General features: G+C 31.3%; 1 protein-coding gene across 1 annotated transcript; it reads right to left on the reverse strand.

The window, feature by feature from the left end:
* Positions 1–8,095: 8,095 nt before the first annotated feature.
* On the reverse strand, positions 8,096–50,394 carry LOC148601487 (uncharacterized). The gene is made up of 2 exons (XM_088555550.1): positions 49,462–50,394; positions 8,096–9,970 (listed from the first exon to the last, which is right to left on the reverse strand). Exons 1-2 carry the CDS (start codon positions 49,546–49,548, stop codon positions 8,426–8,428), a joined length of 1,632 nt encoding a protein of 543 aa, XP_088411676.1. The 5' UTR covers positions 49,549–50,394; the 3' UTR covers positions 8,096–8,425.
* Positions 50,395–72,089: the final 21,695 nt, after the last annotated feature.

Consider the following 72,089-nt stretch of genomic DNA (forward strand, 5'->3'; position numbering starts at 1 on the left):
TAAACTTATTATTTGCCACGTTCAATAAAAACGCATAGTTCTGTGACCATTTTGAACCAATTAGTGAGAAGATTCCAACAAATAGATTTGTTTGTTATACAAAGGTTCGTTTTGATACGTTGATAAATGTGCCGACAGCAGTTTTTGTATTTGTCAAACTTCTCATTATATTGTATTCAAGGGATGGTTACCGGGGAAGGGTTCGATGTGATATGCACATGAGTGCAGGATTTTTAAAATGGGGAGGACGGGGTTATTGAAGGGAAATAAAGTAAATGATTTTCATTTTTTTATCAAAATATAGGCTTTAATTGAAAAGAAAACTTAATGCTGTACAAATATGTAAACATAATGTTTTAAATATAGGGGGAATTAGGTATCGTAAAACATTAGTTTGGTATCAATGAAAAGTGTATGGTAATCAAGACCTATTATTGTCTACGATAACTAAAGTCTTATCATTGTGCAAATATTTGCGTTTTTTTTCTGTTTTTTTTTTTTTTTTGGTTTAATATGGCAATAAAAGCCCAAATTGATGATAAATAACGAATTTCGCAATTTGAAAACCCGTTCCACAAGCAGTTATTTTGTTTGAAAAACGATAATGATGAACACACAAAGCATTAATCTCTTTTTATTTCTTTGTAAATGATCGCTCCAACGCAAAGAGAAGACACAATAGTATTCAGTATACATTTCTTTTCCAGGTTGGAAAACATATTTCGTTTGTAAAATTGCAACCTGTGTAAAATGATTTCCCAAGGGTCATTCGATTGAAAATGAGACATTTGTCTTTTGTTGTTGAAAGGTTTAGGTACTTCGGTGCTAGTTTATTGTAGCTATATATATTGCATAATCATCTTACTGTCTGCATTTATCTATATGTAGACAGTATAGATAGCAAATATAAGGTGATTGGACTAGGTGAATATGACAAAATATTACAAAAAGACTACAAACCCACTGGGATGGCAAAACATGGCAACTCAAGGGCACCCATGCATATTCAATAAATGACCAGGAAACCAAAAGGTAGGCTGCAGCTGACCTTAGAAGTTTTTTTTTATAGATAGGTGCCACCATGTAATCCAGCAAAATAGAAGAAAGTAGATTAATAGCGAAAACGAAAATATACATACGGAGCCCAGAAATTCTTGACTTGGGTCAAGCGCAAACAATGCGGTGGGGTTTAAATACCTTAAAAATCAGTTCAAAAAGGTCAAGTACGGATAGCTAATATGATGGTTTCGAATGGTGACAATATATGGTGGCAGAAAATACGACCATATATTGTTTTTTTATCATTTTTGATGTGATATTTCCTTTATTTTGCATGTTCAATTAGGTATCATTTTTTGAAATAACTAACAATCAGGCAAACAAAAACAAAAATAAAACCAAACCAACAAAACAAAAAAGAAAAACAAAGAGGCTCCCAGGTACCTGAATCGCTCACCTGGTTTGAATTTTGCCTTTCAGGGGCAATAAATTAAACAAGATGTTGTCCAACAATTTTGACTCAAGAAAACTTTGATAGAACTTGTCATAAATGAAATGTAAATGAAAGTCTAAATCTATCATATTTTTCAAGACATTGGCTGTAAACTGTAAAGAAACCTGTCATGTTCCCCTGTCAAGGTTATAAAAAGGCGTCTGACAAATTTTATGCCTGAAGACTTCTGTAGTTCTGAAAATAAGGATCATTTCAGCCATTGAAAGACTTTTGACTAAACGTAACAGTTTTGGAGATATATGCAAAAAACTACTGTCTGACCTCTATCTTCTATTTTAGTAACAGTGGCCATGTTTTTCGACGGATAAACAAAACCACTTCAATTCTATGCAGATAACCACAAGGAACACTTATACCGAGTTTTGTCTCAGTTGGTAAATTATTGTCAGAGGAGAAGATTTTTGAAAGAAATAATATTTGAAATAGCAAAAAACTTTGAAAAAAGACATTATTTCCAACATGGCTTAATATATTAAAATGAAAATTTGACAGCAGATCAAGCTCATCATGCTGAACACACTTACTTTCAAAATGAGCTAAACCTAACCGTTTTGGAGATATGTGCGAAAACCTATTGTCTGACCCCTATGTTCTATTTTTAGTAACGGCGGCCATGTTTTTCGACGGATCAAAAATCACCACTTCAGTTCTATGCAAGATACCACAAGGAACATTCATACCACGTTTGGTTCCAATTGGTCAATAGTGTCAGAGGAGAAGATTTTTGAAAGAAATAACATTAAAAAAAGCGAAAACCGTTGAAAAAGGAACAACCAAGGAACATTCATACGAAGTTTGGTTCCAATTGGTCAAGAAGTTTAAGAGGAGAAGAGTTTTGAAAATTGTTAACAACGACGGACGCCAAGTGATGGCATTAGCTCATATGGCCCTCGGCCAGCTGAGATAAAAAACAACAGGTGAATGAAAGTCTTTTTTCGTTTCAAATCCGACATTCATTATTTTCGATTCCTCTTAAGCACCTTCAAATAGTAAAATACCTACAAATAATAGGTTCATCGTTATTCAAGGCCAGAACCATGAAAGAATATAAACCATCTGACCGTCTAAACCTTAATGGTATCATTTTAACCTAATAAGTTGTCATGTTACTACCAACACCTACCATTGTCTCGCTATCTAGATGAAAACTTTGAGATAAACCGGTGAAATTTGATTACCGAATGCTCATTTCGAAATCTATTAGTTTATTGAAAAATTGACGGTTCGTGTTTAAAATATTGTATAGCTAGAGGAAACCTGAATATTTATGATTCCATTGAGTACACGCGTTGATGTTTGACTTATTATCGTCTGTTTCCTCAATTTATTGTGCTTTCAGTTTATTGTATTATCTAGTACACGAATCAATTTAATATCATTATCATATACGATCAATTTTATATTTAAGTAGCTGTCTTTGTAAGAATCACGCAAAATCTGAAAAATGTGATACACCCCAAGAAAGGGCTACACATTTTTATTTTTGTAATTAAGTTGTTTTAATATGGATTTTTTCATTCAAATCTTAGGAGATAATCGACATTGAAAATAAAGTAGATTATATTATGTTTGAGCGCCATTTACCGAGTTATCTCCCTTAATTTTTGAAACCTACAGTGCAATCTATATTATGTTTATCTCCTCAGAGCACGGGTTATATGAAAAAACACATGTTTATTACTGTTTACTATGACATTTCAAACAAAATATCAAAAATAAAAATATGTAGGCTTTTTACCCAAAAATCACATTTTGCATGATCCTTACCTGGAGTGCTACTTATATCGTTCTAAATTTTCCGTATGAACAATGCTAATAGGTAAAATAGTTTTTGGTCGTATGTACAACTTCAATTTTTTTTCTATTTTCTTAATTGAACTTTGATATTTTGACAAATAATGTCATATCTTTGTCAAAATTCACGGATTTGTTTAGCTTCGTTGATTGTATTCAGTAAAGCACGACACTTATTTTCTTAATTATCTGTAATTAATTGTTCTTATCATCAACGTGTTAAAACAAAATAAAAAAAAACAAGGCAATCATCAACAGTAAACAAATTATAGAATTCAAAATAAAAATAAACTTGCGCAATAATAATCCAACAAATAATAATAACTGGCGGACTTTCATACATATATACCAACCTTTAATTGCATCTATCTCATTTTATTAAAAAAAAATAATACTAAGTAAATAATATGTGTGACTCTTTTCATACTTAATACCGTATGAAACAATATCTGAAGAAACACACTGTATGACCTGAAATTGGTGCCTTTAGACGTAATTTAATTTAATGTCTGACTATGATTAATAAAATGATAATATCGAGAAAACAATCGTATAAATACGACTCCGGTTATAATAACCGGGAGTTATTTTAATGAAAACCAGTTTCGTCAACCGTTGTCCTGACTACTAAATATCCTCCGGCAACAACATACATTCTGATATGTGGACATAATTAAATACAATCAGTACATCCTCGGCTAATCCCGGCAATACTCGGAATCAAAGAGATTGGCCGAGAAATTGCCATTGAATCAAATATACAGTATGCAAATTTTTATACAAGTAATAACCTTAAAGAGTTAATGTTGTTAAGCGGTAACATGAGTTAAATTGATGAACACAATTAAGTACCATTCTGTGTAAAGATCACGTTATGAGTGGCAATCATTTTCTCAATTTGGTATTTTGTAACCTCAAGAATATTCAATAGATCTTGAACACAATTGAAAACCGATTCAAATGTATCCTGAAGCATTTGCTACTTTTTTACTGATTATATAAGAAAAATGTGCTTCATTCAAAACTGCCATTAAGTTAGAAAATACATCAAATTGAAAAAAAAATATAACTTCAATTTAATGATACAATTTTTTTGGTCATTTAAAAGGAAGTAAGAAAAGGATATGCATTTTTGCATGGTCTTTATGAGTAGCTCTGAATACAATATACAAACAAACAAATATATTCTAAAATCATAACTAAATGATGCTGTTATTAGATTAGCAGATTATTTATAGAATCTTCAACGATTGCGAGTTGATTATGGAAAATTTTCGAAATTTCATAAACGAGAATCTAGAGTTGAAGATTCTGCTTTTTAAATTTTTCAAAACGAAAACGTCATTGGGAATCTGTGTCGTTTTGGAATTCTAGCTATCGTCTATCTGTGACGTCAACGATTGTTACGGGAGAACAACGTTAAAAACGCCATGACGTCGCCATCGCCATTTAATTTATTGAGAGACGATAAATAATTTTCTCACTCCGGGCAAGAAGTTTGAAAATCGAATAAACTTAATGAAATAATGTTCTTGTTTTTGATATGTCAAATTCATTAAAGGAAAATATACTAACGCCCGAAATCATTTGTATGAAGTGTATCACAGCTCATACGTAATGCCACGACCTGCCGAAGGTACACGGAATGTTTAAAACATGTTAAGCATCGTACAATTAAGACTTAAGAACAACTTTATATTACCGTTAAATCTCGATCAAAACATGCCTATTTCTACACAGTCATTTTTTTTCTTCTTCTTTCGAATTTAACAATTGATATTTAACTTGTTGGTTGATTCATGAAAACGCTTTCCTGTCGGGGCAACTTGTCCATACTCAAAGTTTGTATTGATGTCAAGATTGTTCCGTTATCATTTAGCTTCTGAATTTTTTTTTTGTAAATTTGTCTTAAAATGGTGTTGAATCTAATCATGTTGTCTATCACAAATCTCCTGTTGCCGTTTCAATCATTGTCACCTTGCTTTTACTCTCAAAAGATTCTAGTCTCAATATTCCTCCAGGTCATCATTATAATTATTACGAAAGTCTCGTTGTGTAGTATACATGTAGCACTACTTTACAAACTTTTATTGTCTCATAGTGAAATACCATACAAAATACATTACTACATTAAAGTTCGAAGTGATGAAAAAGAACCAAATGAGTAGCACAGGTTGGATTGAATTTGGACCTTAGTTTTTCAAACTAAAATTTTATACATTTTTGATATAGTGGTATTGCGTAAGGTTTTCCATATTGGCTTAGTTATTGATCTGAGGCTAGCCATATTGGAATGAGGCATAGAAAAAGTCCAGGACCAATAACTCAGCCAATATAAAAAACCTTTCGCAATTATATCTTTATTGACAAACTCGTCCAATACGTCATATTAGCCTAGGCCAAGATGGGTTTTAACCAGGCCGATAAGACGTATTAGATGGGCAATAGCCATATTATGCGGCTGAATCCCATGTGTGTGTTGTATTGACACTTTTGGTCATATTTAGGCTAATATTCGAACGTTAGTCAATAATGCAAAATATAAACTTTTGTTAGAAATTCATACTCGATATGACGAGCTAAGTTTTTTAAGTTGAAAATCGAAATCGAAAGACATTTTTTTTTCAAAACACTTGTTTTCATACCGAAAAGTTTGTATGTGGAAGATCAGGTGAGAAAATAATAGCTCTTTTAAAATTCAAATAAAACTTTGGAAATCAGCATTTTAACGGCTATGGTACATCCTTGATGTTGCTCCTAGAAACTGACCAGCGTTCAGACAAACATGCATTTCACGTATTAGCCTTCAATAAAGCAAAGTAACCTGAATTAAAACTATTATTACTACATTGCAATGGTAAGTATTACAAAAAATAGTCTATATACTTGATTTATTGATGAATTATATGAAAGATCTAGAGAAGTACCACTTCATCATTGATTTGAGCATTACATTTTTCATCTTTCTTAAGAGAAGTACCTTTTTACCAATGTTTCCACATTTATTCTCCAGTAATAACAATGTATATGCAAAGTTAAAACAAATAGGTAATAATGAACATATCGAATTTGAAAACAAAAACACAATTTACTTATAAATATGATTTTAACTATACTATTCAAAATGTGAGCTTACAAATATTTCGTATTTTACTTTTATGTCACTTTAAAGACAAATGAAGATATAGATTTATTGTATTGTTTACAATTTTAACTAAACAATGTTTCTTGAAGTATCTTTACGCAGTCGGTGCATCTCATTTGTACGTACTCAGGCAAATTAAATAGTAAGCTTCGTTTAGTTATTGTATGTATTAATGCAATCTAGATTCTCTTTCCTAGTCGTTTTCTTATTTTGAGACGATGTTTTTTTATAATATCTCTTTATTTAACCATTCACCAACTTTGATTGAATGTTACTAATAAAGTGAAAAAAAACAGAAAAGAAAAATAATTTCATCATTTGTCGGAACTTTTGTTAATACCCATCATTGTCGATCACAGTATTGTGGTTTATTTGTGTACTTTTGAAAATAGCGTCTGTACATAAGCATTTAGTATTTTTGTTTGTTGTGTATTGCAAAACACATTTTCCGTGAAAGATCAGATATAAATGTAAAAAATGACGATATTTTTTGTTGATACAAAATACATGTATTAATTTGTTTTGCTTAATATTGATATTAGTACATTGAAACCTATCGTAACCAACTCCTGAATAATTGGAAAACCTGTCTAAACTGGTTACCATTGAAGTCCGTTGATATCAATTTAACATTTTTAACCTTGGTAAGCCGAATACCAATGTAAAACAGATTGTACTGTGAATAATGCTTAGGAACACGTGTTGAAGGCTATATTTTTGTTCAAAAGATGAACTATTTATACTGAACAATAAAACAGGAAATTGTCATATATGAAAAATACTAAAACCTAAATATTCACTACAAACTTATTATTTACTTAAGACTCGAAGTCCAATTGGCATAAGTTTAAGTGAAGAGGTTATTGCATAAATGCTTAAGTATGGTAATCTCGAATAAGTAAAACTGATTAATTGTCATTAAATGCCTACTTTCTGTAAAACAAATAAAAGCTGCATTAGCTTTTGAACACAACATTTTCGAAACTTCTATGAAGCAGACTGAAACATGTATTATTACCGAGTTTTGTATAGAAGAATTGAATCGACAAATTCAGCTAAAATATGGGTTATATTATAGCATGGCTACATGTACATAAAACCTACAATACGTAATCATTTAAATGTGGTGTGATGACCCATAGTTAGACTGCTGTCGTTTTACAAGCTCTTGAGCAAATGAAGTTGACCCTGTTGAGCGGAAGGAGAGATCTTTGAAATGGGGAAACGTCTTTTGTAGTTTTGTTTAATCTTACTGATATGCAATTGCTTCTATTTTTGTTCGAGTCTTGTTGTTTTGTTTGCCTCCACAGTTCAGATTGCAAGCAAATAAAAATAACTGATGCATTTTCTTGGTTGGTGAGTGTGTAAGAAAATAATTAATGATGTCTTAAATTAAATTCTTTTATTTTAGCTATATACAGTGGGGATGAAAAATGCGTGTAAGTTGCCAGTAAAAGTATTGTAAAGGTTAAATCGGTTAATGAAATAGATGTTATATAGTTTTTTTTAAATACAGAATCGCATTGCTGGGTAATTTGGCAAAGTTTACTAAACTGTGTTATGAGCATCAGAGAAAATTACATGGAAAATAAGGCTACAAAAACACATTATGTCCCTTGATTATAAGTTAAAACGCCCTTAAATCCTTAGTATATTCTTTTATTTTCGCTTCAGATAAAGATATGAAAACTAAAGTAAAATAGTCGGTTGAATAAACCTCACAACACAATAAAGATGTTGTCTCTCATATTTTGTTGTCAGGAATGTATAAAAATAAGATTCACAAACTGAGTCTGATTTCTATTTTATTCAGACTGACATTGCCACTGCTTTCGTCCTCGACCTCCATAAGCAATTATGTGATTGAATCAGCATTATCACAGTTAAATTGTTCACCAACCATTTTCCTGAAAAAAATCCATTTGCATGTTGCCAATACGAATTGTTTCAAGCTACAAATGCTAATGGTTTTATCATCGTCTACTTTTTTGTTTAGGTGGCTCTTCTGCCATGTTCACGTTTCGCTTTAATCTGCCTGTATTACTTTGGCTATTTAAAATTGTATTGTCATCTGCTAAAGATAGTTGGTCATTGAGATCATCAAGTATATCGGCAATTTCTTCATCACTTGGATATTCATCTGCCATGTTGATGTCCAATTGACGCTTATATATAGGGAATGCCATACTGCCTAGGGTATCGAATCCCCTCTTTTTTGAATCATGAAAACCCATACCCCCCAGGGTATCTAGCCCTCGCTTAAAATCATGGAACCCCATACTCCCAAGCGTATCTAATCCGCGTTTATAGTCATGAAAACCCATTCCGCCTAGAGTATCTAACCCTCTCTTTTTGTAGTCGAAAAATCCCATACCTCCTAACGTATCGATTCCACGTTTTCTGTAATCATGAAATCCCATACTTCCTAATGTATCGAGTCCTCTTTTGTAATCAAGGAAACCCATACCACCAAGTGTATCTAGTCCTCGTTTAGCATCGTGAAATCCGATTCCACCAAGGGTATCGATACCTCTTTTTTTAAAGTCATGAAATCCCATATTTCCTAATGTGTCAAGACCTCTTTTGTAATTATGAAATCCCATACCACCAAGTGTATCAAGTCCGCGTTTAAAGTCATGGAATCCCATGCTTCCAAGTGTGTCTAGCCCACGTTTGTAATCATGAAATCCCATGCCACCAAGTGTGTCAAGTCCACGTTTATAATTGTGAAATCCCATTCCACCAAGGGTATCTAAACCTCTTTTCTTGAAATCATGAAATCCCATTCCACCGAGTGAATCGAGACCTCTCTTTTTGAAGTCATGAAATCCCATATTACCCAGAGTATCTAGGCCTCGTTTTTTGTAGTCATGGTAGCTCATTCCACCTAGGGTATCCAGGCTTCTTTTCTTTATGATGTGTGCCTGATTTTCATCAGAAACACTTTTCTTAAAATTATGAAATCCCATACCTCCTAATGTATCTAATCCCTTTTTTTTATAATTGTGAAAGCCCATGCCACCGAGGGTATCTAAACCCCTTTTTCCAAAATCTGTATAACCGTTTTGTCCATTTAGTCTTTTTTTAAAGCTGTGAAATCCCATGCCACCTAGTGTATCTAAGCCTCGCTTCCGGAAGTCATGAAAACCCATGCTCCCAAGAGTGTCAAGGCCTCGTTTTGATTGAGATTCGTACTTTTTATTTTTGTCTAACTTTGAAAGTAAAAATGTTCTCACTTTTTCAATATCATCTGGATTAATTGTATCTTCATAAACTAAAAGGTCATCTGGACTTAAATCTTTTAAAACCTCTTCAAATGATTTATTATCTGAGTTCAGTAATTTTTCATAAAGTTTCTCCCAGTTAATCTTATCAGTTATTTCTCGAATTCCATCGTGATGAACACCGGATATCCGGTCAATAGGGGTGAACGGTGTAGTTGTTGGACTGTCTGTTGTTAATTTCCATTTCTTTAGAGCTTCCAAAAGGTTAATCGACCGTCTATTTCTTGATTGTTCCTACAAAGTAAAAAGTATATATTGCATTAAAAATTTTCACCAATTACTTTACGTGATACCACAGTATAACAAACAAAATGATTTCAGCTTTCAAACGTCTGTTTGAATTTGTTTAGGTTATTGAAGAGTTTTGAGTTAAATTGAACTAAATGAACGATTGATATTGTTGGTTTTGGGGCCAGTAGGCTTTTTGGTTTGTTTTGTAATAGTAAAGCAAAACCAAATGTACAAACAATAGGAAATCTAATGTATTTGAGAGGCTGACTGGCTGAAAAACTGAAAATACAAGAATACACGCTTACGGACAAAATCATTGGCAATTTCACGATGCATTAATCAAGCAAGACACAAAAATACATCTGGTGAACAGCGATTGGTGCGATTGCGATCTTATGTAAGTTGAGTAGAATGATCTGATTTCTATTTGACCTTAGCTATATAAGGTTAAAAGCTAGTGATTGATTAGCACAGGGTCATCTTATAAAGTATGTCAGATACCAACTGCTGCGGAGATTGCAATTGACAGGTTTGATCACCTCTTGTCATTCATAGACAGGATGAGTACCAACTGTTCAAAATCTTATCTATAAATAACGTTGTAGTGGTGCAGTACAAATGAAGTTTAATTGGTCGTCAAGCATTTGGGGGTTACTTGTGTTCACTTGTTAATGTGAACGTATTTAATTTTCACAGAGCACTAATTTGGCTTTCTCCGAGTTGGACTCGCAAGCAAAAAAATAATACACGTGAATCTGATATTTATTACTTATCATTTTTTTTTTATCAAACCGCGAAACTTGATTTTGGGGAGTATATTCACTTGACAAAATCTGCGGAAATTAGAAATTTGATTAAGTTAATAATTATGCTTTTGGTATGAAAAGACGGCTTACATGCAAATGTGACCACCAACTCATGTCAAAGGTCTTGAAATAGGCATAGTTACTTTTTTGAACTATTTGGTGCTTAAAATGATCAACTCATATTTGTAGACTTTTTTGTTAAACATGTTTTAAATCTAATTTTGCTTGTGGTTTTGACTGACTGAAATTACCAGTGTTATTCTAAATAAACAAGATTTCTCTGTTGCTACGACAGAACACGCTTTACGGGATTTTAAATGGCAATTGAATTGCAAAAAATAAGTTTTTAATTAAATTATTAGGAATGGTCAAAAGAAAATGTGTTTGTTGTTTCATATACAGCGAAACAATATTACGGTCAGTATTAGATAAAAGTCCAAAGTACAAATATTCCAAAGTAGTGACTTTGACAATCAGGCAATCAGGTTTTTATCTCCTACCAATGCTCTTATTTTAACACCAAAGAAGACACTAAACAATCTTCTTTTGTAAGTCAAACTGAATCCTTACTCATATATCTTTTTTGAAAGATTTTTATGTCTTTTTTGAAAGATTTTATTTATTTTGCTATTGTAGCTGATAGTTTTACATTCTACATTATCTTCTATAAATACATGTCGACAAAATTACCTGGGTCTTGATTACATCGGTTGTACTTTGATTAACCTCGTTTCAAAGTATGTGACTGATTATACATTTGTTTAATTGTTAAGCTAATTCGCCAGCGGGCAAGTAATATGTCATTCAATGAGAGTAATTAATAAAAGTGTTTTAAATTTTTTTTATTAATTTTTTGTTTTGTTTTGTTTTTGTTTTTGTTTTTTTTTTCTGTCTGAAGTCTTGTTTTTCTTACCTTCGGTGTTGTATGTACTTGCAATTGTATTGTGCATGAAGATCGCCTCTGTTTCATGTTTTTTTTTATGGATTGACCATGAGCTTCGATGGTGATATTCCTGATCAAACCTTAATTCTTAATGCGTCGTACTTTTTGGTCAATAATTATGTAGTTTAGACATAACTTGCACATGTTGATATTAACATACTGATCAGCTGTAAGCCACGACACAATGCATGATTCTTAATATTGAACAGTGAACACAGGCTGTTATTTACCCGTTTTTTCATCGATTATTTATTCAATTATATATTTCTTTTTATCTCAATAGATCTTAATGAACCCCAAATAGATGATCCCCGACATGGAAACGGAAATAAAAATATAGACACCATCAGTCAAATTAACATAGAAACACCTAAAAGAGCAGGTTTCCCTCGAGATGGCAAGCTCAATTTAGCAATTACGATTTTATTGTCAACGGAAAGAGAACATAAAAACAAGTTCTGACGCGGACAAAAAATGTATGGATTGTTTCATTAGAATAATTGAAATCGGAATTTAAGTAATGGCTTCAACAAAAGCGCCCATTAATCTATGAAATGTTGTTATATTCATTTTAAATATAAAATAAATTGCTAAATCAACAAGTAAAATTTCAAAAAATCATTGCTTTAATTTGTTTTTAAATGCAGATCTACGTTTAATTAAATTTTATTCAGTAAACACTGAAAACATATCCAACTAGATGTACGATAAAGCTGATATATGTAAATTGAATGCATTACGAATCTCAGTTAATTAGATAACCATATCAACATTGCATTTCAAAATCAAAAATGGTTTGATAAATTGTGCAGTGCTACATTATTATTTACCATAGTTCAAAAATTGTTTTGATCATTTTTGAAACGATGATAGCCAACTTCACATGCAATATAAGCACCGAATTATATGAAATTACACCTTTCTGAATGCCCGGTCTTCAAAGGGCATTGTTATGTACTGAAAAAATAGTAATCGAACATACATTTTACTAGCACCAGACTTTGTTAAACGATGAAAAGGCAGTATTGTCATTATAGATTGATATATGTCAATTGTAATGTCTAAGAGAACATGATTATGGACAAAAACAAATATGACATACCGGATGTTTATATTTGAAAAGTTAAACTTCCTTAGTGTGGAACACGTACAATTCTAAGCAATGCACTTTCCATTAGAAGTAATACCAATTAGCTTGTTTGACTTATAAAAAATGTACATGTGACTTTGTTCATATGTACTAAATGTGTAAACTCTCAAGCTGTCAATAACTTTCTAATGTATTTATAAATAATACTCAAAAAAAAAAAAGAGAGGTAGAACGTCTCATGCTACAATAGGGAGTAAAGAAGTCATGAAAGCAGATGGCAAAAACAAATCAGACCTTTGTTTCCGAACAACTAAAGAAAATAATGCCCCTTAAATTTAAAGTATTATTTCATGTAAATAATTTTATATAACGTGCATATAGTATTGCAATTAATATGTATTTTTTAATTAGGAGTGAAAATATAAAAAGTGAAAATGTCTTTATCACATAAGTCTAAAATTGTGTTCACTATAAATAAACCTAATCTTCTATAATTAAGTATCATATTCTTTCTGATGTATTCTGATTTTCGTCATCATACTCAGGAACTGTTCAACAATGTCTAAATCCATGTAACTACCACATTGTCTGTGATAAAATTACTTTGATAAAAAGCCGAGGCAAATAATTTGTAATCATATACCACGTCCTTGATTGCCGCCTAGACAATTACAATACAAAAACCATATGGTTCCTTAATCAAAGGAATTTTTCGTTTCAATTAATCATATTACTGGACAGTTCGTGTTCGTTCATCTAAAGAATGAACCACGGGATCAACTAATTGGCCTCGTGCCAAGGTGACACAAATAACTTGTTATTGGAATCGTTACTTAGTACTCGCCTTAATAAAATAAGCTGAAATTACAACTATCCAGAATGGTACTATATTGGTAGGCATTTGATTTGATAACGTTGTGCTTTCATGGGAGGTTTGCATATGAAGAATAGGATTTGTAAGTCTCGTCATGTGACTCCGTGGTTTCACGAGAATGGGCCCTTGTCTACCATTCAAATACTTAGAGATTTGTCATTTTCAGAGCGTTTGATTCAGTATATAAAAGCAAAACATGTAAAAATACCAATAAAAATGACAAATATCTATTTCCACATGATAATAGTGTTAAGAAAAGCGTAAAATAGAAGCTTTTGCATTGTAATACAACGTTTTGAGATCTTGGAAGTAAACAATAAAATGTAGACCGGTCTTTGGATTTCAGAACGTTCTACATCTGAAATTTCGGTAAAGAAAATGAAACTAGAACAAGACTTATAGACCCTATTGCTGTTTTGTACTAACAAATAAAGTTGTAAACACTTTTCGGTTATGCGATTTACAATCTGTAAAAAAGCGAATTATCAATTATCCTTATACTTATCTATCCGTACCTATTCCTACCTATCCCTATCCCTACGGTGTATCAATCGGCGCCATGAAAACTGATTTGTCCAGCGTGTCATAGTTTTCCTTTTCTCTTTCGTCCACTCCGGACTTGACTTTTTATAAGAAACTCGGCGGGTATTTCTAGAAAAGCTGAGGACGCTTATTCTACCGGTGCACCTGGTCCATGCTCCAAGTTTTTAGTGGAGTCCGAGTTGCTCATTTACTTTTGTTACTTTGTATGTATTATTTTAGTTTCTTCATGTTCTTTGTTGTGTATGTCGGTTTTCCATGTCTGGTCTTTGTTCCTGGATTGCATTCTTTTGATTACCGCTATAACCTTGGTTCCCTTGATTACTCTTTTACAATCTTTCAAAAGCGAATTATCAATTATCCTAATACTTATCTATCCCTGCCTTTGAATCCACACATATTTCATGGTACTACATAACTTCACTTATTTTGAAATTTATTATAAATTACTATATAACACAACGTTACTTCATGAATGTACATCAAAACACATTAAAAAAAACTACAAAATATTATAGACACCGAGTTATATAATAACTGACTCATTATCATCGACATTGGAAAAGCATTTATACAATAAATGTCTAAATGTCTAAAATTTTTACTTTTTCTGCCACAAACGTTATGTGTGATCACTAAAGACCTAAAAGTTACCAAATGATATAACTCATTTCGAAAGGATACTTTTAGTACGACATTTCTATAACAGTAGATGTGTCAGAGAAAGCAAGAAAGATATTCCCAGTCAAATTTTAAGATTAATGAGATATGGAAACTCCCATCCAATAATTCAGTTAGTTAAAGCATATATGTTTTATTCAGCATGAAGTGAAAAAAAGGCAACAGGCAACTCTTATGCAAACTTTCTCCCGATTAATCATTCATTCAGGTAATATAATAACCGCTTGATATTCAGTATCATTATAGGAACTGTTTTGATATATCAAATGAATTTAGGAAATATGAAGATGAAAGCCAGTTTATGAAATATAACCCTCTGCAGGTTTCCGAACGGAACAATACATAAATGCTAAATATGAAAATAAAGATCTTAAAATAGAGTAATGTGAAAGGAGGTTATTATTACATATAAGAAATGTTTCCTAGGGATAATCGTATTAATTCAGTTATGAAGTGGCTACTGTTTATTACTTTGACACGAAAATCATTTTTACAGACAGAGTTATATCTGGCTACACTCAACATTGTTTTGTCATGTCACATGAACATAAAATGGACAAAATGAGCAATGATATAGAACGTTGCTTTTCAACTAAGCTTTGTATCTAAGCGAAATTCGAACATTGTAACATGGATGTTTAGATATTGTTAATCGACAAAAAGTGTGTGTTGAATTCTAAAGCCGACATGTACGACAATTGAATTGATCCCATTTCATCACAAATAAAATATTTTTTGGATAAATTAACATGCTGACTACTTTCCTTTATTCTTTATTCGAAATTCCGATCGCACATTCTTCTATTAACAGTCCGATTAACAGTCCAATGTTAAATGTATATCGATAAAAAACGAAACCACCTAATAATTTAGAAACTACTTATCCCTTTTACGCCTCAATTTTCACTTACTGAAATGGAAGCAAACATTGAGCATGTATCACCGACTTAACAATCCTCAAAGACCATTTATCAGTTGAAATGTGTTTTGGTTTAGTGCTTTAACGATAGATTAGAGAGCGTTAATGCTCGTTATATAGTAATAGGTTAATTTCATTTGTCAATTATCACAAGAGTTGTAATTTTAAGGAAAGAGACAAGTTGTAAGAGCAGGAAAATTAACGACATTCATGTTGATTTTATCGTATTGTCTTTCTTAGTTGAAACGGAAACGTTACTTGGTCAATGGTTTTAATGAGTGAACAATATGTGGTACTGGCATTATTTTAGACTATTTGACAGGGTTTTTTGTATGTTTAAGGTGCAGCAATCAGACGTCAATAATACACATCTACATTAAAGGTTAGATCAAGTTTATTATTTAAGTTACGGTTATATAGAAAGAAATACCCATGTGTCGAAATTAGAAGTCAACCATATTCTACTTTTACTCAGATCGCGTTAGAGTATTTTGGCAAATTATATTTGAGCTCAACAGTAGGAAAAATTAGCAAAGATAAACTCATGTTAAATGATAAAGGAAAGTATCCAACAATTTTTAAGGAGGTAGACCGAGGATAAGGACACAACTTTTACAAATCACTGGATTGTTTGTATTCAGCATTTTACATCAAATCTCATGTAAGCATCAAAGTAACTTGGACTGATTTCATTCTGTTTCAAATGAAAGCGTGACAGGCTTTGGTGGAATTGAATATAATACAAACATATCACTGATTGCAAGAGTAATGTCCCTTACCCTAGGTCTACCTCCTTAAATTATTTTTTCTACGCGCAAACAAAGCTCAGGAGACCGTTCAATGGATTTTAGGTATGTGTATGCACATTTACAATGTCATGTCAATTGTATGACAATGCTCTTTTATAGCATATCAACGCTATTTAATCAACGGAATAGTGTCAAACCGATTACACAATAAAATCCCCTACACATGGAAACGCTCTTATTAGCAACCTTTAATTCAGTTTACAATTGATATACGTTGCAGATGTAGTTGTTTTTAGAAAACATCGTCAACATTACCGAAGCGTCAATAATGGAACAATTCAGAGACATTAAATCCAAAATACATGGACTAGATATAAAAACAGGAAATAAAATCAAACGATCTCCACAATGTACTGAACCGAAATAAAAAAGATTACAAATACAAAATAATGATAAGGAAAACAAGACGTAACACAAAAACAATATATTACAAGCAATGTCAACTCGTACAAAAACTGGAGTGGCATCAGGTTCCATAGAAGATTTATGTCATTAAGGACCATTCTGTGTAAGAATCAGGCAATGGGTGGCACATCATATTTCTCAATGTGGTCTTTTTTGCCTCAAATACATTCAACACATCTAGAAAACAAGTGAACACCTATTTGAATTTATACTGAAGCATCTGTGATGTAGATATTTTTGACTGCTTATATAAGAAAAATTTAGGAAAATTTTCCTACCATTTTTCCACAGTGCATTTCAACTAAATTTGACCTATCAATATCTTAAAAAGGCAAACTTTTCAAACACTTTGACAGTAATGTCTTGAGGTTTTGAGATATAAATACTTGGATTATGCAATAAAATGTCTGTGTATTTTTTCTTCATGTGCCACACCTTATACACATTTTGCCTGATTCTTAGGCGATGAAGTACTTAAAATATATTCTTTATCCAGTAAATAGTGCTAGATGATGATTTCTTCAGTAAAGTATTCAGTTCAAATGATAAACGTTGTGCATTGATATAAAATAAGAATTTGAATAAAATCTAAATTATTTTAAACGAAGAAGTTGATCAGTAATTTCCCGTACGGTTACAGAAAAACCTCTTATAACAATCACACAATGGAAATGAAAGGCATATGCTTTTGTTCATGCGTAACTTAGTGTTTCATATTGGAGTACGATGGTAAGATTAATCTTTTCAAACACCTTTTACCAAAATTACTAACAATGCATGACCTGACCAACGAAATTTTGTAACCAATCAGAGAAAAGATATGAAAGATCATTGTCTTACAGTGTTATTTCATCGTAATAAATAATGTAAAAAATACTTTTCTCATTGTTTACTAGAGTCCACCTCCACTTGAAATCTCATTCAATTTAAATACACAAATGCACTTTTTCTCAATGTTTTTTTCAACATTTTTTATGTAAACGATCTAAAAGTCTATGTTTAATTACTAGTTATAAATTGATTTATAATTTATTATTTCAATCCCGATCGATTATTGTCGCATTATATGTATTCTTAAGTTCAACATCACAACATTTGCTTTGTTCGTTAAAACCAATCATACTACTAAAACGCACCCCCATTAAACACCTAACAATCTTGTTTCAATGCGTGTTTATATTTTATTTAATCAACAGCTAGTGCAATTATTTGGTGCCTCAATCGTAAGTTTGCTAATTTCGTTCTTTGTTGTGCGTGCGACGAACTTGTTCTATGTTTTAATGTTTTATCCATTATAGCCCACGCTACTCATCTGTGCGTCCATTGACAAAATTACCAAATGTAATCTTTAAACATCACTGCGTTGTTAACCGTTTTTGTTTGCAAAATAGATTCGTAATTATTAGTGATTATTTTATTCAAAATTGAAGAAAGACTGTTAATGAAAATAATAATTATTTTCAAATCAACTCAACGTTTTTCTTCAGAAAGCTTGATCTAAATGATATATGTTTAGTAACAAAACAAAATACATAAACCTTGCCAGGAAGCAAAGCACAATTCAACACCATAATTTCAAAATATACATAGAAAACCAATATATACATAAAACATGAAATCCCAAACATAAAAATAGAAAATTCTTTGTCATTGAGATTTACAACATACATCAAAGAATACGCGGATATCTTGCTAACATGAAAACCTGGGGAGAATAATTAACGAGGAGGAGGTGCATTGAAAATTCTTTGCGCGGTTGGGTCGTTTTCTCTTCGATATATACACCATACCTATTCTCGTTATATTGCATAGTTCATGAATTATCATCTTCTCCCAAAATATTTAACTTTTATTATTGTTTTTACATTTTGTCAATGTTCATATATACCATCATAGAAAATGGAGACGTATTTGAAGTATTATAGGATACACTGAATCGCCTTTTGTTCATATTCCATTGTAACGGGTACATTTCTGTTGCCAGACCAAGTATAACAAAATAGGTACATTTACCTTTACTTTTTTAAACAATTCATTTTCAAATAAGAAGGTTTTTTTTTACATTTCTTAATGTTGTAAGGAATTATAATTTGACATATTAAATTCAACAAAAAGGAAAATATTGAAAATAAGTAGGGAAAACATGATTATAAATTATATAAATAATAATCTAACGCTATTAATTTAAATCAAACATAATTTTTCTAACTTATTCAAAATGACAATGTTAAAAGTTTTAATATTTATTCTGCAGCGAATTTTGCATGTGAAATAGTCAATGCCTAAAATGATAATTTTTGGTAGTGACATCAGTTTATAGCCTGTTACGAATAAAAAATGAACATGTTGCTCCCTGACTTTATTTGGCCTACCTCGACACACCGTCATATTTGCAAACGGTTTTAAAACTTGTCTGTTCATTGGTTGTGTATCACGTTATGACATGGGACTCCCTACTGATATCATATTTGCTTATATAGTCAAATCAAACAGTTGGTGATATATTTCGAAAATTATACTTTCAACCAGGTTATTGAAACACCATACATAGTTTTAGTATTTATGCCGTCGTGAAGTGACCGCAAAAAATATGCATTATTAAAAAAAACACAAATATTTTCTCTTCTTTTATCATCTGTCAACTATATGGCTTGCCAACACTATTGAACTGAATAATCATTTCATAACAGATAGTACATACATATTCGTGTACTGCATGACTTAATAGAATAACTAAATGGAAGGATCCGTTGCAATAATCACTAAGTAAATTGTTCGGAACTTAACGATTGCATGTTGATTACATCTCGTTTTTATAACATTCCACAATCAGTGACAGCGGAAATAGGAACATAAAAATCAACATTGGAAACTTGTTTAACCCAAATAATTATTTAACAAATGAATTTAAATTACTCTACAGTTTCAGAAACAATACAGCAGTTTAGCTACATGCAACATAATGGAATTTAATCTCATTCTAGAGATTTGGCGCTTTGTTCGCAATTGTTATTATGTTATCAAATCTTCTTCATATCCATACTATGCTTATGCGATAAATGTTCCCACATGGATGTCATTCAATTACTAAAGATGAATACTATTTGCACGGAATAATTTTATCGCAGATTGAAACGATATTTTCAATATTTTATTTCTTCATTCAGTCATTTAACTAAATATTAGCTGCGTTTATGAGTCGACATGAAGTTGTACAATTGCTATCCAAGCACCATTCCGTACAACGATGAATATAGTTGACCTTTAATGAATCAATTTGTTTATGGTATCTATCCTTATTAACAAAATAACATTTTGATTCTACTTTGTATTTCTTTATAACATATATGAAAAAGGCTTTATTCATACATCAGATTTTGAGACTGAGCAATTTATGACCATCGTATCATATTAGGTAATATATATTGAAGGTGTTTCAAAAAGGTAAGCGAAATAAATTTGAATAAAAGTCAATGTCCGAATCATAATTTGAACATAGTACTCAAGTCAATGTGTCATTAATAAAACATTCGATAAAATGTAAAAGATTAATCAAGGGAACCAAGGTTATAGCGGTAATCAAAAGAATGTAATCCAAGGACAAAGATCAGACATGGAAAACAGACATACACAACAAAGAACATAAAGTAACTAAAATCATACATACAAAGTAACAAAAGCAAATGAGCAACTCGGACTAAAAACTGGAAGCATGGACCAGTTTCACCGGTAGGGGAAGCGTCCTTTGTTTTTCTAGAAACACCCGCCGGGTTGCTCATAAAAAAGTCAAGTCCGAGGTAGACAAACGAGGAAAGGAGAACTATGACCCGTTGAATTAATCAGTTTTCATGGTGCAAATGAATACACCATAACGGTCCACGAGTTCATGATGGCGACCATAAAACTTCTGTAGTGATAACTTCAATCTTGTAGCAACATAACACTATTCCAGAAACCTATTTGTTAGAATTCTAGCGCAATACAAAAAAATTGCGTAGTTTCGGCAAGCTCTGGCTCAACGTATGAGTTGTGATATGAACACTCCATATGCAGGTGCTGAAGGGATGTTGCCACAGATGAAAGGAAAGTTGAAATTCTGAATGAAAAGTCATCACGTTTGTCGGAAAGTTTGGTCAATAGTTTTCCTTTAACATCGATTTCTAAGTGTAGGTCAAGATATGAGGCTGACTTCACAGTGTCTGTAGTATCTTATATCTCAAGTTCTTTTGGGTAGATGCGATATATCAAATCCCCGAAATTAGGATTGTTTAAAGATAATACGTCATCTATATAGCGGAAACTAAGATTGAATGATCTAGCCAAACGATAGTCTTTCTTTCTGATCAAATTAGCTATAAATTCAGCCTCATAGGAGTGAAGGAATAGGTCATCAAGTAAAGGAGCACAATTTGTTCCCATTGGAATGGCGACCGTTTGTTGAAAAACACGTCCACCACACTGGACAAATATGTTGTCGATTAAAAATTCCAACATTTTGTAAACATCTTCATCTGTATATTTGGAAGATGGTTTGGAATTATTTCTTACAAAGTATGAGGAATCTCTACCAAGAACTATATATTTATATCTAGGTGTACCATCTTTTTTTGAAAAAAAAAACAACGATGTATAATGTTTTTAGGTCGGGATTTTAACTGAGTATGGGGAATAGAAGTATACAGTGTTGAAAAATCATAGGTTTTAATGACATGTAAAAATGATAAAATCGGTGCCCTTATTCCCTAGAGAAGTCCGCCACACAATTTTCACACATGTTAAGTTGTATATATATTTACGCATGAATTACCCAATGACAATTCAAAATAAAACATCACTATTTAAAAAGAAAGATAATCTTAAAACCAAGACGCTTTGATAGTATAATTAAGTTCACATGAATCGTTTCGGTTCTCTAAACCTGAGAGGAAGAGAAAGTTTAAGGACCAATAAATCATACAAACGTAACATTTTGTTTAATTAAAAGTACAATTACAGGCAATAAATGTTTGAACAACTGAGCAGATAAAGCAGCGAAACAAACCTCTTGAACTCGATATTCGTTCGTCTCAATGAAAGAGCAATGACAATGACACTTCAGATAATTAGACTTTCCTGTTAATCATTATATAGTTATTGTTTAGTTATAGAAGATCCTAAAACAGATATGATACTCAAACAGGAACATTTTTTGTGATGTCTCTTTGGTATTAACTCCCATTGAAGTTACTTATTCCTTCTGCAAGAACGTGGGAAACTTAAATATAATTCATAAGACGCACTGAACTGACTCCTAAAATATCAAGTGCTGTTTTATGATATATGTTTAGTACACCATGGGGTTTTATACATGTGTGGTTCATATTAAACTTCGCATTGTATTTCGTTGTTAGTTAGTATAGTTATGGGATGTACTTTTAAACCCAATTTTTGAATTCTTATTTTTCACAACGTACATTAATACCCTGCAGAACGATTCTCTTGAATTGATCAATGGATTGCTTTTTGAATGTTAAAAGTATTAGTTTTGTCGGCTTTTTGTCAAACATATATGCTTTGAATATAAAACAGTTAAAGTTTACTTTTTAATGCTCTGTATAATGGTGAACTCATGCCTTATTATCCGTACTAAATGTCGACAAGAAAGGTTCGTTTTTGCATCGGTATCAACTGCATTTTATAGCTTATTCAAATTTCATATTCATATTCAAAATATCATAGAACTATCAATTGGTTATTTAAATTACTAAAAATCAAAGCATTTTTGTTTGAAAACCATTCCCGATCTGAACCGAATGTAAAAATGAGCATTCGAATATTGTATGAGTATCATACTTTTTTTGACTTAAATATTGAAATGATGTAAATATTATATATACAAGTAACTACAAGTTCTTTAATAAATGCTTAACGAAAATTATAGTTCACTGTAATGGTTTTCGTCCAGTTATCACAATAATATATAATTCGGATAAAAATTCTTCTAATAAAAGCAAATCAAGACATTTAAAAACTATTTTCTTACTTTATGAAATATGTATCTGTTTGATGACTTTTGAGTTGATGAATCTTCATACAAATGATTGAAAATATTTGCAAATTTAAAAAAGTGTACTTGTAACATAAACACAAATTAATTAATAGTCAGAATGACCAGTTATTATAGCCAATACTTACGTTAAAGCTTAATGACACTAGTGAGTAAGTTTATAAAGAAACATACTTTAGACCCGAAGAAAATAAATGAATATAATTACGACGTACTAAACCCATTGAAAAGTATTTACCTTTCCGTCTGAGTCACACGATTCGTTTAATACAAAGTGAAGTAAATTGAACAGACAGACTTTTAATGAAAATTTATATTTTCTGATCAAATAAAGTTAGCTCTGAACTAATGATTTTGGTCTCTGAAACTAACAATGAAAAGTTTTATCAGTTACAAATTGTCATGATTAGATATGTACTTTTATTCGTGTGTATCGAATTTTTTCTTTGGACAAATGTCATAGAATTTTATGATTCGTGATGTTCATATGTAATATTTTGTTGAAAGGGTTGCATTATATTGCAGTGTAAAGAATGATAACTATAATTACCAAACTAATAAACTCTTGGCAAGAGTAAAAAAAAGAGAAATCAAAACGAAAAGTTTGTGTAACAAATGCAAAATATCAAGGTAATACCGGAAGTTGGAAAACAACGAAATTGTCCTGACTTGGAGTATTGCTATATAAATGACAAATATCAATGGAGGGTATGAACACATGACCGTTAATGAATAGATCGAAGCGGATAGAGGACATTTGATAAAAAGATTATCACAACTGATAGAGCCCTTGTGGTCAACCGGTTTGATATTCTTGAGTTTATGATATCCTTTTACAACGTTTAAAATCAGGGTGGAATTAAATCGACGCTAAGTAGTACGACCGCTCGGTTTGCCTACAATAGAATAGATACAGTCGAAAGTGTCTAAACCGACCTCAAAATGATCAGAAAATCAGTTGAAACCAGACAATCTTTAAAATCCCATTATATAAATTGAAATCTATATTAAACCCTGATAAAAGAAAAACGCTGTCAAAACGTACTTTTACTAAATAAAAGATTGGAAATGGAAAATGTATGATTACTTTTTAATCTACGTATGTCCAGAATCAACATCAGATTTATCTTTTGTCAAGAGAAATTACAGATATACTTTAGATATCGGTGATGACCAGCAGCCATTTGTGTTCATAAATGATGAGATAATATAAATAATATATCATTTCTTAGCTCCCTGCTGACTGATTGAGTTATAATGTCACTGACCACGATTTTTTATCTTTTATCTTCAATCTGAAAGGAGTGATGGTCATTGGATTGGTAGATAAGTAGTTGAAAATTTTCTAATAATCGGTTCTTCAGTTGACACTTCCGAGTCAGATACACACATAAATCATTTATTTATCATAAACTGGGGATATTACAACTGCTTTCATTTTATTTTCTCTTCAGACAGGACTAGAATTTTTTCAATCAATATTTAAGGAGAAAGAACTAGGGTACGGGACACAACTCTCACAAATCATTGGAATGTTTGTATTTTACCATGTTACATCAATCTCATGTGAGGATCACAGTAACTTTGACCGATTTCATTTTGTTTTTAATGAAAGTTTGATTGGCTTTTGGTAAAATTGAATATGATTCAAACATCACTGATTTCAAGAGTTATGTCCCTTATTCTAGGTCTACCTCCTTGAATAACTAAAGGCTGTTACGGTGTGAAGTCAACAGTCAACTGTAAACATATAAGACACGAATTTTGTTTTCAATGACAATCAGCCGTATTAAAACTTCTGCGGTTGTCACTTTTTTCGATTAAATAAGCTATGCATTGATAGACATGCAAGAAGCAGGAACCAAATATTCAGTGTTTCTTCGCTTAAATTATTCTGGTATTTGTTTTGTTTTGTTTCTTTTTTTGCAACATTTTTGCAGGGTTTTTTTTACATTTTACTTACCCCTAAGTAATTTACCAGACAAAATGTTATGGTGAAACCTGTCTTAAAGCAACCCGTTTAGTTTGCTTTGCTTTTAAACAGTTGTTTGGTTGACCAATCTTAAAAATACTTTGAAATGATATAAAGGGATTAACGTTATAAGTGTCTGGTTAAGACACATTTGCGGTTTATTCAGGGTTCGGTATATTTTTGTGTATTTTGGTTTTTCAGGTTTTATGTGTTATTTATTCTATTCGATTAGATAGATATATGTGTATGTAGATAGTCTTTGTTTCATGTGTTCATGTTTAGGCCATGTCTTGGATTTTGACGTATTTAAATCGTCCCACTGCTGACACTTCGGTGTGCTTTTGACGTTATTAAGACAGGATTCACTGAAGTATGCATCTGAGAAATATAATACGAAATGCTTCAGATATAAAGTTAACAATGCATATTCATGTCATCGAAACTGAAATTAAATTCACATTTTATGTGGTACTGTATAATAACGTACACGTGTTTTTATGTCTTCCACTTTATGTACTTAAGTGTTGGTCATCTAAGTGATACAATAATTAAGCATCATCCTCTTAACTTTTATGAACTCACGCTGCGTAGTTTTATCTTTGATTTTTGTCCCCAGTGTCATTAATGAACGTTATTACACTGTCATTGCTATGAATTGGACAAGACTCAACATCTCGATATTTTCGGAAAGGAAAACAAAATCCTAATACTGTTTCGTTATTATGTAACTATGTTTATTATTTTAACCAAAACATAAGACATAATGTTTCATTAGTACAGTTTTTACAGGACAATGAATCAATATTTGACCATATATATTTCATAATATGTTTATCAAATTATGACATTACTGAAAATTGAAATATTTGTTTTTAGAATGTGATTAAGCAGGTATGATCTCATTAATGTTCCCCCAGGATTTGAAATTCGATATTGCGCATATAGCTGCTTTTAAATATTTGGGCAAGACCAAACTGAGTTTCCCCAAACATATAACTAATTGGATAATAAAAACCAAACCATTTGATACAAACGAATATTTAGGTTATTGCGTTAGGTTTTGAATGATATAATAGTCTGATGCAGCTTATTAATTGCTTTAAGAGTCATTCAAGTTAAATGTGATTAACAGGAAATGTTTATTCGTCAGAAGATTACATCATTGCAAAATACTCTAGTTTGCCTTCCAAAAATCTTTAAAAGTTTTAAAAACTGCAAAAGTTGATGAACTGATACCCGCAAAGGGTAATAGATTTAAATATAATCATTTTTGTCTGTTTTACTCCCGGTTAATCTCTTCACAAGCAGTATTCAAGGGAACCAAGATTCTAGCGCAAATCAAATGTAAGTAATCCAGGGACATGGAAAACAGACACAAACAACAAAGAACATAAAATTACCAAAATCATACATACGAAGCAGTTGTCAATGAGCAACTCGAATTCCACCAAAAGCTGGGAGCATGGATAATGAATGTTTGCATCATTTGCATGCCAATGTAATATCATTTTTAGTATTACCTGCCTGAAATTAATTTCTGTGTAAAGAAAACTATTGTAGTTGGAGAAAGGTGCTCCTCAGAAGATCACATCCAAATCTTTAACTCATTAACACTGAGTAGAGCTAACAGTTAAAGTCGCTTTAGCTGCCAAATGTGTACCGGTTTGATCTACTGAATTTCGCTGATTAAATAAAATAAGTTTATAGTTATGCAATTGAAGCAAATGAAGCAAGAAATGTCGATAATACCTACATGATATTGTGAAAATAACGTTTTGTTTTAATAAAAGGTTCGATAGCTCTTACCTACTTAATTTTCACCATTACTTCCAAAGATTGCCAACAGGACATTTACCTCGGTTGAAAATACTTTCAAATTGGTTTTTAGTGGAGTCCGAGTTGCTCATTTGCTTTTGTTACTTTGTATGTATGATTTTAGTTACTTTATGTTCTTTGCTGTGTATGGCTGTTTTCCATGTCTGATCTTTGTCCCTGGATTACATTCTTTTGATTACCGGTATAACCTTGGTTCCCTTGATTGCTCTTAAAAGGTCAATAACGGAAACAGGTAAGCACATGTTTTGTTTTAATTTTATTTCGTCTGTTTCTTGATTAGTTTACAAATTATGACAATAATGAAAATAATGATAATTACTTTTACATTTGTGCTATATTATATCTCTATGCATATATTAGAAAAGGATCTTTGTGTTTTATTCCAACTTTTCTTCTTTTACAGCTTGAGTCCGTCAAAGAAACGGGTCTTCCTTGCTGTTGATTAACCACTTTTGCTTTGCAATCAGATTTTTTTTAAGAAGCGATCCTTACAGCACAACAAAACAATTGATTTCATAATAGTTTTCGTTTACACAATTGATTTATGTAATTAATATGACCAATACTCAAGCATCATAAGAAACAAATCGTTATGAAAATGAAAAAAAGATAAAATAAAAATAAGATAAAATAAAATAAAATAAAAAAAAAACGTCGCTTTCAAACGGAGTTTGCTGTCATCTACACTTATAACCATTTTATTTTCATTCCGTAAACATTAAAACACTCTTTGGTTGAAACATGGTAATACATTTGACAATAACAATTTCCTTTTCAAAAGTGAAAGTTCAGAGAATATATATTTTGTTCAAGAAATGCAAATTTCTCAATATTATTCCACCCCCTTTATTGTTTAGTATACCCCTTCACTTAATGTTTGTGTACAGTATTTAACATGGATATTGAATGTCATTTCAGCATATCACAATAAAATGTCGAAATTTTATTAGCACCATATTAAATAAAACTCATATCTCTCTTTTTATTAGATATAAGCGAGTATTATATAACAGGTAGATACCACTTGATCATTGCAATTAAATAGCAATTTAAAGGAGTATTGACAATGCAACAAATATTTAATACTTAAAATGTCACTGAAGTAATCGCCTTCTTATATTCGTATTGATACATATGACAGTGATTTATCAGATTCATCCACTATATTGAGAACAGGAAGACGTTTGGGTGTAAATTTAGAGAGAGCAGCGGTGTTCATTCTACATTTACTTGTTTTTACAGTGGTTTAAAATGATAGAACTGATACCATATTAAAACGAAAACAAATAGAAATATAGCAAAGTAATTTACTCACACACACACACACACACACACACACACACACACACACACACACACAACGTACAAACACATAAAGTACCAACTAGTTAACCAAAAACGTATATTAATATGCAAAAACAAAAGAAAAAATGACATTTTCCCGATTTGTTTTCAAACTCTATAATTTTGCGACGGATTTACTCATTTAATCTATGCAAACTCAGCTATAATGCATATGATACAAAATGACATAGTGACCTCCATTCGAAGCCTAATAGTAAGAACTTGATATCTTTTTCACGGAATTGTGTCAATTTTTTCAATAGCTTGCAATACTAATTAAATTTTGTATTTATAGAAATACAGGATGAATTTGATTCCGGAAAGAAATTAATTTCCTATATTGTTTCGAATATCAAATGCCACTTAACCTATAAAAATGGCATTGAAATTACGCATTTTGAAAGGGAAAATCTTAACACACGTGTAATAGTAACTGATACAATGTACACGTACTATTAACGAACCATTATAGCAGTCAGTATTCGAATTCCACCAAAAGCTGGGAGCATGGATAATTTATATATAGAAGATGAAATTTGGTCAATATCAAGTCAACTATTGTTTCTAAAGTGTATATTGATGAGATAAGAATTATGAGATAATTCCATTAGAGCACTAAACGCTCCGCCGTCGAAATCCAGCTAACCATTACTCTAACGGTCATCCCTACAAGAGGATGATTAGCTAACGACTCAACGGCTGTACATCTTATTTGAACTGAAGTTGAAAAAATGCGCGAATCGTGCATTTACAGTAGACAGTTCCATGTATAACACATACAATGAATAGGTATACAGTATTAAGTAGCTTCATCTTGTTACAGTTATGTAGCTGGTTTATAACATACATTTTAGTATACAGTGTTAAGGTATTTGAATGACGTCGACAATTCATAAAAAAAAATCATTTGTGAAATTGAATCCCACTATAATGTTTCAAAAACAAAATAAATTAATACAGCATGATATATTAAGTTCACAAAAGAAGTAAAAATAACACATCGGGAAATGACGTCTTTGAACAATGATTTAATTCAAAGATCGGAATTATCTCGGAAGACGTTAGTTTCCAACACTCCCTCTCACTCGTTAAACAAGACGAAACCGTTTGTATCAGATGGAAACGCAATATGATGTTAAAGTCATCATTGTTTTACAACCACAATCATGGAATTAGACGTATGTGATATTTACCTTAATACTTTTCTCGAAAACAACAACTTATCGTACCTGTTTTAACACGATATTTGGTAACAAAACATATAAAAACAAAGGTTATCCGACCTCTTTTTGAACTTAATATACACATTCTAGAAAACACAACTTATTGGTTAAAAAATGCAGAAAATTAAGCACCATTTATGTCTTTGTGCTTGGTATGACTTGTGGTAACTTATATAATATCGATGCTATTGGAAATATTGCATATATTTCAGTCTTTGTCTATAATATACATCTTCTTAGAAATGATTGTCATGGTTTGGTATCATCAATACAAGACAATAACCAAGAAACAATCCTACGTCTTGTTTAACTCGTCTTGGGAATATGAACCATCTTGATGAGGAGTCAGAACCCTAGTTTTTACCCTAATGATAGTCCAGAGTATCACTATGACTTATTTGACAATAACTTAAGCTGGCAAAATGTTTGTAACTAAACACATGGGAGTCTACAACTTTTGAAATAGTCTCCATTATTTTATTTCCAATACACTAACACTTGAATGAATAATCGTGGCTTTGGTAGAATTCTGTAGTTTCGAACAAATGTTAGTCCTCCTTATGTTGTCTAATTAGATTTGCCAGACACATGCTGTATTCAAAAGACAGTTGAATCATATCTAAATAGGATTTTAACATATATTCGCGTCGCAACATACCACCAACGATATAAACTGAATGCTTTGAAGCACGCATTATTTGACAGTTTGTCGTTTTTATTTGATGGTTTCATAATCCTCTTTGAATCTTTTTTTAATATAACTTTGTATATGATTGTTATTTGCAAGCAGAGAATTACGTCGAACAAATATAGACTCTAATTAAGATGGTTTTTAGAGCGAGTATTAATTAATCTGCTTTGATTGATTAATTACTAGTTTAAGTCCCATTCTAACAGTCTGGTTCCCTAAGGAAACATAATAAATTGTCAATTTAGACAACTAAGGATAGCTCTGTGCCACAAACCGAACAAACAAACAGCTTCTGAGGACTACATTATTAGAGTCAACGCGCGATAACAACGTTATTGAATGATTGAAACATGGTCGGTGGTTTCCATATTAAAGACAAAACAATTTACATACTACTCAGACATACGATGTTTGCACAAACAGTCGTATCATCTTAAAATGCCAAACATTGCAGTAATTCACGATTGAAGACGAGACAATCTATTATGATCTAACGTTGGAAGGAAAGAAAAGATACAATTTTAATTTATTTTTTTTAATTTAATCCAAATTTGTTTTTCAAAAAATCGAAATTATTTTCCTTCTTATATTATTTTAATAATCATGTCTTTTCAATATGACACCATCCTCATTTTTCTACGATTCTTAGTCCAGATTGCTATGACACGATTCTGGCTTAACATTAGCGTCAAAATTAATCGGCGATATAAAAGTTTCCTGTTTTTAATAAATAGAAATTTGACAGTTGAGTTACAGATAAGACAAGTTTCCTTGTAAAGGACTCATGCATAAGGAAACAGATACATGAGACAAAGAACAAAATTCATTAAAGAACTGCAGATCATGAGAATAAGATAATGTGAGGTATTAGGAATAAATCTTTCAGGAGTCAATGTCTGTAAACAAAGAATAAACGCGAAAATGTATTTAGCTCCCAATTTACTTTCATTTAAAAGAGAATCAACCATCTGCATATTAAAGCACATCAACGTTGACATCCATCGACTGCATATTCTTATGAACAATTGCGACCGAAATATCTTACGCCTAAATGAGACATGTAAAATTCTTTTCAATTATAATTTAATAAATAAGGGTAACAACAAAATACCGAGCACAAATTCAAAGAAACTGAGTGTTTATTTTGTTGTTTTGTTTCCTCCTTTTTCTTTGAAGTACCCGTTATTTATCAGATGATATTGTCGATTGAGGTGACTGGTGATATGATAAGTTCAAGAGTTTTATATATAATAAGCAGGTATTCTTGAAAAAAGTCTTAAAATATTACCACAGTGGATAATGAAAAAAGTCTTCAAATTTCGTTTTAACAGTGAATTGCGTGTTGCGTGCCCTAATAACAAAATGAATTTGAACGTGTATTTATTTTTTATACATGGCTTTAACAGCCGCGTTTTGAGCAAAAGGTACTGATGACTTATTATGGACTTTTTTGTCTTAATTTAGAATGACCATGCAGAGGAAAAATATCGAAAACAAACGGACGTAACAACTGTAGGGAACAAAAGCATATGAATTGTGTATTTCGATTTAGTATAACCGGATACAAACGATTTTAATGCTACCACCTACACTAAGGAAAGAGCACATACATTTTTCAAGTGCTTCCGTGTATAACCTTAGCATTCACTCATTTTTATCGACAAATTGAAGGAATATTAAGAGAATCAAAATTCGAACGCTAATAATAAAAAAACTATAACTTCAAGACAAGGACAATACACACGAAACAAAGAACAGAAAGTAACAAGAAGAATACACACATAGGAAAAAGTACATAAGCAGCCCAGACTCAACTGAAATTGTGAATTCTCACCGGTAGGGTAAACATCCTCTGCAATTCTAAAAACACCTACCAAGTTGATCATAATTGTCAAGTCATGGGAAGACAAAAAAAAAATAATAATAATACTTTGACTTGGTGAACAAATCAGTTTTCATGATGCATATTGATACACTATAACGATTCTAGAGTTCATGATGACGACAATAAAAGAAAATTGTAGTGATACGATTAATCTTGAAGCAGCAACAGATTTATTATACAGAATTTTATCATTCAAACTTGAAAATCAATTTTGTTATTTGGTTCGAATTTCAACGTTGAACTTTATTGAACTATAATAATCTACAGATATATGTCCATTAACTTTACCTATCCTTTGAATAAAGGAAGATGGGTGAAATGAAAACAAAAACAAATATTCATAGAAACTATAATTACTTAAAAAAGAAGGCTTAAGGCCAACTTTGAAGTTTTCATTTTTCTCACACTAGTTAACGACGTCGAACTCTATCAAATAATCCTTATTTCTTTTTATTGAAACAAGAATACGTGAGACGGTGATAAGTTTTTAGATTACTTTTGTGAAACAACTATTTTTTTTTATAAACATGCACTGAGATGGCCGTGATCTTTTAAACAAACCCAACATTCAAAAGAAAGGCTACTACAAATCAACAACAATTTCATCGCTACCGATAATAATTTCTTCATCGAAGGTTATAACTAAAACATAATTACCCGATAAGAATCAGAATTTACAGATTACAAAACTTGCTGAAGGTTTGACTAAACGTTATGTACGAAGTAGCTTAACATAAAGAATAAAATAATGTCTAAAATATCAACCTGCTGTAAACGGTGATGAACAATTGTTCAACAAATTAACGCATAATTTAAACTTAAAAAATTATGACATTTTTAACCAGTAAAACTACACGTTTTTAAAATCATGTTTTCTTAAGTATCTTTATATCAGTTCATTTTTCAAAATTTTAGTTCCGGAAGTTAATCTAAAGAATCGATATTTAAATCACATAGCCAAACATCCGATTAGACCGGAACAGTTAATTCCATGTAATTGATTTCTCATGTTTTAAAACAACAATCACTGATAAATTTGTTTTCACAGAAACCAAAATAGAGAAGCATATTTTGGTTACCATTCTCTTATACAGCTACCAAAGATTGTGTTCGTTATGAGATGCAACCTTAAATACTAGACATGACAAAGCTTTTTATTTATATATAAAGTATATGCAATAATTACTCTCACATTGCTCTCTGCATGACTTTCTTTTCTAAAAGGTTTCATTTCACCTCTCCTATAACCACAAACAAGTGGTTGCCTTAAGATCAGAAATTGACCGTATGACACGATAATGCCATTAAATCATCAGTACTGTGAAAAGAAGACAAGTACGAAAAGCTGGCGTTTATTGTAAATGTGTTCTTGCAAAACGGGATCATTGTTCGAAATCGATTTGGTGTATTTATTACTATCAAATCATATTTTATGTATTTTTGCTTACACGTTTTCTTTTTCTTTTTTGTTTTTGTTTTGTTTTTGTTCTTGTTTTTTGTTTTTGTTTTTTTTTAATAACAAATACATTTCCAATGAAGTAAAACGATACCTATTTTGCCGTGAAACTAAAGTGGGCGATTCTACTGCTATACAACAGATGATACCTAACAAAAATAAACGCGGATAAACTTATGAATTATCAGATGAAGATGAACACAACAGGTACTTTTTTCACATACTAATTATAATTTGAATAGGTAGTTTAAGTGCTCAAATATTTACAACGAAGTTCACTTTTATCTTTACAAATTTGACCTATGACATCAGAACCTATGAGGGTTTGATTTCAATCATAAAGGAAATGTTGTGCAGGGCAAATATAAGTCGGAACTACTCATCTCGTTACGAAAAGAAAATGTCCGCGCAGTTCTCTTTATGCAGTTACGGACATCTCGGCCCACATACAAATCGTCCAATGCAAATATAACCAAATATCTATCTATAAAAAACAGTCTATGAAGTCGTATTCAATGAGTTTGCGCATGCCTCATATTATCACGAACTGATAGTCTTGGATGTTCTATTCTTTTTTTAACATAAACAAAAAGTATACGCACATATAGAAATAAAAGTAGTCATTATGTTGTGTACATCTTGTTAAAGCATTTTTATTATTTTGTTTTGAGTTTTGACGAGAATCATGTATCAAGATATATTAATAAATTGTAAAATGTATTTTTTTACATACTCCGTTTTATACCAGTTTTTTTGAACTTTTCACGAATGTATAACAAATTTTCGTCACTTTGTCTGAGGTCGATTTTGAAAACAATGAAACCATATATGCTTAATAAACGTAATATGATTATTTTGGTGAATTTTGGGGCATAATCTTTCTACCAAATTAATTATGGCCTGAAATTAGCTTTTTTAGAAGCTGCTATGTATAGTATTCTTGTACTAATTGTTTTCTTTTTCTTATATTCACTATTTACACTCTGATCTCAGATTCCTTTAAAATTGAGGTTATATCGTGGTATTTTTTTTCTGCACTTACTAGAGAACATATTGGGGAGGAATCCATTATATTTTTAACTCTTTATTTGATGGTTTTGTATGATTGTAAGTTTGTTTCTTGTTTCTTGTTTTTTTTTTTTTTTTTTTTTTTTTTTTTTTTGTTTGTTTGTTTGTTTGTGTTAATTTTTTTAGAGTATAGTGTAATGCTCACTTCTATGAACTGGCACATCAGTAGCTTTATCAGTCGAAGGCAGATCTCGGGAGTGGTAAAGTTGTATAATAGCTAGGATCTCCTGATATCACTTACGGGGAAAGTACTTTCATTTTTGTGTACCATTTTGTTATGTATTGAAGCATGAATTGATTTACACATTCTACAGGGCTTAATTCTTCATGATCTTTATAATTATGCCTTTATCATGGCTGTCTGTTTTATCATTAATGATGATCTGTTAATTTCCGAAATGAATAAGTAAGGTGTTATCTACTGACTAGTTTGCAAAAGAATCAGGCAGTGGAAAGTGCTTAATGATTAACTGATTGAGGTTTTAGTTGTCCGTGTATTGGTGACTGCTTTTACATATAATTAATTATAATCTAGACAGGAATATCATTCTTATTCAGTGAGTAGACTTCCATATGTACAGCAAATCATTTCCTGTCAGATTGAAATTAGACCCTCAGTGATCCTTAGGGTGTAAGTTATATTTGTTGAGATTCTGATAAAAGAAAAGTGATTTGTGCTGAATTCAGGAGTCACATTATATTGAGAAATGAGAACGATCGATATGTTCTATACCTGCGTAAAATAAAATAAAGGTTAAAAATCATAATCAAATATCTTTGAAGGTGCCTAACTTTTAACTGGTCCAGTTCTATCTTAATCGCATTATCTTCATGAGCGAAGTATGGTGATAAATTCAAACTGAAATTTGATACATGTCTTTGTCTGTTTGTTCATCTGAGAATGTGCTTTGATCCTGTTTCAAGCGATTTAATTTGTGCGGTAAGTAACATACATTTCAGTTTTTTTCATAAAAATAGTATTTTCTGATGTGGCAATTCATTAACGATACCTTTTAAGAAATAATTATAGATGTTTGATCTTTTAAACAACAATTGATGTCCTGAATTATTTTTGTCCGTTGAAAAAAATGCTTCAATTTAAATTGCAGTGAAATGTAAGTTTTGGTAACATGACATGAGGGAATAGAATGTTGCAGTAAGAAACCCTTACACTATAACAAACATAACTTTATAGTTTTGAGTCCTGATAATCTGATATTGTTAAAAGTTTTTATGTCCTAATATTAGATCTCACATGCACTGTTTTGATTTTATCTGTATGTCGAATGCATCAACTTGCCCAGTAAGTTTACATGTTTATGGGAAAATAAAAACAAAGAGTATGAGGATGTTCAAAAAAGAATTTTGATCGTTTCGATAAAACAGTTTTAGGAAAATTAGGAACAAAAACAAAACATGGTTGAAAAATATTTATACAATCTCGAAAATTTAATAATAAATATTTCTACGCAAAGTCCTGATTGTAAAAATACAGAACAACGGAAATTGTGCAGGCAAAACAGAAGCAAGACCGATATGGCGAGATGTGATACACTGTCGAGATATTCAAAACTGACGTTATTCTGTTTACTGGCGACGTCCAAGTCGATGTTACGTCAAGTTTTCAATACATATTGCCGATAATTTTCGTATCAAGTCAGTAGCCTGTGATTAGAAAATATCAGGCAGAAGGAATAACGGAAAATTGATATACTGTAGTAACCAATGAATACAGTTATCCACACTTTACAAATTAAAATTTCATAGTCGCATTTATGTAAATTAAATACTTAGTAATATATGTAAAATCAATAGACTGTTATTTTTATCAAATTAGCAATGAAGCGATTCAATATTCAGTAGTTGTACGTTCGAATTTAGGTAAACCAGGACATTTGCATGTCTTTGACTTATGGTCATAAGTGAAAATGGCTGTTAATTCTACAAAAGTGGATTAATTTAACAAAATGAGAAGCATAAAATCATGACAAATTGTCAAGGGTTTTGTAATGTAATGGGCAATCTGAACTTCGACAAGAAACATGTCTATAGTTTCTTCAGCGCGACAACAACTTAATAAAGTCATACCCAATACTCCTATAAACCATTGTTAATATGCATTAAAATCATAGCGTGAAATTAGCTGACACAATATAATACGTCGAAGCCATGTAAATATGATGAATCCGTAGGCGGGTTGACAACTTCAATGTCCATATGTTAAATACGGAACCTATTATTTCAGACAGGATCAAGTCATACTTCATACGTTTCATAAAAAAAAAAAGAATGATCAAATGCCAAAAATTTAAATCATGTATATTGTAAATTTGATATGCTGTTTACGTGTTTCAGGCAGTAACCTTTCATCAGCATTATTAGAATCAAATATTTGGGACGAATATCAATCATAAGTTAGTCGTATACAAGAAGTACCTAAAACCAAAACTAATAACGCGAGTGGTTAAAATAAACCATAATACTTTTCCTCAAAAATAGTTTTTCTTTCGGCATGTTTTTTTTACCTTGTTACACTTGTTAAATGTGTTTGCGGGCGACATAATCTGTTTTACCATATATTTTCTTTTTACTTGTAAAAAATCAAAAGAGTGATTCTGATTGGTTGTAGTGTTATTACCTTTTTGGTATGAGAGGGGTGTCACTAAAAATAGGAAAAAATACCAAATCAAAACAGGCATGTTAAATGCGTTACATTTTCTCTAACCTACACAATAAAATTGTAATTAGAAAATTTGTCATTGTGCACTATATCGTAGAATAGATATAGATGAGTCATTACAATTGTACAGTGAAGAGCTTCTGGAAAGGACCATCACAGACAGATACATTACATTTTGATTATGAATTCATGCTATCATTTTCTGGTATTGCGGAGTTATGAAACGCCTTTAGCTTGTAATTTCTGATGGAGCATTTACAATATAATAGTTCTCTGGAGACAACCATTGTTCTACAGATATGGTTTCGATTGTCACCAATTGTTTATCCATACGCTTAAGGTAACATTTTGTTAATTACTACAACAATTATCGCAGTTTTGTAGTAGGAAATACCAATTATTGTACTCAGAAGAACAATAAATTGTACAGATTCATTCTGTTACACACAGTTCATACCCATTAATATTGAAGTCTTTGATAAAATGAAGCTAACGTAAAATGATTGTAGTGGGATAACCCAGGTTGACGTAACATTTGCTTCAAATAATGGCAACCCTCTGTTTTGATTGTATCATACCTAAACCGGTTAAATCTCGGCGCATTGTGACGTTTACTGTGTCTATCAGGGCAATAAATGGAAACTACTTTCTCATCTTATCAATTGGATGAACTTCTGATGTTTTGCAGAAATAGAGGTTATCACAATTTTGAGGCTTGCATTAATAGGGAAAAAAGCGTATTATCCGAGTCAGAGACATTATGAACAAATTGTTGAATTGATATTAAACTTAAATATCAAGAACAAAAAACGAATCTTCAATGAAAATAGGAATTGTCATCAGTGAAAACAATGTTAATATTTTTTTTTTTTATATTTGACATATTCACCTCATCTATTTTCATAATAAATCTAAAGAATCTAAAATGAGGTATAAAGTTAAAAACTTGTAGCAGATTGTAGCCAGTAAAGCTCTAATTGTCAAAAGAGTACAATGTTTTGACACAGTTGTTTTTTAGAACTTGCTACCAATTTCACGCCTAGGACTTTGTATAATGGATCACTGATCTATTCTGCTCAAGTAGCAAATCTGTAGAAATTTTGAACAGTAGGAGAATCTTGTCAAAAACCCAAATAACTTATTACTACTTTTTAAGCCCAAACATCGATGGATTTAGAAAGAGATGAATATATGGTATTCCTCAAAGTTCACATCTGTAAACAGAAAGGACTATAATTACCTTAGAATATGGATTTGGTAGACTGTTCAAAAAACGTTTTGAATATGTTTGCATTTCTGCCATAGACATTTTCTGAATTTGGTATGGATTGACATTTAAATTGCAATGCTTGATCCCTAGAAAGGGAAATAGTGAATTTTTGTAATATATTTCAACGTTTTACTGTCCGTTTCTTACGTATCATATTAGCTACAGGATCGGCACTGCATTAAACACTACCGGCATTTATTTTAAAGTTAATATATTCCACATTAAAAGGGTTGAACAAGGCTTTATATATTAATGCTGAGATGAATGATTCAAATGAAATCCTTTGCCTATCCTTTTAACCAAAAAAGATACTATTACATAAAATAAAATCCATGGAGAAAACATATACTTTTATGGTTTTTAACAGTTACTTACTGCTTTGAAGATAGCAGTTAATTATCGTCTTTTGATCTCCAATCATTTGTCAAATTATCCTACATTAGATTTCCTGAACGTAAATATAACCCAATTGCAAGCTTAATCACCTTATATTTCATTTCATTCCATTGAGATTAAAGGGCGTTTGAACGTAAATGGTTTTATCATCATTATATTCAATATTGTTTCAGTTAGATACATTTGAACCGGAGTAATTTAATACCCGAATAACTCCAAGTCAATTGTCAAACGGAGTGCAGGAGAGGAAACATCTAGCAAATGGTTGCTGCAGTATGAAATCAGTATTGTGTTTTCAACACCTTGCATGACAAACAGCATTGTAAAAACCTACATATATAAAACAATCGTTACCCTCTGATTTCACAACGACAAAGTTTAAACACTCATAATAATGTTATATACCTAGGCAGTACGATAATAACGTAACAGGAATTTAGACATTAACAAATTAATTGATGCTTTTCAACTACGTTTAACCTCGCGATTTATCAAATCCAGCTATCTGATTATAATCTCGATGGCCTCGAGTTTAATCTGATCTCTAAATGTGATAAATCGTGGTATTCCCCTAATCGAATACCATTCACAATCAAATGTTAACTATTTTGTGTTGCAAAATGAATCCCTGAATTTATCATTAAAAAAATAAAAGTTTATTTATCTCTCTCTAAAGATGTGTAAAGTAAAATTTCTTTTGTTCAATTTGTTATAACAGAGTCCCATATTTAACTTCTCCGATACTTGTTTCGATTTTTATCATGCTTTCTTTTTATTTAGTTAGAGATTAAAAGACACATATACAAACTTACATCGACTGTGAAACATGACAACATAGATTTTATTCCCATTTGTGTTAGTCTTATCAACAAAGATTTTTCAAACATTCCTTACATTAGTGAAACAAGTAGGTGATATTTAATACCCAACTTGGCTATGCATCGTCTATGTTTAAAATAAAAATAAAGAACAACAATTAAAATTGGATATACACATTCTAATAAATGATTTCAATGAAAACTATTCATGTGTTTTTTTTTTGTTTGTTTGTTTTTTTTTTTTGCTTTTTGTTTGTTTGTTTGTTTGTTTTTTTTTATTGTTTTTATTTCTACCCATCGTTTTCCTGTTTCATATTGGTTTGATTGAGACACTAATGGAACTGCAAGGAACAACAAGTTTACCAATCATTTCTCCTTGTCCAATGCCATATAGTGTTACTTGGAATAACTAAATATAAGCGCTTTGCCGTTTTTCTACTTTGTGATAGTTTTTGATTTTTGATATTTTAAAGCAAACATTATGATAGCAAAGTAGTGTTCAGTTGCTTAAATTTATAGGACATTTTATTGAAATAATTATTCTGATATGCTTTTATGAAAATAATTTCGTTAGTTAATTTTTTGAAAATATTTCAAAATTGATTACAGATCTTATAAATGTTGTTTAGTTAATTTAAAATTTACCTTTTACTCTGCTTGGTATATGCTAATGGTCAAATCTGTGAGAAAATTGAGACAGTGACTTATAGATCCATCGGGTGAATATGAATTACAGTATTATTTGTAATTACACGTGTCACTTTAATGAATAATTTTTTTTCTGACTTACTTAATTATACAATTAAAAGAGGGTAGGCTTGAGAGTAAAAATTCAAACTTTACACATCGAAAAATTCTGGAAAAAAATTGAATCCTTAAACTTTCAATCACAAAGAAAATCTGCAATTTTATCAATGTTTTCCTGTTTTTGAATTACCTCATTTTATTAAGGGTAAAAATCAGCTACTCTTAACCATATTGCTTTTAATGGAGCAATTATGGGAAGTAAGATTCTAGCGGAAAACAAAAGAATGTAGTCCAGGGACGGACCAGACATCGAAAACAGACAAACACAACAAAGAACATAAAATAACCAAACTAAAACATGCAAAGTAACAAACGTAAATGAGAAACTCGAACTCCACTAAAAACTGGGTGAATGGACCAGGTGCATCGGCAGGGTAAACGTCCTCTGTTTTTTTTTCCAGAAACATCCATCGAGTTGCTCATAAAAAAGTCAAGGGTACACGAAAGAGGAAATGAAAACGTTAAACAAATCAGTTTTAATGGTGCAGATGGATACACCGTAACGATGCACGAGTTCATTATCACGTCCATAAAACTTCTGTGGTAATGACTTCAATCGTGTAGCAATAATAACCCTGTCCCATACGCCTAATTGAACGAAGTCTAGCGCAATACAAAACGTCTGCGTAGTAACGGCAAGCTATGGCATAACGTATGAGTTGCGATATAAAAACTCAATAAGCAGGTGCTGAAGGGATGTTGCGACAGATGAAAGTAAAGTTGACAATATTGAATGAAAAGCCATTGCGTTTGTCGTACAGTTTTCCCTTTCCGTTGATCTCTTAGTGTAGGTCAAGATAGGAGACTGACTTCACAGTGTCTGTAGTATCCATTCTCGCAAGTTATTTGGGGTAGATGCGATGTATAAAATCCCCGAAATTGGGATTGTTTTACGATAATATGTCATCTAAGTAGTGGAAACTGAAATGTAAGGACCAATCTAGACGGTGTTCCTTCTTTTGGATCAGATAAAAAAATTCAAGAATAGAGCAGATTTATACGGCTTAACTCGCCGGGTGTTTCCAGAAAAGCAGACGACTATTACTCTACCGATGTAACAGGTCAATGCTTCCGGTTTTTTCTTGTTTGTGTATGCCTGGTTTGTTAAAAGACACTACAGAATCTGTAGAAGATGAAGAACTATTCATGGATAATACATACAAGACGTATGCAAACTTTATTTCACATGCTTCTAGTGAAAGGTTTGTGAGATGCAATGATCATCAGACAAAATAATTAACTTTCAGTATAGGAAAATATTCAAATAATGTCTGTCTATGACAACGTTTAATCAATTTAGAAAAGATTCAAAGTATTTATAGAAGTTTCAATAGTTGGAAATGTCATAAGCACAAAGTTCTTCATATACATTTGTCATTCTATAAATTTTCCAAAACCTTGCAATGAAATACTCATTAGACCAACACATTATTTTTTAAGTACATGTGTAGTTGTCGTCTTAAGGGTTGTATTAAGTATCTTCTTTTCTTTTGAATTCAGATACTATGCAAGGTAGGGGTATATATTTGTACTTTAATTTAAAAAAAAAACCCAAATGCCATATTAATTGTGTTAAACAATATTCATCTTCAATTATGATATGTAGTAAAACATATGACCAAAACATCAGAGACATATGATGTCGTTGAAAAGTAATGCCATTTTTTCTGACGTCACATTGCCCGACAATGGTCACCATTTAGTGCAACCCATAGGCTGTGTCGTTTTATTAGTATAGCGAAACTATACCACAGTATCATATATTTGAGTACTATTATTGAAATGAGGTCATTTTTGTAAGATGAAAACTGACGCAGAAATTTCAATTTTCACTTTCAGTTTGAATGAATTTTGATTAATAGAAATCCATTTATATACAAATATAGCTAAAATATTTTACTAGAATATTATAAAGATATACAGTCTCTCCTTCAGTAATGAGTGATTTAAATTATTTCTTTGTTCGAGAATGTAAAAATTAAAATTATAAAATCACATGCGAGCTTCAGCGGGTATAATAAAGTTTGATTTTACCATAAAGAGTAAAGAAATAAGTTAAATCAATAAACAGCTGAAAGAGAGTTGGCGTCTCCTATAAAATCTGTAGAAGAATCGGAAATGTAAAATGGCGGGAAATATCACACAGAAATTAATAACCGCCCGATCACTGTTTAGAATGGGAGAAAATTGAATTAAAAAGATGACTTTCCCTACACAGGTAATATATGTATATGTATATGTAATATGCAAAGTTTAAAAACGAAAAGCAGCCTTGAAATAAATCTATGCCTTTTAACATGATAAGCTGTACAATAATAGCTTTATACTGAGATATTTATTGACCATTTAACGCACGTTTAACACTCATTGACGAAAGTATTCGGTGAAGTTTGGTATTATATACAAATGTTAATCATATAGGCTTTTCACCTCAGACAAGTTGAAGAGAACTCAATAAACAATATGAATACAATCGTTATTTGTACATTCAAAGATAATTAAGTAGCTATCTTTGTAAGAATCATGCGAAATCGTAAAAATGTGATACACCCCAAAAAAGTGCTACATATTTGTATTTTTGTAATTAAGATGTTTTGTAGGTCTATATTATGAAATGTATAATTATTCATTCTAATCTGACTACTCCTATGAGATAATCAACGTTTAAAATACAATAGATTCTATTGTATGTGGGTGCCATTTACAGAGTTATTTCCCTTAATTTTGAAATCTACAGTGCATTCTATAATTTTTTTTATCTCCCATAACACAGGTTATATCAAAAACTGAATGTTAATTTATGTTATCTATGGCAATTCAAACAAAATATCACAAATAAAAATATGTAGGCTTTTCACCCATGAATCACATTTTGCATGATTCTTAGCTGGAGTACTACTTAAGATTTCAAGCACTTTCAAGTAGTAGTCTTCCGTGTTCTAGTTAGTACGAGCGTCTGACCGTGAACTTCCTATATAAGTGTTTCCTGTTGAATTTGTTTAGCTTCTGTTTAAGAATTTGATAATAAACGATGATATTCTCAAGTATTTTAGAAGTATAAAAGTTCATAATACAACTTTACACTAGTCACAAATCATCAAAATGCGTAAAACAGTAAATAAAGAAAATTGATAAAGTATAAAAAGCAAAACAAAAAAAAAAAAATGTATTAAGTAAAAAAAGAATTGTAATATCGAAGGGAACACGTCAAATCATAATACTAATGAAATGACGATTTTAATGAAAGGAAGTCATTTTTCCCAGTAGTAAGTTTTTTTTTTATTTCAATCGCTGAGCTCTTTCTTTGAAATCAGCGTATTTGTCACAGTTTATTAAAGAACGTAGATATGAGTTGGAAGACAAAAGCTTCAGCTGATGGAGTCGCCTGAATACTAAGGGTGGAGGGGGGTGTGATAATATTTGAAAAAAAAATAATGCGGTAAGTTTCAGTAGTGTTAAGTGATAAAACATACGTATATATAACAACACAGTGTGCCGAATCGCATTCATTTTTGTGGAGTAATTTTGGGTGAATTATAAGTAGATAAATGCCTATCGGACTGCCTACTGACACATTTATTTATAACGAGAATGAAAATGGTAAATATAACAAAGAAACAAACTCACTGGAATAAGAATGTCAAAAAGGCCACCAATGGGTCTTCAATGAATAACGAGGAAAGTCAAACACCACAGGGCAGGCTGCAGCTGACCCTAAAACAACATTATACACTGGCACTCCAGCAATATAAAAATGAAATGACAGTGAAAACGGAACATGACATATAGAAGCCAGAAATTCTAGATTAAGTATTTTTTGGGGATCATACCCCCCTTTCCCGTTTAAATATGGTCACTGTGGAAAATAATACATAGCTAAAAAAAAGCACAAGTTCCTTGTGAAAACAGTTTAAAGAAACTGATTAGTTGCAAAGATTCACAAAGTACTGCTTACAATTAAATGACATGCCAGCTCTAGTCCAGTTTAAAAAGTTGTGTCGTTATCGTTTGCAATATCAATTCCACTTCTTCCCATGTGGTATGTTGTTTGTAACTTTTTTTGAATTATAAATGAAAGTGACATGTACGGATCACTTCCTACTGGTATTTATAAAGACTACATAAGTCTATATATTATTCCTATGTAGACAAAGACTGTACTACCTTATCGGGAGAATGTTTCAGAACTACATAATCGGAGGAGCACCATGCTCAATCATATCAATCTATGCAAGAGTAATCAAGGGAGCTAAGGTTCAAGGTAAAATGAGATTATTTAATCGTCGGCATGTTGTTCATATATAATTTGCATTGTCAGATAAAGCATGGTGACTACATGAAATAACACTGTCATTAAGGACAGGTCTCGCAAGTCTAATATTCCAAACTACAAATAATATATGTTATAAAGTGGCTAAAGTTAAACTAAATAGGAATACTGAATTAGTAAACAAAAGCCTTGTTTGAAAGGTAAATGGAAACCAAATACAAAAAATGTAAATTAAACATAAAAAAACTAAAAAGTATGTGTCCGATTTAAAATTCAAATATAATTAAAAACATCGAAAAGAAAACTACAACTGCCGACCCTCACCAAAATTGATGTTGATCATTTGAAGATTCATCAAGTTCAAGGTGAAAAAATATAAGATTCTAAGTGCGAAAAAGCAATTAAAACCGAGTTATGGTTACTAAATAATGCGGGTTTGACATTTCTTACAATGGCTTGGGACGTACGATGAAAGCTTATGATACTTTGTTTTAGGAACTTTCGATGTTTTTCGCCTGAACATGTTTTCAGAAGGTCAGTTTCTTTCATGTAGTCAACCCTGTAGTTTGCCTACCGCAAATGCTCACCGACTGGACTATCCTTTCTATTGGTGACAATCTGTTTATGTTCTACAAAACGATCACCCAACCTCCGATAGGTCTCGTCTAAGTAAACCATTTGCAGCGTTTGCAAACCACAGTGTAAACGACGTTTTCTGTCTGGGTTACAGGAGAAACCATCTTTTAACTTAAAGTCGTTGACTGGTCCAGCGCCCTCGTCACCTTACCAAGTTAAAGGACTTGTCGAATAGCGTGGTCGCTTACAGTGTAGTGTGCCTTTGTAAGGGGGCTCTTGTGACTTTCTTGAAAGAACTTGTAACAAGGTGCGCTTTCAGACTCTTTCCTTTCATATACGCAGTAATTGGAAGAGAATCGTTGAATACTGTCGACATATATTCGTCTTTGAGAGATATGGATTTAAAGTTGGGAATCAGGATATTCTTGATTGCAACATTGTGAGAATAATGTGTCAAGGCCAAAGGAACACGGTCACTGGAGTGTCTTACAACTTTTCCATAGACTCAAACCTCTTAACGCGGGTAAATGACGAGATCGCTCGATCCAGAACTTTGTTCGGATAGCCTCTCTTGACAAAAAAAAAAAGATACACAAAGAAACATATGTTTTTCAAGAGAGGCTGGAATGAATGCTATTTTATTGCATGCCTGCATGGTTTTATCCTCTTATCGAAACGATATTCTCTCAGACAATATACTATTTGATTAAACTATTTCTTATTTTGCATGTTGAAATTGCCCTTTTATTAACCCACGCGTGTAAATAATTTTCAATTAACAAAAACCATTCAATGCATCACTCAAGAAGTTAATTTTATCATTACAAAGTTCGTTATACAATACGACTATTCTAAATTGATATTCGTTGTTCTCGCGGGAAAAAGTTTACACCTCTTAAATAATATGTAATTAAAAATGAAAAACTGAAGAAAAGTTCAATTTTATCATACATCATATTGTGGTTTACATGTATTACCTGTAGACCAGTATCTATCACGAGAGTTGTTGAAATAAATACTCTGAAAAACAGTGTTAGCCCATTGTAATAGCAGTTTAATAATACGTTTCAAATGGCTTTTATATTTAATTGATTAACTCAAACAAGTACTTTAATTATAAAACATTAGAAACAAAATATCTTGAAATATATTTACGTAGAAATAGCATTTAAATCATATATATATATATATAATGGTCTAGAATTTAAACGATAATGGAAGGGGTAGGGCTGTTGCATGGTGACTGATGGACTTTGCTAGTCCATGGTCTAAATTGAAAGCAAAACCAATCATGAGCTGACGTTTTGATTTTGAAACAACCTGTTGTCACTTTAAACGTGTGTCCAGAAGCTTTTATATTTTCAGTACAAATAGCAAAATTAATAAAGACTCAAATCATTCGTTACAACCTGTTCAACAAGATTGTTTTATGCTGAATAGAATCGCAATAAGATATAACAGTCATTATCAGTAAGACATATGGTAATTCAGTTGTGTCCATATTTTAACACCTCGAAAATATGAGTGCTACTTATTTTAGCTTGAATTAGTCTTAGTCTGTAAATTACCTGTCAAACCCACTCAGCAAATAAAAACTTTTATGACGTTTTGCACTCTTCTGGGGAAGGAAAGATCAAGGCAATATGATGTAACAGTAAAATATTTTCCTACGCAAAGATATTCGATAGGCTGTCACCTAATTTACACAACTGTGTAGGTAGAACCTTAAATATGTTAAATTTGAGGATACTGGATTTCGAAGAAATGGGTGTGTTCTATATCCCTGTAACATCACTATCTGCGACACGAAAACTGAGTTTTTCAACGTGTCATAGTTTTCCTTTCCTCTTTTGTCTACCACAGACTCGGCGGGTGGTTCTAGAAAAGCAGAGAGCACTTGGTCCGTGCTCCCAGTTTTTATTGGAGTCTGAGTTGCTCATTTGCTTTTTTATCTTTGTATTTATGCTTTTAGTTACTTTACATTCTTTGTTGTGTATGTCTGTTTTCCGTGTCTGGTCTTTGTCCCTGGATTACATTTTTTGATTACTGCTATAAACTTGGTTCCATTGATTACTCTTTGAAAAATACACATGCAAAAGACAAAGACGTACACGGCAAGCTGAGAAAATACCAATAAGAAAAGAACACCGTTTAATGGGAAAAATCGATTGACTCATATATAACAGTTAGATGTACTGCCCCATCGGAAATAAATGAATAAAGTGTTTTGTTCATAAAGAAACAGTACCCATATTTGTACAACACTTATGTATATTTGTCAAAAAGTACAAACAATTTTCTTATTGGATGATTAATAAGACCATGCACGTACAGTGTCATTTGCGAAATTAAAACGGACTATATTTTTTGTTCTTAGTTTTCCTCACCCTTATCTTAAACCACTATTGCGGGGCTGTATGTGTAAGTTATTTCAAACGTCACATAAATTCTTTACTATATCATTTTTTTAAGGGACTTGCTTATTACTTCTATAGATGAATACTTACTGAAAGGTGAAAGGAAAAGTATTAATAAGTGTCAGAGGATAAGATTTTTGGTATTCTTGATTTCCTCTAGTAAACATTTTTTTACGTGTTGAATTTCCTAAGTATTAAACTCTAATGCTACTTATGAGGTGTACACGCATACAGCATACTGAAAATTACAATATATATGATTAATACTTTTATGATTATTTTTTATGTAATTATGATTAAGGCATAGCTATTAACATAGTCACTTTTCCCCTTTCCTTTTATTATCTGAATTTTCAGGAGGAGGGGGTTTCATAAACATAATGTTAGAACATATCTGTAACCTACTTGTTTATTTATATATACAAAAAAGGTGAAACTATTTGTAGCAAAAATAGTTTAAAAAAACGAATAAAATTACTTTTTTAATAGGAAACGCAGAAATCAGTACTACAATTTGAACGAAACTGAAAATTGACTAGTTATGTGCAAACTTTCTGTTGCCAATATAAATTAAGGTGAAAACGTTGATATCGGAAAATCTCGTAAGTCACATGACCTTAAAATGAGATAGAACAGATAACGATGTTCAAAAACCAAAATGGAAGAGGGAGTGTTAGAGTTTATACATGTTAAAACTACTCTTATTTTGGTGTGTTGTATATAAATGTAGTTATATATACTTGAACACTTTATTGTAACAAGTTTATGGTTGTAGTGAGATTGTTATGTAAAGGGGAAACAGAATCGTTAAAATGTGTTCATAAAAATTTTCTACGTAGATGAGTACAATTGCATTGCTTCACCTAACTTAATCTCTCAATGTATGCACATTTAACGAATTGTAATTATACATACAGTTACTTTGTTTATGATTAATTTTGATATTTTTCATTCTGCTTTGAAATACTGGTGTATTTTCCTCTCGTCCAGTGTCATTTTATCTTGTTTATTTGTATTTTATTTGTCTTAAGCTCCGTTTTATAATTTAAATCTGGCTAATTTCCATTTATTTCAGGTTTTAATCAACGCTTTCAATCATAAGCCTGCATTACTCTTTCAAGGTGAATGCTTTCCTATACTGATTTCTGAATTTATTGAAACATTGTAGCGTTATATTTCTTTTACAAAAATGCCGTAATATATCACTAAATACCATCTACAAGTATATGTAACCCTTTCAGCAACGCATACATTTAATGTACAACCTGGATCTTTAAATATACACGTATATAACACCACGTCAAAACAACCTACTTGCCACATTCCATGTTGGTGATTTATTTCAAGCCTTGAATGAGAGAATGTATTTATCTTGTAAGTTAACACTGTTTAACTGTACATATCAAGGGCTTAATGTATATATATATAACGTATTTGAAAATTGGAAACATTAGACACCCAATCAACGTAAACAAATATTCGAAGCAGTGTGAGATCTATCGTTTAAGTTTTAAATATCAAATGTATATTGTGTTCGAGTAAGTATATCAACGAAAAGAAATTATACAAACTCTGCTCAAGGCTGTCTCGGCAGCGTTTTACTGCCATATTTATAAAATGGAATAAGAAGGATTTTTCTCTAGAAATAAAAAAAATAAGTGAAATGACTTACCCTGAAAGCATTCTGTCTTGAAGATTGTCCATGAACGGTTATTAGTAGAAGACATAGTATTCCTGGCAAAATGCTCTTTTTCTTCATTTCCACCAGTGCAGATTATAAAGTTTAATAGTCTACCAAAAGATCCGGGTGCTTTGTGATAATTCTTATCTTTTTAAATTTCAGATATCTTTCCTTTTGAATTTTCCCGGAAATTAAAATCATTTCCGATATCAGAGTATTTTATACCCATTATGGAAATCCCACCTTAAACACGTGCTTTAGGAGGCGTCATAAAAGTTTGTTTATCTATCTGTCTTTTATCAATAAATGTAACAATCGAACTGCTCTTTGGAGAGTTTTCCAAATAAGTTATTTCCTTCAAATTGAGCGCCTGAAGTTGTCATTGATTTTCCTAGAACTGCTGTTATTGGCTGATTAAAAAAATCTAATGTTAAGTCCAAGCATAGAAAATCATATTAAAACTATTCTTATGCTATCATTACCTTATTCATGTACCACCATTTTTCAACAGATATAAAATATTGTACGTTTGATATTAATTCTGTTTCTTTACATTGTATGAAATAATTCATTTCCAACTAAGAAAATTCAAAACATATCAAATTGTTTTACCTGAATCAATATTTGAAATATGTGTACACAGGTATACCTTATTCAACATGATAGGAAACACATCCTGAACTTTAGAAGTTTTCTATACAACATGTCAAATTGGTGGTTATGTTGCAACAGTTGATCAAATTTGTTCACATCCACATTAAGAAAAGTTCTTCGATATAAATATCCCTACTATCATGTTGCAGCAACAGATCTGATTTTTACATCCAATTTAAAAATTCCTTGATATGAGTGCCCCTATTAAACCTTCATCATTGTAACCATTACTGTATGATTATTTAAGATTGCTGTAGACATCGACATAATAGTTGATGCAGAACGTCCCTGTTATTATATATAATATGTCTGAAAGGACTTTGTTTAAGTCAGACAATAGCTTACGTGGTTTATTAGGTTAACTACTAAGTAGCTATCAAGTGATACTTAATCTAACGATATACATTACTATATTTAGTGTTGATAAATTTTCATTCGAATTTGAATCATTCATTTAAAGTAAGTAGTAAACCTTAATAGAAGTAGGTAGAAGACTTTAGTGTTCCAAGAAATGTAAACTTCAGTGAAAATCCTTTATCGTATGAAACGGATATATATATCTCCGTTACCTTTTCCTAATAATTGAAGAATTTTATTTACATACAATGTAACATCGATCCAAAGGAGAATGCAGAATAAAATAATGATTACAAATTCTAAAATGATTAAATTTAATTTATTCAATTGGAACTGAATCTCGCTGTCGCGGATTATGAATATGTTTAAACAAATTGTAGTGGTATCATTTTACTGACTTGAGAATAATGGAACACGGCATTGAACAGAAAATCGTATAAAATTAAAAGCGACGTAAATATTGCAAATCCGTATTTTGTAAAGCAAATGTGTATCGGGTTCATTAAAATGGAGTTATAAATGAGATATTTTCTTACAAATAAAGTTTTGTTTGTAAATATTGTAAATATCAAGTTTCTGATGACATTTTGCAAATATCTTTTTTCTTTGTCAATATCTGATGTTTTTGAATGACGTTTTAGATACATGACTTTTTCTTACTAGTATTTCCTTTTAGATTTTAAACATTCATTTCATCTCCCCACGATTCCTGAATATGTTAGTTTTCAGTCGATATTTTAATTATGCAAAGAATACACCTTTTGATATATTACTGACTATGGTACATGTACGTGTTATACAAATATGTGATAAACATTTCTAGATGTATGTGTTGACGTATGTGTGGTTACTGTAATTAATAAAAATGTGTCTAGAAATTTTACGATCATTATGTGACACTGCAGGCAAATAATTTATCAGTCATATCCAACGTATTTACTACCATCGTAGTTTATTTAAAACTTACACTGTAATTTAAACATCAATAGAAGTTCAACCTCAGAGCAATATTGGACAGCTACAGCATAAAGTTTCATTTTCGTAACCGCTCTCTTTGTCTTAACATCATAATCGGAATATTCAGAATTGTTTAAAAAAAAGCTTTCAATTCAGACTGGTCGGAAAGACAGTGGCATGTGCAGCTATTCCGAGGCGTCATATTTACGGCAGACGACTACGTTTACGTCATAACTACATGTATTTCATGCTGTTGTAATTTTCTGTCTAACTTAACGTTGATATCTTGTTCATTAAGTTATTCTATTGAAGAAAAAGGCACTTTAATCATTATATTTGTTGTAGATATTGAAAGTCTCTTCTATCATTTGTATGTACTTTGAATCTTTGTAAACCGGATACAAGCCTAAACGGGATGCCAGCATAAACTGAACCAATAATAAAGCCCAATGAGGTTAAGTTAAAGCAGTCGTGTTTGTCATTTTTTCACTCCATGAAATATTGATAATGCAGTATTAATTAAGAGGAAAACCCATTCACATGACCCTGCTAAGAACATCCATGTGGTTTTCTACAATTTTGTTTATGCATATCACTAAGGACACACATCTAGTTTGCCATTTTTTGCGATGTGGTTTTAATTTAAAATAGGTTACAAATTTCATTAGTTTTCTGCATATTTTGTTGATATTTGTCAATGAGAGACAGTAATCAAGGGAACCAAGGTTATAGCGGTAATAAAACAAATGTAATCCATGGACAAAGACTAGACATGGAAAACAGACATACACAACAAAGAACACAAAGTAACTAAAATTATACATACAAAGTAACAAAAGCAAATGAGCAACTCGAACTCAACATAAAACTGGGAGCATTTTTGTATTAATGTTGAAACTAAAATAGTCATTTTAGAAATCTCTCTTTGAGCAACATATCGTCATATTGGGTTGTGTTTCCGTTCAAAATATTGTCAGATTGTAAGTACCACTTTATTTTCGGAGCTGTCATAAAGACGCAAACAGCCGTGTGAGTATACTTTGTATTAATCCTAACACTTCATCCTTCTTAAATAAAGATTCTTTGTATTTATAATATATTTCCCCTTACCAAAATATGGGAAAAACGACAAAAAAAAAAAAGAAAACAAAACAAAACAAAACAAAGCAAACTTACTAACAAACAAATCAATACAAAAAAACAAAAAACAAAACAAAACAAAACAAAAATACAACAACAACAAAGGCATAAACAAGACAACATCGACACCTAGTAAGTTTTATTTATGACATATTTAGTTCTCCGTAAAGATATCCAAATACGTCTATCCTGCTTTAATTTGACATTTCTGAAAAAAGTGAGGCTTTTATCTTCGTTCAATAAATTGTCGCTCTTCTGATATTTGTCATATCATATTTTCAACGAAAATTTCATCAAATTCAAATTAATGTTTCATTGTCATTTAACAGTCGAGATTACAGCAGTCTGATAAATTGGCTGTCAAATATTTAAGAATTGTCATTAAACATTTACAGTAAATAAACTTGAAAATGGATTTTAATTTGATTGACATAATATATTTAATTACTACATTTCTTGCTTTAGGTGTTATTTCATCAATTGCACTAAACATGTACTGAAGTACTCATAGAGCATATAATGTGATATTTTTTGTAGGTTTCTTTTGTTTCTTTATTCTAGCATTTTGGCTTATTTTCGGGGTGCTAGTATAAAAAAAAAACCGACATCGATGAAATGAATGCCGTAAATTTATAATAATTTTTATAACTACTATTTTAATATTCATCAAGAAAAAATATTTTTTTTTTAGAAACAAATAAAAAGAAATAATAAACCACTAAATCATTCAAATGACGTTATAACAGCGTACGAAGGAGTTGGAAGGGTCAATATGTTCAAACGTTTAAACGTCCGAATATTCAATAATATAAAAATAAATGAAATAATTCCAGACCTACTTTAAATACAGTGAAATCTGTCTAAACATAACCCTGTTTAACCGAAACCCCATCTTAACCAGACATATTTAAGAGTGTCTTCATACCAATATAATTGTATTTTTAACCTTGGGAAACCGAATACCAGTCTTAAGGAGGTAGACCTAGAGTAAGGGACATAACCCCTGAATTCAGTGATATGTTTGTATCATATTCAATTTCACCATACACTTTCAAGCTTTTATTTGAAACAGAATCAAATCAATCCAAGTCACTTTGATGCTTACATCAGATTGATAGAATAAAAAACCTGAGTTGTGCCCCTTGCGTTTTGTCTACCTATTAGAGACCGCGACAGATCACAATCATTTTTTTGAATTCAGGTTCTCTTGAAGATTTTCTGATACTTGCAATAAACGACCTGAAATTGCAAAATGCGAAAAAAATTATGGGGAGATATGGGCCCATTCCCTTAAATCCGCGACTTTGCATTTGGTATTGCTTTCATTTACATTTTTCGTATTCACTCCATACGAATCGATTTTTATGTGGGATATCTGCTTCATCCGAGAGTCCTATCTATTTCTGTTGCAAATGAAGCACGAGTATTGTTTAACTATACCAAAATATAAAACTAATGAAACAAGGAAAACAGAAAGAACTGTTGATCGAAATAACAATTGGAACTTAAAATCATATTATTTGTAAAAAAAATGAAATAAATTGTGTGTTTTTTTTTTTCAATTTTAAAGTTACGTACATGCAAATATGTACGATTAATGCCAAAAAAAAAAAAAAAAAAAAAAAAAAAAAAAAAAAACTATATATGCGTTTTTATGTTAATTATTAATTGAAAGGAGAATCATAGAAAAAAATATTCGAACGGTATTAAAAAAAATACGATCCGAGGATAACGACTAGGCACAAAACAAAACAAAAACAAAACAAAACAAAGAAGCACGTACAAAGAATCAATAATTAATTATCAATCTTGTCTCCAGTAAAAACTGTACGCAGAGACCCAGGTGTACCGCCAAAGTAAACGTTGTCTGCTTTTCTAGAAACTCACGTCGAGTTGCTCATAATATGTTACTAGGGGTGGGGTAGAGGAGAGAGAGAAAAGGGAAACTGTGACATGATGAACAATTCGGTTCTCATGATGTAGGTGGATACACCATGATAATTCATTAGTTTATAATGACGGACATTAAACTTTTGTCGTGATGGTAGGAATTTGGACAATATATTTCACGTTATAACTTCTTCCTCTGCACTCAATGATAGACATAACGCTGTTTACCGTTGATGCTGTACGAACCTTGGTAAAAGTGTTTTGTATCCTCATAGAGTACAATTCAAGTTTATTACCAGCACTTAATATGTCTATCATTTCAAACGGAATATCAAATATCAATAACACAGTATGAGTTTAAAACGGAATATAAAAAAAGCTATTAAAATTCAGAGCAAATGATTTAAACTTACGATTTTCAGTATCACTTTCATACTACAATCAATTTTACAACTCTAATAGTTGGTAAAATTTGACTTTTGAGAATAGCTCTCCTCAAGACTAAAAAACATATTGTAAAATTCTTAGAAATCTCAGAAACTGTATATTGTTGAAGTTAAACATATTTGATTACTCTTAGGGAACCATAACAATGATTCAAGAATGAGAACGGTCATTATTGAATATAAAGTGTTTCAAACGTATTTTAGAAATTGGTTTTTCGTGTCTTATTACGAATATAAAACTTTGATTTCTGTTGGGGTTTTTTGTGTATATGTCTTTACAACACATATGACAATTCAAAAAAATAAATTGTCAGTGGAATCTTTCTGTGTTATTTGGTTTATGAACAATTCCACCCATACATTCTATACTTGGAGTTCTAACGTTAGTCATATTGACTTATGTTCTAGCTCTCTATTTTTCCAATGATATTTTGAGATCAGAAAAAAGTTAATTGATTGTAATGTCCAAATGCAATAAAAAACCAATGTGTAGGAATATTAACTCCTTTTTCTTTAATATACACTTTACGATCAGTCTTTCTGTAATGAAATTGTCTAACCTATGACTAACAAAGCTGTTCGTTGGAGTTCGTTTACAGTTCCCAGACGTTGCATCCTGTAGAAAAAAGCTTGAGAACAGTAATTTTTTTTAAACAATTTTGCAGAATGATGTTTAGTTTGTGGCTGGAATAATTTCCCAGAAAACGATGAAATGCGATGATTTTTGAATATGAGGTTTTCGTAGTTACTATAAAACATATGGTCAAGGGCTTGATGATTTGAACCTTTTCCCTACCGGTGCACCTAGTCCATGCTCCAAGTTTTTAGTGGAGTCCGAGTTGCTCATTTACTTTTGTTACTTTGTATGTATGAGTTTAGTTACTTTATGTTTTTTGTTGTGTATGTCTGTTTTCCATGTCTGGTCTTTGTCCCTGGATTACATTCTTTTGATTACCGCTATAACCTTGGTTCCTTTGATTACTCTTGCAATCGAATTCAATGCACTGAATCCCAAACTTTAACACAAATGAAAATTATTAACATGACAATTAATCCTGAACTATGAATAGCGGTGCAGTTAATCCGGAACAATATAATTGCAGTGGAAATTATTCACATTTTATAAAATCAGACGTACAAAAAATCCTGGACCCAAGTGTCTGTGATTAGGAAGAAAGTTTCTCCAACAAAACAAGTATATCGATATTCAACTTGAAGGCTGAAACATATCTTGTAAATCAACTGTAGAAATGTTTGGTAATGAAATATATATACAGAACCGACTCAATTCAGTGTGCATAAAGCCAAACATATCGATCGAATGGGAGGCATCACAGGCTAAACATTTCAAGATTTTTTTTCATTTATCAGGCTTACTACTTTTCACACTTATATTCTTAGCAATATCAACTGAAATTTTGCCCTTGTCCACTGCAGATATGAGAGGTGTTTCAAAAGAAATGAACGATGACGAAAGCGGTAAGGTTTCGGAGTATTATTTTTTGTTCAATCCAAAAATATAAAGCGAATTTGATATGAAGGACATATACATATACTCAGTAAGTTACGTCTTGATAAAACCTTTCGTTGATAAAAATATGAAAGTTACCTTTAAACAAATCTGATAAGAGAAAACAATTTTAAGCTCTTTTAATTGTTTTAAATTTCAATATTTCATTTTTTTTCAAAAACTATTTCAAATGTGTCACATTATTAGCATCTGTTGATAATGGAAATTTCGGTGATAAGAAAATGATATTAAGATATTTAGTTAAACCCACCATTTCACTTAGTAATGCCTGTCCACATTCAGCAACATGGTGGCTTTTTCAATTTTCCGATATGTTCTAGATTTTGTCAGTTAATGTACTATTTGATATGTACTTATGATATATAATTAATATTCGGTTATTTTGTAATAACTTTAAATATAGTTTTTGTAAAGATTCCTCGTACTTTGTAATAAATAATTCCAAATCATCTTCCATATATACAGAGGAAGATGTTTACAAAATACTGGCATTTTTAATTGGCAACATATTCGTCAGTGTGGTGGACGTGTTTTTCAACAAACGGTCGGCATTCCAATGGGAACAAATTGTACTCCTTTACTTGCTGACCTATTCATTCACTCTTATGAGGCTGACTTTATAGCTAATTGACCCGAAAGAAATAATATCGTTTGGCTAGATCCTTTAATCTCAGTTTCCGCTATATAGATGACGTATTATCTTTAAACAATCCTAATTCCGGGGATTTGATACATCGTATCTACCATAAATAACTTGAGATAAAGGATACAACAGACATTGTAAGATCAGTCTCATATCTTGACCTACAATTAGAAATCGATGGTAAAGGAAAACTACTGACCAAACTTTACGACAAACATGATGACATTTCATTCAGAATTGTTAATTTTTCTTTCATTTGTGACAACATCCCTTCATCACCTGCGTATGGAATGTTCATATAACAAGTCATACGTTATATCAGAGCTTGCCAAAACTACGCAGACTTTTTGGATTGCGCTAGAACTCTAACAAACAGGGTTATGTTGCTACACGATTGAAGTCATCACTACAGAAGTTTTATGGACGTCATCATGAAGTCGTGGATCGTTATGGTGGATCCATCTGCACCATGAAAACTGATTTATTCAACGGGTCATAGTTTTCCTTCCTTCGTTTGTCTACCCCCGACTTGACTTTATATGAACAACTCGGCGGGTGTTTCTAAAAAAAGTAGAGGGCGCTTACCCTACCGGTGCACCTGGTCCATGCTCCAAGTTTTTAGTGGAGTCCGAGTTCTTCATTTGCTTTTGTTACTTTGTATGTATGATTTTAGTTACTTTATGTTCTTTGTTGTGTACGTCTGTTTTCCATGTCTGGTCTTGGTCCCTGGATTGCATTCTTTTGATTACCGCTATAACCTTGGTTTCCTTAATTACTCTTTAATTATAAAGTTTAGTTCTTTACATTGACTTCAGATTCATTATTTGTAACACATGTGCTTAATTGCTCTTTCTTCCAAAACATAGAATCGTCGATTTCTCCTTAACATTTATTGAGAAAAAACTCAACTAGATGATCAGTTGTAATGTTATCTCCGTTTTAATCTAAATAATTGTTTTCTCCGTTGAATTAGATTCAAGTTACAAAATTTACATTTAAGATTTTTAGCAGTTTCAGATTTTCAGTTATATTGAGTCCACTAATTGACCTTTATGACACTTCTCAAATTCAATATATTAAATAGCAAAATCATATGAAAAAGTTTTCTTTTTTTTTTTTTGATTTGCTTCAAATGATCTCTTATATTTCAGAAACAATTTTATTGTATGTAATGTACTATCCAGTCAGAGACAAACACTTTGGGTGTTGAATTTTCGGCATTCATGAAAGTTCATAATAAATTTCACACCTGGATACAATACATGTTTATAAAAAACTAAAGATGTCATTGCAACAGTACCCATGGATTATAAACATCATAAAGACTGAATGCACTTTGATGAAAATGAATCTGAACTACAAATCTAAAATGGCCATATGGCTGGTCTGTTCATGTTTGACGTAATCTTGAATCTTAAGTAGCCGTCTTTATAAGAACCATGCAGATACTGAAAAAATGTGATACACTCCAAAAATGCTACATATTTTAATTTTTGAAATTAAGTTGTTTTAAGGGTCTATATTGTGAAATGTGTAATTATTCATTCATATCTGCCTGTTCTGAGGAGATAATCAACATTGAAAATCCAATTGTATTTAAGTGTCATTTACAGAGTTATCTCACTTAATTTTGAAATCTACGGTGCATTCTATGTCATTTTTATCTCCTATGAACATGGGTTATATGAAAAACCACATGTTACTTTCTGTAAACTAAATGTCAACAATTAAAAAAAAAATATATAGGCTTTTTCACCATGAATCACATCTTGCATGATTTTTATATGGAGTGCCACTTAACAGAAAATACTCAGAAGAAATGGTTGCTCAAGTGCAAACTAAACCTTATTGCAGCCTATGTACTTCTGAATAATTTACAACGATTAAACATCCTAATTGGCGCTTTGAAATTACAATATGTTTTTGTCTTTTGTTTTGAATTTGGCTTTGAGATTAACGCTTGGTTTAAAAATGAACATTAATTGGAGTTTATAAATTTCAAATCTTTCTATATTATTATCTTTTGTGGTGCATATGCCGATGTTTGCATGAAATGTACAAGAATTGCCTAATCATTTTGATTGTTTTAATGCACCTTAAGCTCACAAATCACAACATTCAATATGCAAGTTTTAATTTCAAAGAAAAGGAAGATATATTCCTCAGTGTTGTTTGGTTTTCACAGAGTTAATGTTTTTTTTTTCCACGATGGCAAATTTAATCCACACTACCAAAATATTTGTACTTTTAGTGATATATTGTACTTTTGGAGACCACACAGTGTACTTATAAAGGGCATATTTCATACTGACCTAAATATATTTATGAATAATACACTGTTTGTTTTGTTGAAACTTGTAGTGATGTACTAAAGACAAAACCTAACATTCATATTAAGTGTCAGTTTCTGTAAGAATCAGGCATTGAGTGAAACATGGTATGAAAAAAACATCATTTTGAAAGTGTAATTTTACTGTTGTTAACATTAGAATACAGGACAAAAGACGAGATTATCCATATCATTTTGGCATATTGAGTTACAATGTCTTTGAAATGCACTAAAAATGAACAAAACCTCATTTTTCTAACATTCTATTGAAAATTTCAGAACAAAGCAAGTGATGGATGCAGAGATCAAAAAGTGGTATTTTCAATTAGAAAAATCATATTTGAATAAAATTATATTATTCGTTCTAACAAACACCCACACTTGAAACCGCTTTCACATTAAATATAAACCGCAAATTATTTACAATTTACCGACATTAAAATCGAAACATTAAAATGTTAACGTATATATGACGAATATACCACGACCAAAAAAAAACAAAAAAAAAACAAAACAAAAAAAGAAACACATAAACAAAAAAATTATAGAATAAAAAAGTATTATGTTTTATGTACCACACTAAAATATATAAACTTTTTTTTAGCACAAATGCCAAAACTGCTTATTTCTATATATCATGTAAGTTTTTTTCTTTCACCTTTCTGCCATGTCTTTGGTTTAATGTGTCTATGTACTATTATTTATGTATTTTGCCAACATTTTTATAGATAAGCGGTATTCATTAATTCTCGAGCAAAGTAGCATTTCTAGCAGTACCACTTTTTTCAAATTTTATGCATATTAAAATGAGACATCAAAGAACATGAAGTTACACAAGAAAGCAAGGGCAAAGAAACAAAAGAAAATGAGCAACTCGGGCTTTACTTAAAAATACATATCAGTGTAATTGAATCAAGTATATTTACAACAATAGACATATTTAAAACTAGAAAATATATAGCACAATGTAATATTCTAAACCGAACCTTGAATAATCCGAAAACAAGCGTAAACCAGACACTGTTTAAACTATCTTTAGACCTTTTAACATGTATGTTTAACCGGAGTAATCAGAACATTTGTTTGAACCGAGCCATTTTTTTAAGTTCATTAAAGATTCGGTTTAGACAGGGTACTGAAACAAAAACAAACTGGATGTGCTGTAAACCATGAAGTATTCACGGCAGTTTTGTTTATTTTCATGGTAAGACCTGTAATACCAATACAAAACCGTCGTGAATTTTCCTTCGAAGAACATTATAATATACTTTGTGGAACGTTCGCGACTTTAAAACTTCGCGAAAGTAGAATGAGCACAGAAACAGAGAACAAAAAAGATGGCACGAAAATTTCCCGGTTTACAGTACTATTTTCTGAACACGTAAGACAACGCCACGTCCAAATAATTATTAATGACATGTTTTATTTATTGTTATATTTCACAAAGTAGTGGACAAGAGAGAGAACCAAATTCCAGATTTCAAACACATTCGTCACTGCAAGGAGACCTGTTATAACTCTAAATGAGGTTTTTTTGTTCTAGATAACTGGTCATATACCTAGTAGACAAAACCCATCGATCACTCTTCCAAAGAGTAAGAAGTCAAATTAGTTGTTTTATTACATCTACTTCATGGTCGTAATTCCACTGACAACAACACATGCGTGATATCATTCTATGAGAATGGTCGTTAATCAATAGGTAATATACATATTTACCACGAGAATTTAAAATGAGTCGGTCACGTTATATTTAGGACAGTCTGCATTTCAAACATAATTGTTTAGGTAATTCTCATTTGAATTTATAAACTTCATCTTCTAAAAATTACGTTAGTGTAAAGGGGGTTATATATCGCGTGAACATTGCATTTATATAAACTCGTACAATTAAAGTGATAGTTAACTTTTTAATCAGCGGCTACAAAGTTGGAATAGGAGTTTTATTTACATACAGACAGTGTGTAAAATCATTTTATAATTATTTTGTAATTTGTTCTTCACAAACGCGTTTTTTTTTTTCTCTCTAAAGAGTAAAAAATACATATTCTTTGATGTCCTATACTTTTTTTCTCTATTTGAAGTAGATTAAATGGTGTTTGTAAATCAAATAAACGGTTTAAAGAATGAGCTGCAAGCCCTTAAGGAGATAAACATAAGTAAGGGACACAACTCTTACAAATTGGAACATTTGTATTCATCATTTTAGATCAATCTGTTGTAAGTATCAAAGTAATTTTGACTGATTTCATTCTGTTTCAAATGAAAATTTGATAGACTTGAAATTGAATATAATACAAACATATCACTGATTTCAAGGGTTATGTCTTTACCCTAGGTCTACCTCCTTAATAGCTACAGTAAAACCTCTCTAAACCGAACCCTTTCAAAATGTAGACAACGTTTTCGATTAACACTATTAAGTGTAAGAGTTTTAAGAATCAGGCAAAATAGGAAAAATCAGAAACATGCATGTCCAAAACCCACCGATCTGACAATATAAGTTCACTCAAGGATGTTTTCTCTTTTTGAAAAGACTATTATTAGATCTCTGAGGATTCAACAGAGTTGTCTGCCCTTGAAATGCTCATTTTCAGTGCATTTCAATGAAATTGTAACTCAATCATTCAGCACAATATGGAAAATATTATCCGTTTTCCTTGATTCTGATGGTGCAAATAGTAAAATTACACTATCAAAATGATGGGTTTTTTTCATACCATGTTTTATCCATTGCCTGACTTATACAGAGACACTTAATTATACATTCAAACTGATATGAAGGTACTTCAAAAGTGTCTGGCTTAGTGAGATTTTCAAATTATCCAGGGTACATTTTAGGTTGGTTTCACTATTTTTAGGAATATAATCACCTTAGATACAAACAATGTTTAAATCAGAAGAAAGACTAGCATTTAATGGTAATAAAAATCAATATGCTTATAATGTTTTATAGAGTTTTAAGTTTCGACACATTACACTAACTTGGTTTGATTGAATATGATAACTAAAATAAATATTTAGTTGTCTTAATGAATAAATAGAAACACATAATTGCTATTTTGCCCGTAAACTAATAGACACTACGACAAAAACAAATATGTATATAATGTACGAGAATATGAAATTCAAATCATTTGAATCAAACATGCATTTTTGATTTTTTTTTACAGTTTATTGTGTAATTTATAATGACACTGATGTACTACTACTGGTCGAAAATTATTTACCCTTACACTACGGACCCGCTGTTCATGTAACCATACCAAGGCGTCGAATTCACAAATACAAATGATCGTTAGTAATGACTTCACAATCTAAAATAGCAGTGTGACGTCATAATTTACGATCAATTTCACACTAATGACTTTTTTGTAAAATCGACCCCAGAACAGTGAAGATTTTAATCAGGACAGTTATGTTTGTCGTGATTAGATGAATTAGTATCGTTTCGTTTAATTACAAATATTAAGTTTTTGTTTGTTTGTTTGTTTCATTTGTTTTTGCTTGTTTTGTTTTCTTTTTCTATGCCTGTATTTTGTTTTATTTTATACATGCGAGTCTTAATTGGCTGTTCTGTATATTGAGTACTGTGTCTATGATTGATTAACGCTAATCGTAAGTAAGTAAGTAAGTTAGTAAATTCTTCAGCGAAAGAGGGAAATTCAATTAGAACAGGTGTAAATATCATCGAGGCCCTACATCGTACCAGTTATAGAGCTTGAAGGACAACATTTTCTATACCTTTATAATGTTGCTTTAGTTCTTTTGCTTTGCGTTCTCGTTATTGTATATAAATACAGTAAAACCTCTGTTACCTAAATTCTTTTTATACTGTTTAATTTGTTCAGTATACACAGCTTTATGTTAGATAAACACAGGTTCACAGTACATTTTTATTCTTGTAAAGGGGAGATAAAAATGTCTGGTTTCGAAATGTTTTCGGTCTTTCATGGTTCGATTTAGACAGATGTCACTGTAACACATTGTTTTCTCAATTTTTTGAAGTAGATAGAGAGGATAGATGGCAATGGACATGGTGCGAAATTGAGAGAAGGGAGATCAAAATACATGGAAGGACATAGAGGGGAAGATTGTATAACAGATTGAGACTTCGACACGGTAGGAGATATAAAGTCAGCAGAGGGCAAAGGGGTGGTAGGTAGAGGTAAAGGGAGAATGGAGGACAGAAAATATGGCAGATGGAAGGAGATAGAGAGAGAAAAGAAGACAAAATAGATATGGTAGGAAAGAGAGAGGAAAAGGGAAAATAGAGAATACGTGAATGCAATAGAAAAATAGGAAAAGACGAAAGACATGAAAAGGAATAGAAAGAGAATAAAAAATATGAGACATTGTAAAAGAGATAAGAAAAACGAGAAATTTGATTGTTGTAGACAAAGAAGTGATTTTTTTCCATACAACTATCAACTTATGATAATAAAGTACTGACATGAAATCAGATTGTCTATGTCACCAGGATACATAATTAAATAGACTTAAAACACTTACAACTTTTACTAAAATACCCTGAATTCCAGAAATCTTTCATGTAATAGAAAGTCATAGAAAAATCTCTATGGTAGTCAAAAAACAACGAACATTCAAATATTTCTTTATATATATCTATACTGTGATAAGAATAATACAGACTTAAGAACTGTACTGAAAAGGTGATAAACACAGGATATTGTATGTTTAAATAAATAGTGTTTAGTAGTTCAAATATCGACAAAAATATATAGAGATAATTCGTATACGTCAAACCAATATGGCAAATCAAGTAAAATGGATTAAACATTAAAACTGAAGATTAGAAAACAAGACGTCAGACAAAATAATAACTAAATAACAAGCAATATGAACTCCCACAAACAACCGGGAGTTACATGAGCTGCAAAACGGTAAATATAAACCACAGAAATCCGGGAGTAACATCAGGTGCTCTGGAAGGGTAGGCATGTCTTACCCCACCACGGGCAACCGTCATCTTACAAGAAAGTGCTATCCGTTTATAATATAGCTTTAATACGGCTTTTATAGGTTTTGTTGATGTGACGTTTTGACATATTTAGAAATTTAGAAGTACCGATGTCTACTGCAAAAACCGATACATCGAAACCAACACAAAAGAAAAAAAAACACTTATACTGTATTATTATGAATAGTTGAAAGGGTAAACGAATATAATAAATCCCCTAAAACAGATGAGATTCACCGAAAAACTTCAAAACCAAAACCACAACCCAAACGCCTACATTGTACTTTAGAAATTTTACATAAAATGTCAAAAAGTTTAGGTAAGTATTTGCTTTTAACTATTTCTGTTGTGTTAAAATAGCCTTTCTTTTTTCACCGTAGAAACAAAACCTGTAAATAATCAAGTCACTAGATGCTTCCAAAATCGCCAGACATGAAGACCTGACCGAAGTGTTTGTTTCATGTTACTTAAAAAGGTTCCGCTGTAGGAAAATATACATGTAACTCACAGGTACAAAATTTCAATAATTGCAATAAATTTCGAAATCCTCGAAATCTAGACAGTGAGTAAAAAGTATAATCTATATCTGAAATATTATCATTTAACTATATTTGCCCTTGTCATTCATTTTTCCTAAAAAGTTTGCAGTACAGTAAGGAAAAAACGTCGATAAAACAACGCCTTACTACACATAGTGACATATTTTTGGTGTTCGGTAGTCAGTTTATTCGCAAATATTTGATATGGTAATCTGTTTATAGTCTAGAACATATTTTTTCAGCCTACCCTTTGACGATATTATGAATTATTAAAATAATTAATGAATTGTCTTTTTTATTATCACTTATATTTAGTTCTTCAATAAGGTGGAAAATATGCATTGAGTAATTTCCGATAGAGTTATGATTAAGCAAATACTAATTAACTGTTTGCTATGTTTGACGTCAATGTCATTAATGAATTTTCTAATACATTTGATTTATCTAATGTTTTATCTTAAGGTTAGATTTCTTCGTTTCCTAGTAGTTTTACATCAAATGTCAAAAGGTTAATTTAAGTATTCGCATTTTAACGAATTTATGTTGTGTTCAAAATAACCTTTCTTTTTCACAGTAGAAACTAAACCTGAACATAAGCAATTCTCTGGATGTTTATAAAATCACCAGAAACAAGACCGAAGTAATTGTGTCATATTTCATGCTTCTCATGAGTCTGATTTGATCTTTTTTGTTTATTATATATTCAGCTATTGCTTTATATATAACCCCTTTTACGCATGGTCCTCGTATACTTCTGACATGTTGGAGTCTTAAATGTTATCGTAATATTATTCTTGAATTGCACAATTCTGACATTAAGTAAGATAGGGCAAACAAAAATGACTTAAGCTTCAAATATATTGAAAAAAAACCCGCTGCATCAATTAACATGGAGTTGCACACGTTTTCGTGCTGCTAGAATAGCCAGACTGATTTTGGTAGTTATTATAATACAACAAAATTGCTTACAATGCGATTCCACATACTTGCTTTGAAATAGATCTAATTGGTAACTATAAAATTGCGTAGGAATACAATGTAATGAACGGATTGACGAACGGGCGAACGATCAATGTGATTCCAATTTACCACCCGATCATTCAGTGGGGTAAACTCAATTGTAGGAAGCAGCTCTTCAAATCACTCTGATAAACAAATGATAATGATTGTGGAATAGAACCATTTACCTCCGATTACATTGTCTAGACATTGCACAAAAATTAAAATTTAAGATGAAAAAGGTAAATTCGTTAAATGGCAATGTCGTGCACAAAGCTCTTTTAATTTTGTATTGCATAAGAAACCTTTTTTAAGACTGTCTAGAAGATGTAAACTAATTCTTTCTATTATCATTTTCAAATTCATTTGTTCATATCTCAAGCTATAAAATTGCAATATATTACTCCTGGATCTGCATTTGAAAGTTTCCTGGGAAAAATATTATTTTAATATTATAAAATAAATCTTTGGTAGGTTTATTGACCATTGTGGTCTGACAACGACTTTTTACGAATCTTAATTGCTGTGTATTATGTACTCATGCCAATGAGAAGTCCGAATGAAATAAATGGCGATTCATCTGTAATGCATAATTTTCAACCTTAACTTTTGATCAGAAAAATTCAACTAATTAAATAAATACAACAAAACAAATAAAAACCAAACAACGAAAACTAAACAATAACCAGGGTCAATGAAGAAAACGTGTGTTATTCTTTTTTAAATTGATTAATTTTTTTTTATAATTTAAAATCAAGAGAGAATATTTATGCGAAAAAAGTTATTGGTACGAATGATTAGCTTATATTATCATATGACTGTATTATTTTTACTATTCAAATATAATTAATGAAATATCTTTATGTGGAACCCTCCTTTTCATTCCTTTTAGATTTAAAAGAACAAATCTCAAAATTTCTAAGCAAACTTTGCTTTCTTTAGGAAATGTTTATCTTTGGGTAAAGGGAAGAACAAGCTTCAAACACCTAAGCCAAAGTTGTTTTGAGGTATGCTTAAGTCATAATCATCCACCTTAAAAATGAATTCACATATCAAACTTTTTAACATCATTATGAAAACGATTTCACCCGACCTAATTCTGAGATGTGCTCTCATATAAATTAAACAAAAATTTGAAGAATACAAGTTGGCAGCAAGTGATGTACATTTAGGCTTTTACACAAGTGTTAATCAAAAGATACGGTCAAACATTAAATACAATAGTTTACTATTTTCCCCAAAAGATCACGCAATGTAATATTTATTGAAAGTGTACATGTCTAAACCAGTGTTTATTTATAATGCAGACAAATCAAATGTATCACTGGTTCTCCAACCCATGTGTAAATTTTATATTCACTAATAGTGACCATTATATTGCAAAACATTTCATAGAACAGCTTTAACACGATTATCTTTCCGGGGCACCGGTAATTGTCATTCAGATCAAATTTCGTTGAAGGGTCTGATCATTAGTTTAGTGGTACAAGTCTGTAATGTTGTAAACTTCTTTACCCTGATTCAAACCCGAATGCTCATCATACCACTCAAAATTCCCCATATCCGTAGACAACATCCCTCTTTTCCGAAAACAATTTGTAGCTTAATCTTCATTTTCAACAGAATTTTTCTGGTTTTTTTTTTTTGTTTTGTTTTTTTGTTTTTGTTTTTGTTTTTGTTTTTTTTTTGTGTTTTGTGTTTTTGTTTTTTTTTTGCATATTTAGTATAAACAGTATTTTATTCAGTATAAACCTGAATAGGATCGGGTAGCAGGCGGCAATGCTTTATAAACTTTTGTGTACATTGTACTTAAATGCTTATATTTAACATAACTACTGTTGAAAATGTGTAAGACACATTAGTTGACATATTTTTAGTTTTGGTATGTATTTATATTCATATATTGGTCAAGATAGGATTAAAAAATATGACTGTATGTTATGATTTGGCTTTAACCATGTACTCATTATAACACTAGTGTAAAAATTATTTGTAGTCCGTAATTATATTTCATTGTTTAATGATTTTATTCCAATAAAATAATATAAATTTTAAATATAACTGACAATTTTATGTCGGTGTTTAAATTTTGAGTCACCCATGTTTATGGTAGTTTCCTTTCACCTTGCAAATTTGTACACAACACATAATATTCAATGCACCTAGGAGTAATATTAGAGGTTAAATCATCTATCACTTACATTATGAATTAGTATCATAGTTAAGCAGGAAAACACATTTTACCAGGGAAAATAAATACCATAGAAAGTGATATATATATATAGGGAGAATTTAAGAATCAAAAAATGAAAAAAACAAACAAATTTAGTTGAAATATAATTAAAGTGAGATAGAAAACAAGAACTAAGGATTTACAATAGTAAATAAAAGAAAGGCCTTAAAGTTTTGAAATGGTTTAAGCCAATGTTATAACTGAAATACATGTATCATTGCTTCTTGCAGCAGGTTTAAAAACAAAACAATTGCAGTATGGTGTTTAGTTATATCATTGCAATTTAAAAATGTAGGTGTCAGTTTTCTAAGGAAATCTCTTTGATTCCTTAATACATCGATAAACCTCTTCTACAATAACAATAATGTCACCAGAACACAAAATTGCATCACCAGAGAATAAAAGATCTAGATATACAATAGTATCTTATCGGGAGAGGTTAAAATAAGAACCTCTCTTATATGATCATATGTTGGACAATCAAAGAAATGAATATTATCATCACATTTATGTAAACCATTTAGATAAGTTGGGTCATCTGTCAAAAAATCATGAAATAAATGTGACTTTAATTTACTGGCTTTATTCCTCAATTAAAAATGGAGGATACTGTATTTTCTAACTCCATGATCAAAGTAACTAGTTTGTTTATTAGGTGAAAACTTTAAGATCAAGTCTACTTTTGAAAGAGTTATTTGATGGGGCATGTTTAGTGGTATGATCAAGATCATTCCAAAGTCCAATAGTGGTAGGTACAAAACGTTTATAGTAGGAAGTAGTCCTGCACTGAGAAAGAACAAAATTCTTACCTTGTTGCCGCAGAGCATAATGATGTTCTTTAAGGTAAAATTGAGCTTTCATTTCTTTAAGGTATTTCTGGTGCACGGTCATTCAATATTTTATAAAACATCAAAAGTTTATGCTTCTTGCGTCTATCACAAAGTTTCTCGAGACCAAGTGCAGCATAAAGCTCATTAAATGATGTTGTTCTGCTTAATTCAGTGATTATATGCATAGTTGCAATTTGTACACTATGAAGTACATTTGATTCTTGTTGGGTAGTTATCCCACGCCGAAGCTAAATACTCGAGAATAGGTCTTATAAATACCAAATAAATAGTTCACAAATATTTTCTTTTCAGAGAGTGTTTGAGTCTTCTCAATAAACTGAGTCTGGAACAAGCCTTCTTATTAATATTATTAATATGAAACTTCCAAGATGTATTGTTCTGAAATTATAAGCCTTAATGACAGTGATTCTCGACTTGCTTAATATCTTCACCACCTTGTCCAAAATAATTCTATATTCCTTCTGCTGAATGTAATACTCTCAGTTTTAGATTGGTGAAAATTTACAGCCCAATTTTAAGCAAAAGTATCAATACAACCTAGGGCATTTTATAAATATTGAGAGACATCTCCAACATCAGTATCTTTCCCAGCAAATAATGATGTATCATCCGTAAAAATCGAATACCATTACTTTTATCATCTACAATACCATTAATGTTAATCAAAAACAGGAAGGGCCCCAAAACAGAACCTTGGTGTACCCCTGCAGAAAGTTTTGAATCCAAGATGAGAAACCATCTAAACAACTTTTTGACATCTATCACTTAAATAATCAGAAATCTACTTAACAGGATTGTTGTTTATATCATAAGACTTAACTTTATAGATCAGGTCACTGTGTCATGCCTTATCAAAGGCTTTGGATATGTTACACAAAATAAAACGGACATCTTTGCCAGCATCAAGGTTTGAAATCCTCATATTATAAATTTCTTCAGCTGATTAACAGTTCTATTACCTAGTCGAAATCAGACTGATTTTGTGAAAATAAGTTATTCACCATATGATTAAAAAGGTGTTTTCTCCATGATTTTGGAAACAATACTAGTAAGAGAAATAGGGCGATAGTTAAACCTATCATGAAGACTATCTTTACCCATATAAATAAGTGTAACATGTGAAATTTTCCATGCATATTTGCCATTGTAAAGGATTATTTGTGGTTTTTGCCCTATAATGCACTCTATTTCTCTGTCTGATCTTTCTTCTTATAGCATTGTTCATAAAGTTGTCAGCAGGTCATATGGTTACAACTTCGGCAGGAATAAATTTATTTTGCCTATTAAGGGCAACAATACTTGATACACATTATCAAATCCTTTTCTTACCACCGACCAATGTGCTTCGACGGGCCGAACATTTTATCGATTAAAAAATTCTTTTTATCTATCATGGTTTTCAGGATATTGCTTTAAAACTTCAAACATATCATTTTTGCCAATCGAGGGTTAACGCGTATCAGGAAGCATTCTGTAGCATTGATCCGATATAGAATTTTGTGTTGCAGTTAAAGACGAGGAAGTTAAGGCATATCTATTTCCCTTTTTCTTTCATAATAAATGGGACATATCTTAGAATAATTTACCCATATGTTCTACAAATAGAAATGTCGGTCATGTTTAACAGATCAGCATAATCGATACAATTTTGAATTAGATAATATTTGTGGTGTCTCCGATTCTGGAAGACGAGGGGGTGACGACAGAAAAAGAATTACAAAAGTGATTACACACGCTAACACATGGACCACCAGTTCATGCTAACTAATAGTAAATCAAGTCTTTCTTTCATTTTCCCCTAACACATTAACCTCAGAACCCCCCCCCACCAAAAAAAAAAAAAAACTATTTAAGGAAAAACTATATACCAAAATAAGATAGCATTTTGTTTATAGAAATTTACGGCGGGTGTTTCTAGAAAAGCAGAGGACGCTTATCCTACCGGTGCACCTGGTCCATGCTCCCAGTTTTTAGTTTTAGTGGCGTCCGAGTTGCTCATTTGCTTTTGTTGCTTTGTGTGTATGATTTTAGTTACTTTGTGTTCATTGTTGTGTATGTCTATATTTCATGTCTGATCTTTGTCCCTGGATTGCATTCTATTGATTACTGCTATAACCTTGATACATTTGATTACTCTTACATAACGTTATCAAACGATGAACTGCTATATATTTAAGATTGATATATCATTTTAAACAGTAAAAAGACATATTACAAAAGTGACCTTTGATGTCACAGGAGGAGTAATCATCAGTATAATTAAACTATCTTTCACTGTTCTATATCATATATAACGATAATTAAAATTCAACATAACTGTGGAAGGACATGTAAAAGCCTCTATCTTGTAAATAAGATAGAGCTTCTGGCGATAATTGTCGTTTTCACAATCTAATATAAAAAAATGCAAAAACCACAAATGATGCTTATGTCACATGTTTTGTTTTTCATCTTTTATTTAGAATATCATTTTTCTCTTATATTAGGATTCGTATCTATCAAATGACATGACTAAAAGCATAGGTTTTACTTCAAATATGTAGGCTTTGTTCAGTATTATGACAAATAAAGCCGTTCTTGTAAATGAAACAATATACAAAATATGCATATTGCTATTTTCAAGTTTCAAGGGGTGCGGAATTTAAATTATGGAATTCTTCATAAATAACCAGGTTGGATAATTGATCGACGGATTAAACCTTTTTCCAATTTTGAGCAAAGGGAAATAACCTTTCAACCTGACAGTCTGGTTTACTGTCCGATTAAAGCAAAGTGCAGCAGTTGACTTAAAATTTAAATATTTGAATTATTGTATCTGCGGTTATTTCTTCAATCCATTTAGCTAATTACCGAAGTGGAAATGATTAAAGTTTCAAAGCAAAATGTTTACTGTCTTTTTTTCACCAATGAGACCGCCAACCAGGTTGTCGGGCGTTGGTGGGTTACGTCCCTTTGAAACACTTGCTAAAATGGCTTGCATTCCGAAAATATGAAAAAAAAAAGATTTCCTTAATTCAAAATGTCTAAGTTAGAATGATTGTCTTGCTATGATATAACTTAATGCGTTGA

This window comes from Perna viridis, chromosome 12 (assembly GCF_037379345.1).
Source record: "Perna viridis isolate PV_CMFRI_1.1 ecotype Kerala chromosome 12, ASM3737934v1, whole genome shotgun sequence".
NCBI classification, from domain to species: Eukaryota; Metazoa; Mollusca; class Bivalvia; order Mytilida; family Mytilidae; genus Perna; species Perna viridis.

What these genes read in the sequence shown, in the direction of transcription:
- LOC148601487 (XM_088555550.1), bottom strand. Translation starts at nt 49,548, where the DNA reads ATGAAGAAAAAGAGCATTTTGCCAGGAATACTATGTCTTCTACTAATA. An exon ending in CAAGACAGAATGCTTTCAGG is followed by an intron (nt 9,971 to 49,461) that starts GTAAGTCATTTC and finishes TTTACTTTGTAG; the next exon opens with GAACAATCAAGAAATAGACG.